The 72,089-nt window shown below is 41.2% G+C and overlaps 2 protein-coding genes across 6 annotated transcripts; both read right to left on the bottom strand.

Annotated features, from left to right (window-relative positions):
- Positions 1–33,023: 33,023 nt before the first annotated feature.
- Positions 33,024–52,015, bottom strand: LOC131229253 (serine/threonine/tyrosine-protein kinase HT1). The gene is made up of 3 exons (XM_058225159.1): positions 50,435–52,015; positions 47,931–48,386; positions 33,024–33,667 (listed from the first exon to the last, which is right to left on the bottom strand). The coding sequence occupies exons 1-3, from the start codon at positions 50,855–50,857 to the stop codon at positions 33,428–33,430; spliced, it is 1,119 nt and encodes a 372-aa protein (XP_058081142.1). The 5' UTR covers positions 50,858–52,015; the 3' UTR covers positions 33,024–33,427.
- Positions 52,016–57,643: 5,628 nt separating this feature from the next.
- On the bottom strand, positions 57,644–71,693 carry LOC131229092 (upstream activation factor subunit UAF30). Of its 5 annotated transcripts, XR_009163173.1 has the most exons (4): positions 71,463–71,693; positions 60,370–60,531; positions 59,923–60,029; positions 59,334–59,457 (listed from the first exon to the last, which is right to left on the bottom strand). XR_009163173.1 is itself a non-coding variant. In XM_058224957.1 (3 exons), the coding sequence occupies exons 1-2, from the start codon at positions 71,637–71,639 to the stop codon at positions 60,397–60,399; spliced, it is 312 nt and encodes a 103-aa protein (XP_058080940.1). In that variant the 5' UTR covers positions 71,640–71,693; the 3' UTR covers positions 57,644–58,046; positions 60,370–60,396. The 5 variants fall into 5 exon arrangements, 4 of the variants coding, with proteins under 4 accessions (XP_058080940.1, XP_058080938.1, XP_058080939.1 ...); XM_058224957.1 differs by lacking the exons at positions 59,334–59,457; positions 59,923–60,029 and adding an exon at positions 57,644–58,046; XM_058224955.1 differs by lacking the exons at positions 59,334–59,457; positions 59,923–60,029 and adding an exon at positions 59,098–59,319.
- Between the last annotated feature and the right edge of the window lie 396 nt (positions 71,694–72,089).

Below are 72,089 nucleotides of genomic sequence, written 5' to 3'. Positions count from 1 at the left end.
ATGCATAGGTTTTAGGTGTGATCGTATATTGCTTGCTCGCTGTGGTGTGTCCCACATTCTGTGAAGATTAGATTAATTCTCGAGATGTACGGTGGCCACGAAGAGCAGCACCAGATGAAGGGCTAGATTCAATATACAATTCATGGGTGGGCCTGAAAAATCTCGAACGTACGGTAAGTACCATACGTGCGGATGTATGCGATCGTTGTCAGGGAATCAGGGTCGGCGGGAGTGGGATCGATTAAAGCAAGAGTAGGCATTTTCTCTTTTTCATATTCTCCAGGCGTTGGATTCTTTTCAAGGTTCGTTTCGCGTCTGTCGCGACTAAGGATCCAGTATCTTTCGCTGTTTACTGGGGCCCACATGTTGAGTGGTCGTAGGATCGGATCTGTCCATATTTTGGAATATATGCTATACAGACTAACTTATGAAACTTATTCTGAACGGATGGTTGTGATCATCACTATTTGAAGATGATTTAGACAATGAAATAAGATTTTCAAGGGTTCTCATTCAATTATAAAAGTCAAAGGTCAGGATCATCAATGACTCTTGAGTTTGGCATAATAGCTTATTCATGGAACTATTTTGAGAAGATGAGCTGTTTAAATCATTGGACTATCTCATCATGCAGGCACTACATGGTGGCGACTCACCATGCATTCTTAGTCGCGACAGAGGCAAAACGGACTCAGGCTTCAACGAGAGTCCACTTCGATATTTTTGAGTAACACGAAGTGCCCATCTTTCGACGAAATAACGAAAATGCCACTAAAAAGCCGGTGAGGAAGACATTACCCTTGGAAGCAGATTGCGTCCGACCCCGGTCGGACCTTTAAATGTCCGACCGGATCTTCTTACGGGCCCACGTATGATATATGTTTATCCGCGCCGTCCATCCCTTTTATCATATTATGTTTACATATGGACCCAAAAATGAGGCAGATCCAACGCTTTAAAGGATCATACCAGAGATGACTCTTGCATTTGATGCTTCTGCATTTAATGACTATTTGGTATGGTCCGCTGGAGCGTTGGATCTGCCTCAAGTTTGGGCCATATATTAACATTATCTAAACCACAAAATGAAAGGCATGGATAAACAGATATACCATGGTGGGCCCCACGCAGATCTGGTCGGAAGATAATAGCCATTTAATATCTGACCTCATGGGAAGTTCCCGTGAGGTCGACTGCATATAACTATTTCCATATATATATATATATATATATATATATATATATATATATATATATATATATATATATATATATATATATATATATATGAGAAATGCTCACACACGACTAATTGGACCGTCCAACTAGTTCAATTAATTAGTTTAATTAATTAATGCTAATTAATGTTCAGATGGAGATAGGACTTTGTTTCACTTTACCTTTCAAACGGGTCTTTCAAAATGGTTAATGACTTTGGTAGGCCCTTTTGTGGTGTTAATGTAAAATTCACCCAACCATCATGTGTGGCACCCGATTTTAGACTTATAAACTGAAAATCAACCCCATTGGTGGTTCAAGTGGACCGCATAGTTAGAAACAGTGTGCGGAGACATCTCACCCTCCAAAATGATTCATTTGATGAGGCCTACTTGAATCACCTGTGGATCTTATTTTTCGGTCCCACACGTAGAATTTTCTGTCTCATCTAATGGTTGGAGTGGATTTTACATATTTATGATTGGGGTCCTGTAAAAATCAAAGGTGGACGTCTCTACCTCAAATGTTCTATTGGTATGGTTTACTTGAATTACAAGTCTGCCTTGTATTTTGGCTTTAGACCTACAATGAGATTGCACATCTGATGGTCGGCGTAGATCTTATATATATGACTCGGTGGGCCATATCAAAAATCAAGGTAGGCCTTTTATCCCTTTGTTAAACTTCTTCTGATTTCGAGAGAAAAGGTGCGTGTTTCGAAAAAAGTGAGAGTGGATTAGGTGCAGCCTGTCCTCAAGTAGTACTGTGCATCTGTTACACCCAGGGTTTCCAGGGGCCGTGTAAGAACTCGGCTCCTGAATTCCCAGGTGTCATGGGTGCCCTAATGGGCTTCATATTTTAATTACATTTGAATGATCTCATAAACAATGAAGGATTTAGCAAGGCATGAAGCAGAAGTACGTCATAAGTAGTATCAATTGCTACTAATTATAAAAAATATCAAGACAATGAATCCAAAGTCATCTAAATAGGGAACTAGTCCCACCCATACACGACCCAAAGTGACTAGGACCCTGATCCATACCCTGCGGTATCCCGAACTCAACTAAATGGATCCATCGAAAGACTGGAAGCAGAGAAGCTCCTCTTCCCCATCCTTGCTCACCTCGCTCGGCTCATCGAGCTCCACCTCACCTGCATCTAGAAAAGGGTCTGGTTAGTGTTTTAAAACACCGTCCCAGAATGGGAGTGAGTGATCAACTAAGTGGGTGTTATTAGTCATAAGTTATAACAAGCATCAGTTATAATAAGAATTTAATAAAAAGCAATCTTTCACAAATACTTAACTAATCTTATTAATGCACATGCATGGTGGATGATATGATGTATGCCCTCGCTACAACTCTCCCTCGAGTGACTCCGTCTAACGATCGCGTATGTCAACACTCCCTTAGAGTGACCTCGACTGCTGAGTTGTCAACCTAGCTAGTGCGATGCAATGGTCATGTTAGCCAAGTTCTTAATTAATTTCATTCATCCACCAGGTTGGAAAAACTGGTACACCCCACGTATCAATACCCTAAACTGGTTGCGAGGCCAAGGCCCCCCAACGTGTGAGGCCGAGTCCTCACGATCCTTGATCCCATCGGGTTTCTGTAACACCCCGAACTTTTCAATACCCGAGTATTGAAAGTCCTCGAGTGTTATTATGAAGTTTAACTAGATACATACATGTGTACGACACCAACTTAGCTATCCTAACCCTACATCCATTCCCCAACAAAAATTGAACCATTAGGAATGATCTTCTTTCATAGATCAAGCCATCTGACCGTAGACTTCAAGGTAAGACTCTCTGTCATGAGATCTAACGTATGTGTCTTCCCTTAAAGGAATTGACAAATAACTTCCCATCCATAACAATTTAGCTATACATTCTTTTCTAAGAATTGTTTAGAAGCACGCCTAAAACCATGTGGAGCCATTAGATTTCACAAAACCCTCATATCAGTAATAGTTACGAAAACGCCATTGCCTAGGCCACTTGATTCTAGATCACGTGGTTTTCACTATCCGTTTAATGTAAAATTTTATACCATGCCTAATTACCAAAAATTAACCGTACATGTCGAATTTCAGGCCTTAGATCACAGTAAATCAACTACTTGACCTCTACATCCGTTCGTACACTTATCAGATCAAGATTCTGATCTGCCCATCTTATTCACACCATATGAATATGCTTAGCCCACCATTAAAATCAGAATCTGAGAAACTTTCATGTATAAGAAAGTCACTCGAATCTAACGTTATCTAAGTCTTACCCCTAATCACTCTGGAAACCCACTTTGTGTTTACCTATTCACAAAACTGACCTTACATCCACCCATATGCATTGTTAGATTGCTAACCATAAAGCTTCCTTATTTTTAACAAGTCACCCGACCGTCCATCAGGTTTAGATCCGCCAAATGGACCATCCGAATATCAGGATGAATCGGTCATTGTGAAGATCTTCGGGTTTAAGTCTCAACTACCTGGTAACTTGTCAATTGGAGGTGTACAAATGTTATTTTGAATTACGGAGTGTGCAAGCTACTAAAGGAGCATCTTGGACATCCTTGGGAGGTCGGGGTCCAAATTGGACTAAGAGAAATAGCACGAAAAATAAAGAATGCCTGCCAAAATTCAAGAAATTCGAACGGCGCACTTCGACGTAATGGATGTCCGACGCTGGAAATGAATGGGAAGATAGTAAATATTCATGAATGTAATTAGATATTACCGTTGAAACTAAAACATACCGTGCGGCCCACCCGATCAACAGATCTGCCCCATTTTTGGACCTTAATCCTAGCAGGGCATGTTAAACATAATGAACAGAGCGGATCGTACAACTACAAGTAGTAAAGTGGACTTCTCAAAAAATATCTCAATTCATTCAAATTTCTACGTGCATGGGATTTGACGGTAAATACCATTTAATGCATTAACTGATCGTGCGGCCCACCTAAAGTTTGGATCTACTTCAAATTTCGGACCATGGGTTAGCACGGCGTGCCAAAGACGGTAAATGGAGTAGATCTTCTGGAAGATCATCACAGGTGGACCCTCATCTATTTTAAACAACCACATAGAAATCTGCGTGTTGTAACAGCGGACACAAATTGGAATTTATGGAATTAGCACCACACATTGACTAGTGGTGTGGCTCATCCAAAACTCGGATACATCCCATATTGTGGCCGCTAACCTAACATTACCTTACAAAACTGATGGAAGGAATGGATTTTCTAAAAAACCATACTAGTTGGCCCTCGAAAACAAACGGAAGGGAATCTATCCTGACCGCCCGTTCTATCATGGAATGCGAACAGACCACTGAAGTTACGGGGAGAGCGGCGTCGGTTGGAGTTCTGATGTGTTGACGCCAGCTCTCTCTCTCAAACCAAAGATAGCCAAACCGGGAGCAATTACAAGACGTATTTATCCGTTTTGAGAAAACAGAGGCAGCCACCAACGGCCGTCGCTTGGGGATGGGCAGAACCAATCCCAGCCCTTGATCTTCATCTCCATGCCTATAAATGAGGAGCTCAGCCCCTCAGACTTCACACAGAAAGAGAGTTAAGAGAGGAAAGAGTCGGACAGAGAAGAAAGAGAGAAAAACACACAGAGCGAGAGAGAGAGAGAGAGAGAGAGAGAGAGAGAGTAAAACAGAGGGCCGTTTTGGTGAGCCTGGAGCACACTGCCACAACTCAGTCCGTGAAAACCAGACCGAGCCGAGTCAATATGGAGCCATAGCCACACCACTTGTGAGGTAAAAGAGAAAGGAAAGTGAGAGAGAAGGGAGGAAGAAACTGAGGGTGTTGGGTGTGTGCGTGACCACCCAAGTTCGGGTCGGACCCAACTGTGGAAGGTAAAACCTCTCCCCTCCATTTTTGTTAAAAAGAAACTCTAAAAAACCTGCACTAAGCTCCATCACACCAAACGTTCATGACTTGGTAAGCACCCATCAGCAGGGACTGAACGCATGGCCTTTCAAAAATAGCCTGTGCACAAGCGTTGTTTTAAGGCCGAGCGTGGCCTGAGTTCGAGCCCTATTTGGAGTTAAAATATGGCATGTAAATGGCCCCAGTTGGGGGCTAAAACGCTATGTAGTAGCAACTCACAAACAAAGCTCTGTTGAACTACAACGCGGACTGTTACCAGCCCGAAAATGAGGATGGAAACGACCCTGTCTCTTTTGCTCCCATATTTTCCACTGTGATGACCGGCGTGCATGTTGACTGACTTGTAGTTGTATGTTGTGAATCGCAAGGGCGTCAGCTCCCAGGATAGTGAAGGGAGTATGAACGAAGGTGCACTCGCACGTGCGTCCTACGTGGAAACAACTAACACGTGCGGGATCCGAGCCATTCATCGTGCTATGCCCACTGGATTGATCGTAAGTGGGAACATTTCTCCCAAATCAGGACGGTATGATCGTTGCATGCGTGGCACGTGTAGAAATGAACTATTTATTAAAACATGGCCCATCTGTTGATCAAATTGGCATATTTGACTGACATCTACGCATTGGGGCCGGATCCATCTCTCACGTGTGCTAGGCAGCAGCATTCCTTATTGTCAGTTGATCAGGGCAGGGCCGTGCATGCGGGGTTCTTGAGCCGTTGATCGCCAGACCTTGCTTTGGGGATGCCTACAAATCAACGGTTAATCTTGACGAGAAGTGAAATAAAACACTAGAGCTGTCTGCATGTGGTTGTAGATACCCTTAAGCGTTGAACGGTTAGGATCTTCTACGGAGAGGTCCATCAGCCAACGTCTCGGATCCCAAAGCAATTGATGCTGTACAGCCGGCAGAGAAAGCATATGGTAGAGCCATCTATCCACAGTACACGTGGCAGAGTAATGCATAAATTGGACCGTCCATCTTGTTTTGCCTACCGTGGTTAAAATGCATAAAGATCAGATGATCCTAGTAATCATAGTAGCATTCAAAGCAACGGTACATCACAAAAGTGAAGGAAGATGATGGAGATTGGAGTAGTAATGGGTCTGATTTTTTAAACTTGAGCCGTCTGTGATTGGATGATTGGGTCCATTAGATGGACGGCCCTGATTGATGCATCGCGCTGACAGGAGTGGATGGCACTGAAACATTCCAGTGCTCCGTCAAAGTTTGTGATTTTCTTACAGTGGTGTAACTATCATACGTGGGGCCCAACTTTGTGTATGAGTGCCATCCGACCCGTCCATTAGTTCCCACCATAGTAATGGATGTGAAGTCCACAGTGTTGCTTTGCCTCATCCAGTCCGTTCATCAGGTGAGCCCCACCAGGATGAATGGACAAGTCGAAACTCAGGTAACAAAAACAAGTGAATGCATAGGTTTTAGGTGTGATCGTATATTGCTTGCTCGCTGTGGTGTGTCCCACATTCTGTGAAGATTAGATTAATTCTCGAGATGTACGGTGGCCACGAAGAGCAGCACCAGATGAAGGGCTAGATTCAATATACAATTCATGGGTGGGCCTGAAAAATCTCGAACGTACGGTAAGTACCATACGTGCGGATGTATGCGATCGTTGTCAGGGAATCAGGGTCGGCGGGAGTGGGATCGATTAAAGCAAGAGTAGGCATTTTCTCTTTTTCATATTCTCCAGGCGTTGGATTCTTTTCAAGGTTCGTTTCGCGTCTGTCGCGACTAAGGATCCAGTATCTTTCGCTGTTTACTGGGGCCCACATGTTGAGTGGTCGTAGGATCGGATCTGTCCATATTTTGGAATATATGCTATACAGACTAACTTATGAAACTTATTCTGAACGGATGGTTGTGATCATCACTATTTGAAGATGATTTAGACAATGAAATAAGATTTTCAAGGGTTCTCATTCAATTATAAAAGTCAAAGGTCAGGATCATCAATGACTCTTGAGTTTGGCATAATAGCTTATTCATGGAACTATTTTGAGAAGATGAGCTGTTTAAATCATTGGACTATCTCATCATGCAGGCACTACATGGTGGCGACTCACCATGCATTCTTAGTCGCGACAGAGGCAAAACGGACTCAGGCTTCAACGAGAGTCCACTTCGATATTTTTGAGTAACACGAAGTGCCCATCTTTCGACGAAATAACGAAAATGCCACTAAAAAGCCGGTGAGGAAGACATTACCCTTGGAAGCAGATTGCGTCCGACCCCGGTCGGACCTTTAAATGTCCGACCGGATCTTCTTACGGGCCCACGTATGATATATGTTTATCCGCGCCGTCCATCCCTTTTATCATATTATGTTTACATATGGACCCAAAAATGAGGCAGATCCAACGCTTTAAAGGATCATACCAGAGATGACTCTTGCATTTGATGCTTCTGCATTTAATGACTATTTGGTATGGTCCGCTGGAGCGTTGGATCTGCCTCAAGTTTGGGCCATATATTAACATTATCTAAACCACAAAATGAAAGGCATGGATAAACAGATATACCATGGTGGGCCCCACGCAGATCTGGTCGGAAGATAATAGCCATTTAATATCTGACCTCATGGGAAGTTCCCGTGAGGTCGACTGCATATAACTATTTCCATATATATATATATATATATATATATATATATATATATATGAGAAATGCTCACACACGACTAATTGGACCGTCCAACTAGTTCAATTAATTAGTTTAATTAATTAATGCTAATTAATGTTCAGATGGAGATAGGACTTTGTTTCACTTTACCTTTCAAACGGGTCTTTCAAAATGGTTAATGACTTTGGTAGGCCCTTTTGTGGTGTTAATGTAAAATTCACCCAACCATCATGTGTGGCACCCGATTTTAGACTTATAAACTGAAAATCAACCCCATTGGTGGTTCAGGTGGACCGCACAGTTGGAAACTGTGTGCTAAAATATCTCACCCTCCAAAATGATTCATTTGATGAGGCCCACTTGAATCACCTGTGGATCTTATTTCTAGGTCCCACACCTAGAATTTTCTGTCTCATCTAATGGTTGGAGTGGATTTTACATATTTATGATTGGGTTCCTACAAAAATTAAAAGTAGATGTCTCTTACTCAAACGTTCTATTGGTGTGGCTCACTTGAACTACAAGTCTGCCTTATATTTTGGCTCTACAACTACAAGGAGATTACACATCTGATGGGCAGAATAGATCTTATATATATGACTCGGTGGGCCATATCAAAAATCAAGGTAGGCCTTTTCTCCCTTTGTTAAACTTCTTTAGATTCCGAGAGAAAAGGTGGGTGTTCCGAAAAAAGTGGGAGTGGATTAGGTGCGGAAGGACCAGCTCCTATCATGTAACACTCTAGGTTTTCAGGGGCCGTGTAAGAACTCGGTTCTTGAATTCCTAGGTGTCATGGGTGCCCTAATGGGCTTCATATTTTAATTACATTTGGATGATCTCATAAACAATGAAGGATTTAGTAAGGCATGAAGCAGAAGTACGTCATAAGCAGTATCAATTGCTACTAATTATAAAAATATCCAGACAATGAATCCAAAGTCATCTAAATAGGGAACCAGTCTCACTCATACACGACCCAAAGCGACTAGGGCCCTGATCCATACCCTACGGTAGCCCGAACTCAACTAAATGGATTTGTCGAAAGTCTGGAAGCAAAGAAGCTCCTCTTCCCTATCCTTGCTTACCTCGCTCGGCTCATCGAGCTCCGCCTCACCTGCATCTAGAAAAGGGTCTGGTTGGTATTTTAAAACACAGTCCCAGAGTGGGAGTGAGTGATCAACTCAGTGGGTGCTATTAGCCATAAGTTGTAACAAGCATCAGTTATAATAAGAATTTAATGAAAAACAATCTTTCACAAACACCTAACTAATCTTATTAATGCACATGCATGGTGGATGATATGATGTATGCCCTCGCCACAACTCTCCCTCGAGCGACTCCGTCTAACGATCGCGTATGTCAACACTCCCTCAGAGCGACCTCGACTGCCGAGTCGCCAACCTAGCTAGTGCAATGTAATGATAATGTTAACCGGGTTCTTAGTTAAGTCCATTCATCCAGCAGGTTGGGGAATCTGATACACCCCACATATCAATGCCCTCAACTAGTTGTGGTGCCAAGGCCCCTCAACATATAAAGACACTCTGGTGTGATTTTGTTTCCATGGATGTTGGTGTAACACCCCGAACTTTTCAATACCCGAGTATTGAAAGTCCTCGAGTGTTACCATGAAGTTTAACTTGATACATACATGTGTACGACACCGACTTAGCTATCCTAACCCTAAATACATTCCCTAACAAAAATTGAACCATTGGGAATGATCTTCTTTCATAGATCAAGCCATTTGACCGTCGACTTCAAGGTAATACGCTCTGTCATGAGATCTAACGTATGTGTCTTCCCTTAAAGGAATTGATAAATAACTCTTTATCCATAACAATTTAGATATACATTCTTTTCTAAGAATTGCTTAGGAGCACGCCTAAAACCATGTGGAGCCATTAGATTTCACAAAACCCTCATATCAGTAATAATTATGAAAACGCCATTGCCTAGGCCACTTGATTCTAGATGACATGGTTTTCACTATCCGTTTAATGCAAAATTTTATACCATGCCTAATTACCAAAAATTAACCATACACATCAAATTTCAGGCCTTAGATCACAGTAAATTAACTACTTGACCTCTACATCCGTTCGTACACTTATCAGATCAAGATTCTGATCCGCCCATCTAATTCACACCATATGAATATGCTTAGTCCACCATTAGAATCAGAATCTGAGAAACTTTCATGTATAAGAAAGTCACTCGAATCTAACATTATATAAGTCTTACCCCTAATCACTCTAGAAACTCACTTTGTGTTTACCTATTCACAAAACTAACCATACATCCACCCATATGCATGGTTAGATTGCTAACCATAAAGTTTCCTTATTTTTAACAAGTCACCTGACCGTCCATCAGGTTTGGATCCGCCAAATGGACCATCCGAATATTAGGATGAATCGGTCATTGTGAAGATCTTCGGGTTTAAGTCCCAACTACCTGGTAACTTGTCAATTGGAGGTGTACAAATGTTATTTTGAATTACGGAGTGTGTAAGCCACTAAAGGAGCATCTTGGACATCTTTGGGAGATCTGGGTCCAAATTGGACTAAGAGAAAGAGCACGAAAAATAAAAAATGCCTGCCAAAATTCAAGAAATTTAGACGGCGCACTTCGATGTAATGGACGTTGGAAGCTGGTTGAGAAATGAATGGCAAGATAGTAAATATTCATGAATGTAATTAGATATCACCGTTGAAGCTAAAACATACTGTGCGGCCCACCCGATTAACAGATCTGCCCCATTTTTGGACCTTAATCCTAGCAGGGCATGTTAAACACAATGAACAGAGCGAATCGTACAACTACAAGTAGTAAAGTGGACTTCTCAAAAAATATCACAATTCATTCAAATTTCTAGTGCATGGGATTTGACGGTAAATACCATATAATGCATTAACAGATCGTGCGGCCCACCTAAAGTTCGGATCTACTTCAAATTTTGAACCAGGGTTAGCACGGCGTGCCAAAGATGGTGAATGGAGTAGATCTTCCGGAAGATCATCACAGGTGAACCATCATCTATTTTAAACAACCACATGGAAATCTGCATGTTGTAACAGTGGACGCAAATTGAAATTTACGGAATTAGCATCACACATTGAATAGTGGTGTGGCTCATCCAAAACTTGGATACATCCCATATTGTGGCTGCTAACCTAACATTACCTTACAAAACTGATGGAAGGAATAGATTTTCTGAAAAACCATACTAGTTGCCCCCGAAAACTAGTGAAGGGAATCTATCCCTGACTGTCCGTTCTATCATGGAAGGCGAACAAACCGCTGAAGTTAAGGGGACAGCCGCGTCGGTTGGAGTTCCGACATATTGACGCCAGCTCTCTCTCTCTCAAGCCAAAGATAGCCAAACCAGGAGGAGTTACAAGATGTATTTATCCGTTATGAGAAAAAAAAAACAGAGGCAGCCACTGAAGGCCGTCGCTTGGGGATGGGCAAAACCAATCCCAGCCCTTGGATCTCCATCCCTTTGCCTATAAATGGGGAGCTCAGCCCCTCAGACTTCACACAGAAAGAGAGTTGAGAGAGGAAAGAGTCGGAGAGAGAAGAAAGAGAGAAAACAGAGAGAGAGAGAGAGAGAGAGAGTAAAACAGAGGGGCATTTTGGTGAGCCCGGAGCACACTGCCCCAACTCAGTCCGTGAAAACCGGACCGAGCCGAGTCAGTGTGGAGCCATAGCCACACCACTTGTGAGGTAAAAGAGAAAGGAAAGTGAGAGAGAAGGGAGGAAGAAGCTGAGGGTGTTGGGTGTGTGCGTGACCACCCAAGTTCGGGTCGGACCCAACTGTGGAAGGTAAAACCTCTCCCCTCCATTTTTGTTAAAAAGAAACTCTAAAAAACCTGCACTAAGCTCCATCACACCAAACGTTCATGACTTGGTAAGCACCCATCAGCAGGGACTGAACGCATGGCCTTTCAAAAATAGCCTGTGCACAAGCGTTGTTTTAAGGCCGAGCGTGGCCTGAGTTCGAGCCCTATTTGGAGTTAAAATATGGCATGTAAATGGCCCCAGTTGGGGGCTAAAACGCTATGTAGTAGCAACTCACAAACAAAGCTCTGTTGAACTACAACGCGGACTGTTACCAGCCCGAAAATGAGGATGGAAACGACCCTGTCTCGGGCCATTTTTGGTTGGGGAAGGTGGCGGCCACCGTGCCACTGGTTAGGCATTGAGGTGGGTCGAAAAACGACCGGAGAAGATTTGCGTTTGGGCCGGAAATCAGGTCGGAAATGACCTCCAAAAAAACAGCTTGGCTGTGAATGTTGACAATGGAGGCATTAAAACAAAACTTGGGCCTCACCAAAGTTCAGCTGGGCCTCAACAAATGCAGGTGGGCCTCACCCAAAAACCAATGGAACACCTTGGTTTCGGTCCCTGCACCAGTGCAGATGGGCCACACCCTGTAACCGCTGGTGGGCCCCACCTAGCTGTAGTTGTGGGACACGTAAGTGGACCCCACCCTTATGACGTGTCTCATCCAGGGCCGTCCATCAGGGAATGTCCGGTCCCTGGACATTTTTAATATAAATATATATATCTGTAGGGATGTATTTAATATTGTATTATGCATCTGTGTATACATATGATCCATGGGAGCCCACTGGCCTATGGAATAAGTACACCATCCACATGACATGATGCTTATGCTAGTCCCACTTGGGTCAAATTCGGACCCAACACTTGGACCCAAATTGGGCCCAGTTCGACCTACAGTGGTGAGCCCAATTGGGCTACCCTACTTGGGTAATTAAGGTGGGCCTAAAGCCTAGAAGGCCTTAACATCCCTTAAGACTCTTTCTCCCCCACATTAGTAGACAAAAACATGGAAGTGCTTGACAAGGTATAAATGATGATTTTAGGGGACTCGTTTGGTGACCTCAGGCCACAAAAAGACTCGAGCCAAGTTCGAGAACATTACCATACAGGTGATGATTCTTCCCCTTGAGCTTTCCATCTTCTCATTAACTTAAGTTATAGTTTTTATTTAAATTCATAATTGATATCTCCCTTTATAATCACATGTGTTAGCTGGCAGAAATTAAATTGCTGTATTACATGCTTTATGATTATCCTGTATAATTGCTCATGCTTGTTGATTCCTTTTTGTGGATTGCTTATGGAACTTAAACTGGTACATTAGTGGAAAATTCCCACATATGAATGTACACACATACTTGGGATGTAACTTGATTAGTTATGATCGTAATGGACCTTCGACTTTGTGGTTATTAAGTGGTGGTCTAGATGGATCATTGATGTGGGCCTACCATCTGAGGTTGTTGTATCCAATGGTTTTTAAGGATGGTCTTTTATCGCATGATTTTGATATTCGCCCTATGTGACTCGTTTTGATACTCGCCCTGCGTGGTTTTGTTTTGATATTTTCTCTATATGGGCTTGATATTTTATACTGTATAAACATACGATAGTAAGCCCCATATGTTATAATATGATTGACCAGTAGTCGACGGTGTTCCATTAAACATCCTAAGGTGGTAGTCTCATGGGCCGGGGATGGTGGTAATGAGACACTATGCCCGAGCCGTCGGCCTACGCTGGGCTATATGCTCCCCGTAGTAACCTTGAGCTTATTTAAATTGGCTGATTGTAATTGAACTAATAATGGTTTGGCTAATCATGCATTTATAGCATATTGGTGATGACGGGTGACTATTCTAGATGCTGTAGCACGTGCCCTAGAGTTATTGGGGTTTCGTTTCGCTAGCTCCCAAACCACCGACAATCGACCCATTGTTCCGACTGGATGATTTTCCCATGTTGATGATTGCATGGGTGATGAGCCCAACTTCCGCACGGATGTGCATCCCCGGGGCGATGTGCATTCACGCATCCATGCATTTAAAAAAACTGCATCATGTATTGTTTTGATTGCCTTGTTGTTTTATAACTATGTTTATCTAATCCGGCAGTGTGTAATCTTGAAGAAAATTCACACTGAGTTGACCACTCATCCATTAAATATACAACCATACAGGTAGTGTAGGTGGCCTCGTATATTGGTGAGGAGCAGTCTATGGTTGACAAGGGTGCGTGATTCTATTTGCTAAGGGTTGATACAGGATTTCACAGTTCAAGATTTTTACAATTTAACTTGTTTCACATGTAATATTATGTCATTTTGTATTCGTAAGAATGTGGACATTGGTTTGTATAAGTCATTATGGGCAACCACTTGTATATTCTAAATGAAAATTGAAACTTTCCTTTTAGCTTACTTGTCCATTCTACGCTCATCCGCTTACTCTGATAAAGAAAAAAAAATACGTGAATTTAACCATCCTTTAAGGTTAACACTCGGGTTTTTGGAAAACGACTCGTGTACTCGGGTCCTGAAAACACGGGGCGTTATAAGTACTTTTTGAATTTTTTGAAAAATATCCGTTCGATCTCGCGGGTGGGCATCGTCGTTCAATTTTTATTTGCACAAATTAAGTATCCCATTCCACCATGCTAGGCTCACGAAACAGTGGATTAACATTCAATTCGTTATTGATGGGCAAACGAGGTTAATAAACAAGGTTGGTCAGCCAGTGGACTAGACCTCACAAGTCTAGGCAAGTACGTGGCGGAACGACATCGGGTGCAAGCGACCCATGTAATCTAACTACTGTCACCCACACGTACTCGCCCAAATTCATGAATTTAGCCTCAAGGCGGTACTACCAACGGAACCACCTTCGCTCTTCTCATGTTCCTGACCAACCCAAGGGTATAAATAGTGATTTATAGTATGCCAACTACCAACGTATCATCAAGCATAAACAACACCATGTTCTCATATTTCTCATCATACAATTCACATTTCTCATAGCAAGCAAACTATTAATATCACGAATATGGTATGTGTGCGTGGTGTGGGTTGGTGAGGAAGTTAAGCACTTCCTACACCTCAAGGGATCAAATACATAAGCATAAATGAATCATACACAATATGAAGCAACGCATATCAGAAAAAGAAATCAAACAATATGAGCATGTAATCATCAATCCACTAGAGCATGTGAGAGGCAAGATTTACATCAAAGAGAACTAAACATGTCATTCCATGCAATTCCAACAAACGAACCATTCCTAGGTTTCCTCTAAATTCTTCAATACAACATCCCAAACAACCAAAATCATTAAACTCCTACTATAATTGGTGCTAGGCTACCTAAGGATAATAGTCCACACTTATGGATCGTTGGAGACTTGAAAAACGACCTAGGAATGAGGCTTTTGGGGTCGCACGGCCAGATTCCCTAAAACAACCATTTGCATGTTAGAAATTTATGAAATCCTTTCTCATCATAAGGGTTTTAAGGAAAAAGGGGTAAGGGATTTACCTACATAATCAACGGAAGCGGTTCTTGCGGTTGTGGTGGAGGGTTTTCTTGGAGAAGAGGTAGAGAGTTGCAAGATTGAGCTTCCTTGGGCCCCACCATCAACAACACCCTCCTTTACTCTCTTCTTCCTCTCTCTTTCTCTTTCTTCTCTTCTCCCCTTTCTCTCATCTCTCTTCTAGGGCAAAATCGTATGGGGAGAGGGGGTGCCCAAATGAGGCCCTTTTATAATGCCAGATTTGGTGGAAATGGCCCCATTTTTACTATACTAGACCTATAGGAGGGTCTTTCTAAGCTCTAGGGCCCACTATGGGGTGTACATATTGATATACACCGTAGGATAGTTAGCCCTAATGATGATCTACGTATGAACATGATCGGCTCGCCATTTAGATGCGTCGATCGACAGATACGATTAGAAGTCTGTTCAACGGTCACCGATGGTCGATCGGGGCCATGACTATACGGATATGAGCAGAAAAATATCCTTACTCCACGTGTGAAGTTTGGTCACAAACCGACGGTCCGAAATCCTAACTTTGCATAAGAGTGGATGACTCAATTCACTTAAGTTCCATCTCCTTTCTTTAGGGTATTTGCGCTTCTCATGCACTCGTCCTTCAGCTTAAGTTGAGCGATTCTGGACACTACCTAGGTCCGACTCCTGCGATGGACTTCGAGCCCAGTAAGACGAACATTACTCTATAATTTTGGAACTAATGGCCCACCAACGAGCGGTCTAGAGCTTGTTTGGAGAATCGGGGCATTTCTGGAATGAATTAGGTATTGAGATTTTTCGTGGGCACTGATTAGGGTTTGGATTAACTATATTTATAAGGTGACCTATTTATAACTAATGAAAGTGAAGATTTGGTCATGATCACTCTAAACCGTCGGTTTTAGGCTAAAAGAGTAAAGGGGTTCATTTGGTCTATTAGCCAAGATTTGGGCCTTGTCTGACTCGGCTTCAGTTGGATCTTTAATTTAGTTATTATTGTCTTGATTTATTAGCGAAGGGTCGGTTAGATTTGAGCCCCCCCTGTGAGTGAATCATGGGGTTAAACTTGATGTTCAGGTGATCGGGTAGATTCGTTAGCTTCATACGGTTGATTAAATGGACTTGTGCAGTTCTTTACTAGTTCCACCCGTGTTTTAACTATCATTGAGTGCTAATGGTCATTAAGTGATATTATAAGTTAATTAATAAAAATAATTTTTAAGGATTTTTGGAAATTCAAAACAGTGAAAATCCAGGATGTTATAATCTACCCCCCTTAAAAATAATTTTATCCCCGAAATTACCCAAGGGTAATAAACAAAAATTTTATTATTTCATTTGCCTAAGTTTTATTGATTTCAAGTTTATATGCCTGGTAGGGTGCATACTATCTATACTAGTTTGACTCATTTTTGTCTACCCCCCTTAAAACTTCTTTTTTTTTCCACCCTAATGGTTTACTATAATTTATTTAATTATCTATTTATTTATTTATTTATTAAAAAATAGATTTGTATTCATGACAACGATTTCCCCTATCTAGAGTAAAAATATTTGTTTTCAATGTTAGACCAATACGGAGAGTTGGTTGTAGTGGGCTTGAACCCGATACGGCGATCATCTACCTTACCAGGGTAGAAGGCTCATCGTATCCCTTTCTTCGTCCTGGTGGATCCTGGTCTTCTGCTCGATCAAAGCAGTGAGTCCATTGGTAGTCGCCCAGGATTGAGAACTGGGTTAAGCCGCGAATGCTTCGCAGGTGTATACTTCCGTAATCCCGTAGTCCGATCAATCTAAATGTTTAGCCAGCATTGGAAAGTTTAAATCTCTTATTTATGAGGTTGTCCTTTGAGTCTTAGTCTACGAGAGTCCTAATTTTAATTTATATCCAAATTGGGGGTTAATAAATCTCTTTATATGCCTATGGTCAAAGATCATCCTAACAAGTTTCTAAAGGTACAAAATTTTATATGAATTACCGTTTCAATCCTATGGCTAGTGGGTTAATCGCAGACTACACTTTCGTTTCATAAATTTCAAGAATGAAGGAATAGTTGAGGTTCTAAAGTATTTAGGAGGTTTGGAGATGTCGAGTGTAATGAATCTGGCGATGAGTTTAAGAAAATGGATTTGAGGGATGGAAGTTGAGAAGTGATTAGGAATGAGTTGAAGAAATGATATTGAGAAAAGTTTGGAAAAGGTTTAAGAGAATGAGGATTGAGATGGGTTAGAGTGAAGAAGAAGATGGTGGGTTTGGGGATTGGGTTTTGAGATTGGGATTGGAAGAGTTTTCTTCAGGGTTTAGAAGGGATGGTGGAGGGTAATGGGAGTAGTAGAGATAGGTTTTATGGACTCTAAATAGTCCTAAGTAGCAAGGGAAATGAGCCCCACTCGTGTGTGCATTGAAAGGGAGGAGGGGACCTATTTTGTAACGTTTCTTATACTTTTAGTAAATGGATTATTTTTAAAATTTTTATGATGATTTGACATCAAGTTTTAAGACATCCCACCAAATTTCATATCATTTTGAATTGTAAATAAATTATAAAAATTCTATAAGTAACCACCATCTAAAACTAATAATTTTTGGACAGTTGCCAATTCACTCCAAATATAACTATATTATAATTTTTATTTTATTTTTATATAAAACTAGACTTGTTAATCTTCAATCTGACCTTTAAATCACCTAAATCGGAGTTGTAACGAAGGAGATATGAATTTTTGAATTCGGATAAAAATTACAAAAAATGGGGCAGAAAACATGCCACCTGGCCCGCTGGACAGTTGGGCGCTGTGGCGCCGAGCCTTTGGACCGGTGGCGCTGGCAGCACCGAGCTGGGCGCTGTGGCACCGGGCTTCTGGACACGTGGACCTTACAACTCTCATATCTCGCAAACCAGAATGAGTTACACGACGTGCCATATATGAATTTGGGGTAGGAAAAGCTACTCTATGCAATGGACCTAGTCATTTTGCAAGATTCCATCAACTTAATGGTTAAAAATCTATTTTATTTACATTTTTACTATTTATAGTAAATTTTCGTTTGATTATAGCTTTTCATCCTATGAGCTTTGTAATTGTGTCTAATTTGAAAGTACTTAGAGAAATTAGAGGGATAAAGTAGTGGGAAGTGAGATTTTTTTGAAAGAAATGGGTTGGAAGGAGGAGATGAGACTTAGGGGTCAAGTTTTGAAAGCTTGGGAAGAAAATGTGGTGATGATTGAGGGTGAAAGGGGTAGGATTGGCATGAAATGACCATAGGAAAAAGCCCCTAGGGCCCTTAAGGAGCTTGGAGAGGCCAGAAGGGGGGTCCCTACGTGTGGGAGGGCCCCACCTATTCGTCGGGCTAGGATACATTAGATTTTGGGATCGCACAAGCTACTTCAGTAGCTTGAACCTATCACATTTTGGTCGGGTCGACTCAAGTCGTCCAACCTTCCAATTAGAAGTGATTTGGATCACTTTGCGCAGTCTAAGTATTTCTATTCATAAACCCTAACGTTCTAGTCTTCGGAATTATCAAAAGACATGATCCCGGGATCCTATAGATGTCTCTAAGTTTGTTCGCTTCCTCCTACGTCAACGAATGCGTTATGGCGAGTTCATAATCTACAACTCAATTAATTCCAAACCATTACTCTGATACCATCTGTTACATCCCGGGTTTTCAGGGGCCGTGTAAGAACTAGGCTCCCGAATTCCCAGGTGTCATGGCTGGCCTAATGGGCTTCATATTTTAATTACATTTGGATGATCTCATAAATAATGAAGGATTTAACAAGGCATGAAGCAGAAGTACGTCATAAGCAGTATCAATTGCTATTAATTATAAAAAAATATCCAAACAATGAATTCAAAGTCATCTAAATAGGGAACTAGTCCCACCCATACACGACCCAAAGTGACTAGGGCCCTGATCCATACCCTGTGGTAGCCCGAACTCAACTAAACGGATCCGTCAAAAGACTGGAAGCAGAGAAGCTCCTCTTCCCCATCCTTGCTCACCTCGCTAGGCTCATTGAGCTCCGCCTCACCTGCATCTAGAAAAGGGTCTAGTTGGTGTTTCAAAATACCGTCCCAGAGTGGGAATGAGTGATCAACTCAGTGAGTGCTATTAGCCATAAGTTGTAACAAGCATCAGTTATAATAAGAATTTAATGAAAATCAATCTTTCACAAACACCTAACTAATCTTATTAATGCACATGCATGGTGGATGATATGATGTATGCCCTCGCCACAACTCTCCCTCGAGCGACTCCGTCTAACGATCGCATGTGTCAACACTCCCTCAGGGCGACCTCGACTGCCGAGTTACTAACCTTGCGATGCAATGGTCATGTTAGACAAGTTCTTAATTAATTTCATTCATCCAACAGGTTGGAAAAACTGGCACACCCCACATATTAATACCCTAAACTGGTTGCGAGGCCAAGGCCCCCCAACGTGTGAGGCCGAGTCCTCACAATCCTTGATCCCGTCGGGTTTCCCCCATCCCCGACTTCCAACACATGGGAGGTGCTGAAATATGGGATCGCTCGCAGTCACTACGGGGAGGCGCTTCACCCTAGCATATGCCGACAGCTCGAACACAATGTCCTATTCCACCATGCCCGGCTCACGAGACAGTTGATCAACATTCAATTCATTATCGATGGGCTACAATAGTGGTATAGTATCCCAGTTTCTATATATATGTGGACAAACAAGGTTAACAAACAAGGTTGGTCAGCCAGTGGACTAGACCGCACGAGTCTAGGGAAGTACGTGGCGGAATGACATCGGGTGCAAGCGACCCATGTAGTTTAACTACTGCCGCCCACATGCACTCGTCCAAATCCATGAATTTAGCCTCAAGGCGGTACTACCAACGGAACCACCTTCGCTCTTCTCATGTTCCTGACCAACCCAAGGGTATGAATAGTGATTCATAGTATGCCAACTACCAACGTATCATCAAGCATAAACAATACCATGTTCTCATATTTCTCATCATACAATTCAAATTTCTCATAGCAAGCAAACTATTAATATCACGAATATGGTGTGTGTGCGTGGTGTGGGTTGGTGAGGAAGTTAAGCACTTCCTACACCTCAAGGGATCAAATACATAAGCGTAAATGAATCATACACAATATGAAGCAACGCATATCAGAAAAAGAAATCAAACAACATGAGCATGTAATCATCCATCCACTAGAGCATGTGAGAGGCAAGATTAACATCAAAGAGAACTAAACATGTCATTCCATGCAATTCCAACAAACAAACCATTCCTAGGTTTCCTCTAGATTCTTCAATACAACATCCCAAACAACCAAAATCATTAAACTCCTACTATAATTGGTGCTAGGCTACCTAAGGATAATAGTCCGCACCTATGGATCGTTGGAGACTTGGAAAATGACCTAGGAATGAGGCTTTTGGGGTCGGACGACCGGATTCCCTAAAACAACCATTTGCATGTTAGAAATCCATGAAATCCCTTCTCATCACAAGGGTTTTAAGGAAAAATGGGTGAGGGATTTACCTACATAATTAACAGAAGTGGTTCTTATGGTTGTAATAGAGGGTTTTCTTGGAGAAGAGGTAGAGAGTTGCAAGGTTGAGCTTCCTTGGGCTCCACCATCAACAACACCCTCCTTCACTCTCTTCTTCCTCTCTCTTTCTCCTCCTTCTCTTTTCCCATTTCTCTCTTCTCTCTTCTAGGGCAAAATCGTATGGGGAGAGTGGGTGCCTAAATGAGGCCCTTTTATAATGTCAGATTTGGTGGAAATGGCCCTAAGTATTGGGTTTTTACTATACTAGACCTATGAATGATTTTTCTAGCCTCTACGGCCCACTATGGGGTATACAATTCGATATACACCACAGGATAGTTAGCATTAATGATGATCATAATCTATATATAGATAAGATCGGCCCACCATTTGGATGCGCCGATCGACAGATATGATTAGAAGTCTGTTCAACGGTGACCGATGGTCGATCGGGGCCACGACTATACGGATATGAGTAGGAAAATATCCTTACTCCACGTGTAAAGTTTGATTACAAACCGACCGTCCGAAATCCTCAACTTTGCATAAGAGTGAATGACTCAATTCACTTAAGTTCCAGCTCCTTTCTTTAGGGTATTTGTGCTTCTCATGCACTCGTCCTTCAGCTCAAGTTGAACAGTTCTAGACACTACCCAGGTCCGACTCCCGCAATGGACATCGAGCCCAGTAAAATGAACATTACTCTATAATTTTGGAACTAATGGCCCACCAACGAGCGGTCTAGAGTTTGTTTGGAGAATCGGGGCATTTCTAGAATGAATTAGGTATTGAGATTTTTTGTGGGCACTGATTAGGGTTTGGATTAACTATATTTATAGGGTAGCTTATTTATAACTAGTAAAAGTGGAGATTTGGTTATGATCACTCTAAACCGTCAGTTTTAGGCTAAAAGAGTAATGGGATTCATTTGGTCTATTAGCCAAGATTCGGGCCTTGTCTGACTCGGCTTCGATTGGATCTTTAATTTAGTTATGATTGTCTTGATTTATTAGCGATGGGTCGGTTAGATTTGGGCCCTCCTGTGAGTGAATCATGGGGTTAAACTTGATGTTCAGGTGATCGGGCAGATTCGTTGGTTTCATACGGTTGATTAAACGAACTTGTGCGGTTCTTTACTAGTTCCACCCGTGTTTAAACTATCATTGAGTACTAATGGTCATTAAGTGATATTATAAGTTAATTAATAAAAAAAATTCAAGGATTTTTAAAAATCCAAAACAGTGAAAATCCAGGATGTTACAGCATCCCTAACCCCGGGGCCTACCTTGATGTACGTATTGTATATCCACGCCCTACATCCATATTTTCAGCTCATGATAGGACATGATTTAAAAAATGAAGTAGATAAAATTCTCAGGTGGACCACACCACAGAAACTGTGGTGATTAGCCATTAAAAACTATTTGTGGGCCAAAAGTTTTAAATCAAGCTGAAATTTGTTTTTTATTTTTAATTTATTTCATTAAGGTCTTTGTGAACTTATCAATAAGTTAGTTGGCAAGTAAAAAATTATGGTGAGCCTTAGGAAATTTTTAATGGTAAGAGTTTAATATCCACTATTTTCTATGGTGTGTAGCACTTGAGATTTATAACTGCCTCATTTTTTAGATTAATGTTCTAAAATTAGCTTTTTTAAAAAAACCAATGGACAACATGGATATACAATACCTACATCAATGTGGGCTGCATCATCAGGGACAAATTGTGTTGCATGAGGAAGGGGCCGCACTTAATCCACTCTTCTTCTTCTTCTTCTTTTCTTCTTTTTTTTTTCTTATTTTTTCTTCCAAAAATTATAATAAGCACTTCCTTTTTTTTTTTTTTTTTGTAATGGAGCCGAAGAAACTTAATGGCTGAAGAGGAATGTATAACCTTATTTTTATTGGGTCTATCGTGATGTGCATATGACATCCAGTCTGACCGTCAGATGTGTCATCTCATTCTACGTCTTTGTACAAAATATCAAACTGACTATTGATTCAAGTAGGCCACACCAATAGAACAGTAGAGGGAGAGATGTCAACCTTTGATTTTTATAATACTCACAATCATGAGTAAGTTAAATCAACTCCAACCATTAGATGCCACACCAAAAGTTAGACGTAGAACTCAAAAATTAGGGCTATAGTGTACTTCATCAAAGGAATTATTTTGGAAGGTAAGCTTTTTTCGCACACTATTTCCAATTGTGTGGTCCACTTGAACCATGGATAGAGTTGATTTTTGGTTCTTAGGTCTAACATGGGTTGAGATACATGATGGTCAAGCTGGATTTTACATTAACACCACAGTGGGGCCCACCCAAGCTAGGGATCATTCTCAAGAGACCTCTTAAAAAGCTAAGGTGAAGCAAATGCCCTCTCTCTCAGCATTAAATGCCTAGTTAGTTGGACCAAAACGCAATGTCCAACTAGTTATGTGTGAGCATTTCTCTCTCTCTCTCTCTCTCTCTCTCTCTCTCTCTCCCCCTCTCTCTCTCTCTATATATATATATATAGAGAGAGAGAGAGATGCTCACTTGTGCGCACCTACTCAAACGTGCCATGGGCGTCTAATCCTAACGGTCCATGTGATACGGAATCACGTGAAATCCTCTGAGACCAATTTTTACCCTTATATAAAACTCCGGTGGGCCATAAAAAAGATAGATGCAAATCAAGGGAGGAAACTATTTTCTTTTTTCATGGCCCACCAAGTTTTGGATCAAATTATTAGTTGGGCCCGTAGAACGTTGGGGACATTAGCAAAACTCGTGTATGTGTGTGCACATGGTTATATGTATATCCCCGCATATATATATATATATGTGTGTGTGTGTGTGTGTGTGTGTGTGGTTGGAAGATGTCTTAAATCTTCCGCGTTGCTCAACCAGTCGAGGGACTGGCATGACTAGTCGTCGAAGGTCCCTTCGATTGGTCGAAGCCCGTTCGATTCGAAGTCCAACAACGATGTATTTGGGATTTCTGAGACGCTCGACCATTCGAGGGACAGGTTCGATCAATCGAAGGGGTCCTTCAACCAGTCGAAGCCCTAGCTCGACTAGTCGACGGTTACGCAGTCTGCGCACGGACTGCGTAAATTGGAGGCGGTTTCTGGACTTTTCCAAAGTCGTTGCATTAGTGGAGTTTCCTAAACTATAAATAGGTGTCCCTAGGGCCATTCTAATATATTCTAAGGCTTTCTAAAGGTATTCCAAGGGTTTCTAAAAGGGTTCTAGGGTTATTAAAGGGTGTAGCAAGGGTAAGATTCAAGGTTGTTCGAATCGGATAAATCCTCTCTTTGTAATTTCTATTTTCATAGTGGATTTCTGTTGCTTTGTGCCGTGATTTTTTCCCAAAAGGGTTTTCCACGTTAAATCTTTGTATTCTCTTGTGTTTGCTTGGTGCTCTTGGATTGCTACCCTAGATCCAAATTTGTGTGATTCCGCAACACAAATCCCAACAATATATATATATATATATATATATATATATAATTTCTTGAAAATTATCTTCTTCTGTTTTTTTTTTTTTTTGTTATTTTCATTGCTTAAGCTTAAGACATGTCATTTAAAAAATAAAAAATAAATATATTTCTTTTGTGAAAGGCCAACCATCATCTTCCACATGTGATCATGATAGTCACATGGACCACCATCTTCGTAAGTACTCCACATGTGAAATTGTTCATCTTAATTATTAAGTGTTCCACATTAGCCATTGTGCCAAGTATGCATTATATGTTACCATTTATCTTAAAGTGTCTTATACATACTAGTATAATACATGTGCAACTCATGCCATTGTTCATTTTTTAATGACCCATGTATGTATCCTAACATGCAATATGTAACCAGTGCAGTCTTAATTTTCAAATGCATTACATGTGCTAACCTGTGCATGTGTCCACCTTTGCACATGTGTATTAGGCATAGAATCTAAATGATGCAGCAACCCTTAAAACTTTATGGGCTCAATTTTCAGCCTAATCCAAAACTCTAGGGCCTGTTTGGCCGGATAGGATTGGATGGTATTAGAGTGGATTGCACGGATTTCAAGGTAATGATAGCTGCGTCAGTGGATTGGTGTAAGATCTATGGGATTGCTATATCGGGTCTGTTTGGCACGCCCGGCCAATCCCAGGATTAAACCTTCCAATCCCTTTCAATCCCTCAAACCAAACACGTCCCAAGCAATTTTGAAGGGATTAGGGTGGATTGGATGAGATTTAAAAGGATGGTGATGTCAGTGGATTGTCTTAAGATCCATGGGATTGCTATATCCCGGGATCGGGATCCCGTGTCTATTTGGCACGCCTGGCCAATCCCGAGATCTATCTTCCAATCCCTTCAAATCCCATCCAATCTGCTTGGCCAAACAGGTAAGGGCCCGTTTCGACGGGTGGATTGGAAGGGATTGAATGGTATTAGGGTGGATGGCATGGATTTCAAGGCAATGATGGTGTTGTCAGTGGATTGTCTTAAGATCCATGGGATTGCTATATCGAGTCTATTTGGTATGCCCGGTCAATCCCGAGATTAAACCTTCCAATCCCTTCCAAACCCTTGAACTAAACACGTCCCAGGCAAATTTGAACGGATTAGGGTGGATTGGATGGGATTTAAAGGTAATGATGGTATTGTCAGTGGATTGTCTTAAGATCCATGGGATTGCTATATCCCGCGATCAGATCACCCAGTCTGTTAGGCATGCCATGCCAATCCCGGGATTTAACTTCCAATCCCTTCCAATCTGCCCGGCCAAACAGGCCCCAATGGACCATAGCAAAGAGAAATGCAAATCAATGGAAGAAACTGATTCCTTTTACCATGGCCCACCAGAGTTTTGTATCGGGTTAAAAGTTAAGCTTGTGAGGTTTCAAAGGGTGCCACGTCACATAAACCATTCAAATTTTATAATTAAGACATGTGTGCAAAGGTGTACACATGTGCTCACATAAGAAGGTGGGAAGAGCATTCCTCTCTCTCTCTCTCTCTCTCTCTCTCTCTCTCTCTCTCTCTCTCTATATATATATATATATATATATATATATATATATATATTACTCAAGCCGGGAAGAGCATTCCTCTCTCTCCCTCTCTCTCTCTCTCTCTCTCTCTCTCTCTCTCTCTATATATATATATATATATATATATATATATATAAATTATCATTACCTAAATAGCTCTCTCTCTCTCTCTCTCTCTCTCTCTCTCTCTCTCTCTCTCTCTCTCTCTCTCTCTATATATATATATATATATATATATATATATATATATATGGGAAATGGTACTATACGGTTGAGCGTATGAAACCCTAACATACGATCGAGTAGTGTCCCGTTTTCCATCATTGGATAATAAATGTAAAAAATATACTGTCTGGATAACAGCTTCTAATGAAAAGGAAACTCGCGAAATCGATGGAGCATTTTACTCGCCCGGGAGGAAAGAGATTAAGCATTGGATTGCATGGTGCGACCTTAGTGGTGTGTTGCCATTAGAGCCACCATGATGAATGTGTTATATCCAGACCGTCCATCCATTTGCCAAGTTTATTTTAGGGCACATTCATGAAAATGAGGCAGATCGAAAGCTCAAGCAGACCACATCACAGGAAGCATTGGGGATTGAATGCTTATCATTGAAAACTGCTAGGCCCATTGAAGTTTCAGATCACGCTGATATTTGTTTTTTTCTCTTCATCTACGTTTGGGTGACCCTATAGACAGGTAGGATTGCAAATAAACATCATGGTAGGCCTTAGGAAGGTTTTAAAGGTGGGTGTCACGGTGCCCCACTGCTTTCTGTGGTGAGATCCACTTGAGCTTTAGATCTTCATAATTTTCAGGCTCATGATCTAAATTGACCTCGCCAAATAAATGGACGGTGTGGATATAGCACATACATTATGGTGGAGCCCACAGAATTGGTGACGTCGTCGCAGCAACTAAGTCGGTGGTGCGTTGCACATCGCGCAAGCCGCTTACAGAAAGTAGGTGAGCAGATTAGGTGTTATCGGGTAACACCTTTGTTACACTTACTGTGTGGGGCCTACTTTGATGATTTTTTTTTTATATCTATGCCCTCCATCCTTTTTATTATATAGTCTTAGGATGTAATCCCAAAACTTAAGTAATTCAAATGTCAGGTGGACGACACCACTAGAAACAGTGATGAATGACTATTAAAAGCTTTTTATGGGCAACAAAAGTTTTGGATTAATCTTATCTTTACATTTTCCCTTCATCCATGTTTGGTTGACCTTATCAACAGGTTTGATGGAAACAAAACGTTACAATGGACATTACTATGGGCCTTAGGAAATTTTAATGGTAGGCGTTCAATCACCATTGTTTCTGATAATATGGTCCATCAGAGATTTAAGTCTTCTTCATTTTTGGACTCATGCCATAAAATGAGCATGAAAAACAAATGGACATCATGGATATAAAATAACTGGATTAATTTGGCCCAACAGCTAGGGCTGCACTGTCAATGGTGAGGCCGGGGTTGCATATATATAATATGCTCCCACCGTGTCGAAGCAGAAAACCTCGTGTGCCAGGGCGTGAATTTCACGCGAAAGGGCAAGAAGTTCTTATGAACTTAGGTGGGGCCACCGTGATGCTTGTGAGAAATCCACTCGTTCATCCGTTTTACGAGCTCTTTCTAAGACATAAAAACAAAATTGATCCTGATCCAACACTCAAGTGGACCACATGAGAGGGAAAACCTGGGGAAAAATACCTGCCATTGAAACCTTCCTGGGTTCGAACTTGATGTTTACATGACATCTAAACTGTTTATAAGGTCATTTCCACTGGGATGAACTGAAAACACAAAGAACTGAGCCTGATACAAATTTTTTGTGGACATATGAATGTTTCAACTGTGACTGTTCAATCCCGGTTGTTTCCTATTGTATGGCCCACTGGAGACTTAGATCAGGCTCATTTTTTTTTGCAAAAACTAAAGCAAGGTCTCAAAAAGGATGGATAGGGTGGATTTGTCACAAACATCACGGTGGTCCCACCTACTTCCCAACACAGGAACTCAGGGCCAAGGGCATTTCAGGAAATTTACGCCAATTTGCCATGTGCAATGACCTCGGTGTTGTTGTGTTGCCGTCATGGCCCAACCATGATGTAAGTGTTATATTCATACCGTCCATTCATTTGGTGAGATTATTTTATGGCATTAGCCCAAACATAAGGCAGATTCAAAGCTCAAGTGGACCACAACACAAAAAACAATGGAGATTGAGTGTCTACCATTAAAAATATTGAAAACTTCTTAGGGGCCACAAAAGTTTTGGATCAAGTTGGTATTTGTTATGTCCTATCATCCAAGTCTGTGTGACAATATGAACAAGAAGTTTTTATGCTGTGTCCTAGGAAGTTTTCAACGGTGGTCATCATTGTCCCCACTACCCTCTGTGGTGTGATTCATTTGAGAGCTGGATCTGCCTAATTTTTTATTTCATGATTTAAAATGATATCTCTAAAATGACAAACAGTGTGGATATCACACTGACTTGAGAACTTTCCCAATAAGTAGTACATGGGTAATGTCGGTTCCACCGGTTTTATCTTTGTTTATGTAGCTGGCATGCATACAGTATATTTTTCAAATTTATCATTCAATGAGGAAAAACGGGACACGACTCAGCTAACTTGAGCCAAGTCAAGCGAGCTTTTTAAGCCAACTCTGCTCGTGTACGGTTCTAGATGTGGTCCACTTGAAATTTATATCTGCTTCAATTTTGGGACCATGCCCTGAAATAAGTTGAAGAAACGGGTGGACGATATAAATATACAATACATACATAGAGGTGAGGCCGACGATCAGGGTCCCACCCACATAATCATGGTGCGGTGCATCTTTTGAACGGGTTGAATGTAAGATACATGACACGTGGGTCCACAGTTCTACCATTTACCACTTTTTAAGGGCGTGGATGAGGTGATACCTGGGTAACCCTTTAGTGGTCTTACCCTTACTGTGGGGCCCACCTTAATGATTTGTTGAATATCCATGCCGTCCATCTGTTATTCCATCCCATTTTGGGACGTTGTCCCAAAAATTAAGCAATCCAAATCTCAAGTGGACCACACCATTGGAATTAGTGGCAAATGACCGTTAAAATCTTTTTGTGAGTCATATAGGATCAAGCTGATCTTTATATTTTCCCTTATCAACGGGTTGGATGGCAAAAGAAACATTACGGTGGGCATTTCTATGGGCCCCAGGAAGTTTTTAATGGTGGGGTTTCAATCACCACTGTTTACTCTGGCGTGGTCCACCTGAGATTTAGATCTGCTTAGTTTTTGGGATCACATCATAAAATGAGCTGAAAAATTGGATGGATGGTTTGGATATACAAATAATTCATCAAGGTGGACCCCACACGGTGAGAATAACACTCACTAATCTGTTCCCACTTTTTAAATATAAAAATAGATAAGGACATTTACGTAATCAAAACGCACCTTCCCATAATTTCCGTTGGAATATTTTTTTTTCCACGAATCCAAACAACCGCTCTAAAGGGGTACTTTTTGCACCATTCATTTACTCATGGGTATTTTGGTAATTTGACAATTGTGAAGTCTTTTTTTTTTTTTTTTGACTATTTCTCCTGAGACAGAAAACGTAGTAGAGCTACACACGCCAATCTGAACGGTCCACATCAGTGGACTGATCGTGGATGGATTGAATTTAAAAAATCACATTGATTTTATGATCTTAACCGTCTAATTTTACCCGTTGAATTTAGACCGCTAGTGATTTCCTTCCAGCCATCCCATTTTATGGCCGCAAATTGGATGGCTAGGATCGTCCACTGATGTAAGTTTCGATGTGTGCACTGTTCACAAGGTCCCTATGTAGGATTTAGATTAGTGTAAATTACTTATACCGTGTGGATATGTTGCAATAGCTTAAGTTTATTTGAGAGAGAGATAGAGAGCTACATGGGCCAATCCGGACCGTCTGAATCATTGTCCCTGGATTATAAATATAAAGAGAGCTCTCTGTACGCCAATCTGGACCGTCTAAATACTACCCTTGGATTGGATCATGTTAATCCAACTGACTAGATGATCTTAACCGTCTGATCTCTCCCATTGAACTTGCACGAATGTCACTTGCACAGTGGATATGAGATAGAAAGAGTGAGTGGGTATGCTTTGAAGTTTGAATGATTCAAATCCAATGCTCCAGATCTTTAAAATGTTAGTCAATACCCCATAAATATAATTGTATTCCCTATCATGGTTGATGTGAGAGAGAGAGAGAGAGAGAGAGAGAGAGAGAGAGAGTAAGACAGTGGAATATGAAGTTTGAATGGGTCCAATTCGACGGATGAGATCTTGTGGGACCCAGATAAGACAAAGATAGTCAGACGACTTGACAAGTAGATAAACGACTTGACTGGAATGCATTGCATGGATCATGGATAGTGAAAGACGCGATTTCCATTACGCGTTGGTGACTCGGTCTTAAGCTACACACCATACCTTGGTGTATACACCTTTCATAGGGCTGGCTCTGGGCCCTGTCCTAGCCCTATCACAAAGTCAAAACGCTGACCAGAAAAAAAAAATAAAAAAATCTGGCCCACTCACGTATGGCCCCCAACAGAACCGTACATTTGTTTTTCAAATTGTGTATCACATGACGAATGGATCAACTTGATTATTGGACTAGAGCACCAGTACAGTGGTGTCTTTCTGATGGATGGATCAGATCTTGGGCCTATCATGCCATGTTAGCAAATATCAAGGGTCAAGATTGTGTATGTAAAAATAGGTCCAGTGAGCAGTTTTAACAATTTATTTATTGGAAAAGCTTATTATTTTAAAGCATCACTTTTATCAAGCAATCTCAACCATCACGTCCATGCCTTGGTAAAAAAAATAAAAACCCAACTTACAGATGGATCTAACCATCTGATCAGTTTGTGGTGGAGTGAATGAACGGCTCAGATCAGTCAAACAGGCTTTCACAAATGCACTATTGCAGCTAGGAGCACTACAACTTATAGTGCCCTGAGCTCATTTCTCCATTCTAGTACATGTCTAAGTTCATTGATCCATTAAGGAATAAAGGACTTGTGATCTTGTCTTTTTGACTGGTAGGTCCCTGGCAATTCCTACAATTCCAGTATCTTGAGGTGGGCCCATGTTTTATTTTAATGTGAGATTAATTTTTAAGCCTTTTTTTAAGCTGCCACTGGTTTTGATAGGGTTGTGGACAACTTCATGGACGGTGCAGATTGAAAGAGATAGGGCCAGATAGATCAATCCAAGGCAAAAATGGCCTAAACGCACACCAAAGCTTTCAACGGCCATAACTTCAGGAGTTATCAGATCTACAAGTAATATATTTTTGGAAAATCAATATATTGTTGAGGAGCCCCATGACGTCGCAACTAGCAAAATCAATCATTTCCAAGGGATTTCTTCTTCTTCTTCTTTTTCATTTTTAATTTTTAATTTTTATTTTAAAGCCATTTTGAGGTCAAAATTACATTTTAGTTCAAAACTTACTATTTGTAGTAAGTTTCATATATGCTATATTTCAATACTTTCTAGGGTTTCGCGAGTCAAGTCTCATTTCAATGCCATTTGTTTAGATTAGCTAAGAGTAGTTACCAGGAGTGTTTTAAATATTGATGATATCAGTCGATATATTCCACGATATATCTTGTATCCCACTTGTGCAATACGAAACGCACAAGTAGGGCGATATATCTCACATATTCGATCTATGAGTATTTTCAATTTTTGATTTTATTTTTTTTCCTGTAAATCATGTTTAATCGGTGTAAATTGTTACAAATTCATGATTTTTTACATGAAAAATCATGAATGGTGAGTTTCGATTTTGAGATTTGGAGGAGATGGTTAGAGTTGTGGAAAATATAAATAAAATTAAAAACAAAAAATTTCAATTTCTTGCAAATCGGTTGTACAATATTCGTCTCCAAACATAAAATCAAACATATATGAACCCTAGTGATTCTTCTTTTATTTTTTAATATATTGCTTGTGCTTTCACGCATTTTCTTATATATATAAATTATAATACATTTATATCAATTTAATTAGACAACACATAGATTAAGACCACATATAATTACAGAAAACCTATTATGTATATTTGTTTTTGTAAAGTTTTTATTTATAAGTGTATATTGATGTTTTTTTTAATAATCATTGATAATTTAGACCAATTTCTCAATGTCGATATATCTCATGCAATAACCGATGCGTATCCATTATCCCAAAAAAGTGATACGTAACCTGATACCGATATTTCGAACACGGATTACAAGTTTTGAGTTAGTTTTGAAGTCTTTACTATTTATAGCACTTGCCACGTTAGAATTCATTCCCCTCATTAGTTTTGGCTATAAATGCACTTTTATCCCAAATGTTAAGAGACTTGATTTTTAGGCCACAAGATCTAAATAGTGTGGCCCACCTTATGAAAAGCTCAAATCTCACATGCATGTGATATTGACATGTGCTTGCCTGCAGATGGCCCCCGCCATGTATAGGAATGACTAAAGACTGAACTTTGATACTGGTAGACTTTGCGATCATTGCTGTGCAAGCACTAAAAAACTTAATTCAAATCAAACCATTCAAATTGTGGGCTCTAAGTTAACAGTTCTTGGGAACCATATTCGATCCTAACCGACTGATTGGCGGGCAATTAATGGATGGTCAAGATGAAAATGAGTCAACGGTCTGAATTCAACAAACAAATGCTCATTAATCAGAGGTTATGATCATTCAAACAATACGAATTTTGGATGACAATATACGTACGGTGGACCCCACAAGACTAAATGCTTGAAAGTGACTACTAGAATAATAGTTCTACTGCCAGAGGGAGCAATCTACAATCATGTGTAAGACCATTACATTTAGGGCGTTTGGCCCACCTGAGATTTGAAATATTTTGAGTTTCGGTTTGTCCCTTCATCTTGGGGGAGAGCACCTGATGAGTGGTCTGGATGGCATGTACACAACATGGCGGACCCACATTCCATCTGGAAGTTTTAAGGTGATGTCACCCTCATGTCCCCTGCTGTTTCTCTTTGGTGTGGCCTACCTGAGTTATGGATCAGGATGAATTTTGGGACACGTTAACCACGATGAGTTGCATCAAAATGCACAGGTTGGATGGAACTCAAAAATCATGGTGGGCCCACACAGTTTGAAAGGAGAACTTTTAGTTTTTGAACTACCAAAATACAATTGCATTAGCATTCACAGAACTATTCCAATTTCAATGCATAGATGACAAAATTTAAATTTTAAAAAAAAAACACATTTATTGGATATTCCAATTTCTACCTTTTCTATACATACAATCAGATTAGATACTGAAATTTTAGTCAGATATATACAGTTTTCAGGCTCTACAAGGAATAAAATTGGGCTAGACCACTATGAGCGTTTTCGGACCATTTTCTGAAAAGGCGGGCGTCCTATCATCTGAACATATAACTCAATCCAGACCGTCCGAATAAGTCTCCATTTTGATGGTTAGGATCATCACATGATTGTGGGTCACCTCCAACATGGAGCCCATGAATTCAAAGGTTTGGATTGTATGCAGTGGAGCAGTCACCAACTTGCGGAAAAAAAAAAAATGGCGGGAAGCAGACATCATGGTTTAGCCCAAGAAGATTATGTTACCTGCTTTGGTGGCGAATTCAGGCATGGACAGGTATAGATGAATTCATAGATATACAACTCCTGAAGCGGTCGAGAAGCATGTTCTGGCTGAGTAGCCCATGGTGAGGATGGCCATTCTTGAGACATTCATCATAGTTCTCCAAAACAGACACGATGTACCTGAAATCCGGTCGCTTTGATGGGTTTGCAGACCAGCAACGCTTGATGAGGTGGTTGAGGACGGGCGAGCAGTTGTCTGCCAATGGCGGCCGTGCGTTCTGAACAAGAAAAGCATTCAAAACAACATAAAATGTAGAAAAATAGAAAATAAGCTCTGCTACTGAAATAGATAAGAACTGCAACAAAACAGGATTTCCTTGTTCAAAGAAATCATATGTACATAACATATGCATCATTCTCATTTGCCCATTTCGTAAGAGTGATCCAGACTGTTCAGCTGACAGGCACCACTGATGATGATGGGCGCCCCAGAAATCCTAGCCATCCAAATATCCAATCTTTGGCCGCTAATTCAAGGGTTGGGATCTTTCAGGCATCCTCCATCCATGGTGGGGGGCATAAGCAATGGTGTGATCACTGGACCATAGGCCACACTTGCACAGAGTGGCCTATTAGGACACTGTGCCTCCAATGCATGAGGAACCTGTAATTCGGACGTGAATTGCCTGTGCCTTCTGCTAACAATAAGATCTTGTGCGGGGCCCACCGCAATGTCGGTGAGAAATCCACTCAGTCCATGTGCCTTCTGCTAACAATAACACATGCTTTTAAGCCCCCATTAAATGGAAACTTGTTATAGATGCATTCTTTTTTACAATTTTTTAATTCATAAATATGCAAATATGCATATTTTAATTTCTCCTGAAGTTTCACTGAAAAAATCCATCATTTTCCCCATATTTCCCCGCATTTTTGGTTCTCAACGATATTATCAACAATATCAATATTGTTTCCGTATCCCCAAACAGCAAAATTTGTAGCGACATCGATACTTCGAACACTGCGCGTAACGACCTGAACATTACCAGGCCATTACCATTATGTTTTGGCCATTACGTAACCATTTTTTAATACCTTGCTCCTATGATCATGAACACAGTTTGAGAGCTTCGAATTCAGTCCCTGAATTGCATTGCAGTTATCAAGGCAGAATCCTTCAGGGATACTCTAAGATTGAGAGTAAATTATGCTCAGGTCTTGCAATTGATAAGGATGAACCAAGCTCCTATTAAGAGGCCTTTTCCTTGCCAAGCTCGGCAGATTAGATTGTCACCACAAATGAGGAATTGACTTCATGAAGATGAATCACATCCAGGAATTGGTTGATTTACCAAATGATCAAGGAGTGATCAGAAAAGAGGGTATTCAAGATCAAATGGAGGGTAGACAGATCAGTTAACATATGCAAAGTGCAATTGGTGACCAAGAAGTCAATTGAGTTGAAGGATTTTACTACGAAGAAACTCTCTCCATAGCAAGATTCGCATCTTTATTCATGATTCGAGCTATACTTGCTTACTTGGATTCTGGATTGTATCGGTGGTGATTAAAAACACATTTCTTAATAGAGATCTGGAGGAAACGCATTACATGGAAAAGTTCAAAAACAGGTTCATGAGATTTCATGAAGGTATCACTCTTTCAAATTTAACATGCTCGAATAAGACAGTTGTGTATGTAAAGTGATCTACTGGAAAAATCTTGATATTGTCATTGTACGTCAATGACATCCTGCTTACTATAAATGATATTGATACGCTGTTATTGACCAAGGAACAGTTCCCCTCCAATTTTGAATGAAGGATCTTAGGAGTCAAATTTCATCTTGGGGATCAAAATTTTTGGACCCACTCTAATAAGTTTTTGGGAATGTCACATGTATCGTTCATTTAGAAGAGCTTCTCACGATTCATGACGCATAATTCCAAGCTAATTAAAATCCTGATTATACATACTCTAAATTAAGAAAGGAAATATGTCCTCAGTCAAAAGAATAGAAGGGAGTTGTCTTCAGTGCCATATGCTAGTGCAGTCAGAAACCTTATATGTGATGTTATGCACACCGCTATGTATCTTGTTATGCTATGGCCTTGTGAGTCAATACCAAGCGATCCAAGCTAAGCACAATGGCTTGTAATTATGAGAACATTCCATTATCTCAAAGACAAATAGGAATTTTTGTTGTGTTATCATGGCACTGAGTTGAGGGCGCTGATCTATTCCAATTCCTCATAAGTAGATGATTAGGATGAAAGAAAGTTGCCTCGTATTGTGTTCATGCTGAAAAATGGCATTATTTCATGGTCCAACATAAATAATCTCCTACCACCCTTTCTACCATGGAAAACGAATATATAGGGGGGTTGTTTTGCAGTTCAAGAGGGTGCACGGATCATAAGATTCTAAGAGCCTTGGATATTGTCCCTAGTGCCAAGGTCTCCTCTTTGTAAGGATTGATAACACATCAATTATAGATCTTGCGAAGGATCCTAAACACCATAAGAAGTCTAAACACGTCGAGATAAAGTATCACTATGTTAAAGATTAATTGACAGATGGGTATGTTGTGCTCAAACACATTCTCGCTAGAGAGATGTTAGCCTATCCCATGACAAAGCTGATTACAAGAGAGATAGTTTAGCAAACATCAGGCATATATGACTACAAAGAGCTTTATATCTTTCATAAGAACGGAAGTATTGTGGATTTATGTAAGACTTCCAATCATGTTCCCCACTAGTTATGATGTTAGGGGTGCTAGGGTCTACTATTCAAGACTCACACATGTAAGATGAGATAAAAATCCATGTAGTCTTTGAGAGTGGGTTGTGAAGATGAGTGATGTTCTAGGTTGAGGGGCCCCTAGGCTTTGAGATCATCAGTGGTGCATTCTATACTTACAATGGCCCTTTCTGCCATGGCTGTCATCTTCTCACTTGCATGGGAATTAAACACCCTTGTCATGCCTGTGAAAATATGCTAGGATGAAGAGACACTCATGTGAGACAACCTTGTCTAGCGGTGCAGAAGATATGAGGAAATACAAGTCATGGCACTATCAACTCCATTCACAGCATGTTTAGGTGAGATTAGTATGTGTTAGTGCAATCACTCCGTGCCACCACACAATGCATGGCTTTTGATGACTGAGGGTGAGACTTTGGGAATCAAATGATGTTCACAGCAAGAGTGGGGCTAGGCGTTATTAAGATGAGCCGGTGCTTGTGACTCTTTTGAGAGTGAAACCTTCAATCCTGATGATATCATGACCTATATGAAGCCAAATCAAGAGTTGCTAGGTTGAGTTAGTGCATGCACCTCTTTTGAAAGGGGAAATGCTTGCAGCATGGGTGAGCAACCACATGCTTGGAGCATTTATTTAAACTTTACTCTATGATCCTTGTACCTATTGGCATCTAATTCAATCAAAGCAGTGCATTGTGCAAGTGCAATGTCTTGTAAATGATGCTAGTGGCTTTATCTACCCACCTTTATATGTTGTAGTATGATGTTTGGTGCCCACTAATTTAGCGTACAGTATGAAGGGATGTACTCATGAAAAAGCGGCTTAGTTGATTCAGAATTGTGTAATTGTGTGGGGAAGATCTGTTAATAATTTCATCAAGTTCCTAGGACCACGATTATGCACTACAAGACTTATTCGCCGCAACATTATCAAGTTTTGTGAGAAAAACTCTCAATTGAAAATTTACATATATGTAGATATCAATACTATGTGCAGATATCAATACTTTTTTTTAAAGCTTGAAACAACAACGTCAAAGTGGTTATTTTGAGCTCAATGGGCGGATGAGTGCATGCCTAGATTGACTCGAGATCGAGGCTCACCTCAATCCAATGTGGCCATGCAGTTCTAGAGCAAGCCTCTCTTGCGTAGATTGACTCGAGATCGAGGCTCATCTCAATCCAATATGGTCATGTAATTCTAGAGCAAGCCTCTCTCTCTCTCTCTCTCTCTCTCTCTCTCTCTCTCTCTCTCTCTCTCTCTCTCATGGTTAATTTGAGCGGGCTGTGGGTTTTCCAGTTTTTGGCTTTTCAATTTCATCCTCCATTGTTTTTCAATTTTGAACAATCCTTACTGTGTCTGTCACGCACCCAAAAGATAATGGCACTACTCGGTAATTGGTCAAGTCCTTCAGCATGTTTTTCTAGTAGCAGATTGAGAATATGATTTTACATGTGTTTTTATAGTTGGGAAATCTAAGAGACCATATATAAGGAAACTATGCCTAAAACATTAGTTAATTATAATGTTATTTTGATGGGGGATTACTCAAGAGAATTCACCATAGTAGGCAATAATGTCGTTAATGTAATAAATACCACAAAAATAAAATAAAAATAAAAATTGTGGTCTCATTCTTAGGAAAACATGGCATGAAATTTCCTATATCATATCTCATTTTTTATGAGTTTTCCTATTTTCCATGTTTATCAACGTCTAATCGATAATAGCAAAATATAAGATATCATGAAATATATTCCTAAACGAATCAAGGAACACACAATCCCCCAAGAAAGGACAGTATGTCCATGGTTTCCCCTAGGACTACTACATGGGTTCAAGACCTTTGAGTCAACCCAGACCCAATTTACCCAACCCAAGTTCGAGTCAGGTTATTGTGGTCCTTAGGCTGGGTTAGGGTTGGAAACTCCAAACCAATTTAGAATTGGGTTGTGTTTGTGTTGAGCACATTCATGTTGGGTTAGGTCAGGTTGGGAATAATCACACGTATTTGGGTTGGGTTGGTTTATGTTGGGTAGGTTTATAGTCTTAAGTATAGAGGAATTCAGTTAGGAATCTCAAATTGGAATTTGGATTGGATCAGATTGTGGGTTGGGTCCTCTTGAGATCAGGTTGGTTCAGGTTGACCCTCAACCGACCCACCCCGCCCGAGTTGCACCCCTAGTTTCACCTTTTGCAAACATTCTTTCTGTAAATTATAATCCCATCCTTTCAGAGATTTTCCAAGAGTAGAATGCTTCTGAATTAGGAGTGCAGTTGTTGGATATAGTTGTAATTTGCAAAACTTCCCTGCATTCAAGGTCATTAGAGAAGTCCTCGTTTGACATTCCTTGCAATCCTGATCAACTTCAGTTTTTAAGATTTCCATTGATATTAATGGTTAACACAACCCATGCACTTGGAAGGACGGCTAGGTTCCTACCAACACATATTATAGCTTCATTGGCGAACTTCACACAATGAATAAATAAGAACCTTAGTAATACAACTCATGATTTTCTTCATGAGGGAAAAGTGAACTTTAGTGACGGATTTCAAATCCAAAAACATCAACCTAATAACAATCACAACTCCAATAAGGAAAGCTAAATTCCCTCCAACATCTCATGTTCTAGGAGCGCGCGCGCACACACACACACACACACACACACACACATAGACTCGGAAAGTCTTACCTAAATAATAAAAGATGGGAACTAAAAGAACAACCTTTCACTTAAAACCATACATTTGTCGATATCAGTTAAAAAGTCAAAGTGGCATTGATGATACTGTTATGGGAAAAACCGAACTGACCAGCCAGCCATATGAGACACATGGCGAAGGACCGACGAAGCAACTTCCCTAAGCCATCAGCGTGTCCACCACCAAAGAAGCCAAGCTGAGCTTCGATGAAGGACTCATCTGTCGAGATAAACCGGTCACGCCCATAACTCTGTAGCGAGATTCATCAACTGACCTGACCATCTCGACCGAGCTATTTGACCAATCCGACCTGACCATCTCGACCCCAGAATAGAAATGCCCGGAGAGAATCTTGCATCGTACCAAGCCAAGATTGATTTGACAAGATCCTAGCCAAAAATCACGCCAATCAAGGCAAAATCGAAGATATTCTCGGGAGCAGATTTCTACTCCAATAAGTGCTCCTTCAATGTATCTAACATATCTATTGAGATACATAAACTGCTTAGAGAACCTGTAAATATAGCCCCTGCCATGGGTAAAAGGTATGTACAAAAATCCTAACTCCAGCTACACCTGCTCTAGGTTTATCTACCTGACTTAAGCATCAGAGGGTCCCCGGGCCTAACCGACGCCCCCATTCTCCTTTATTCTCTACTGGTGCAGGTACTCCACGGCCTACAGGTGGAGCCGCGGGTTCAACCTGATTTTAGTGATAACATATACCATTAAGGATCCAACTTAGGCAGGGTTGGGACGGATTGAGGGTCAACGCAAACCCAACCTGACTTAAAGAGCATCCAACCCACAACCCGACCTGTTGTGCGGATGCCTTGAATTTGCATAGTTTGGGGCAAGAAACAGGACACTGTTGATCTGACCGACGGTGTGGAGATTTTCGGCCAAGAGATAGGATCTTAACAGAGTTCTGTTGGTCCGACCGACAGGGGTTTTGCGGAAATTGGGGTATTTATGCCTAATTACGATTAGGGCTTGGTAATACAAGTGCTTTCTCTCTAAGGGCAAGGGTTTTGCGATGTGAGGAGTTTTCTAAAATTGTAAGAGCTTAGGAATGAATTTTCTCAAGGGGCTAGGGTTTTCCTAGGTGCTCATCGCAAGGGGAGATTGGGTGATTCTGTAATCGGAGAATGTGAGTGTTGTAAATTCTAAAGCTTTTGACTATAGTGGAGATCTTTGTCGCTTTGTGCCATGGTTTTTTCCCGCAAGGGTTTTCCACGTAAAATCGGTATGTTCTGTGATTGCTTGCTTGATTGTTTTGGTTATTCTAGTTATTTTGATTGTTCTATCTTGGTTGAGCATTCTTCCACAAAGTACAAGATCGACAGTAGTGTTAGATCCAAATTTCTAAAACCTAGGGCTGATTCGGGTTTGTTGTGGCTCGAAATTACGTCATAGTGGAGTGAGATGAGAGCCAGTTAACTCCAACAAAGTGGTATTAGAGCGTCGGGTTTAAGGATGTTTGGGAATTCAGTGAAGATGTCAGGGTCGAAGTTCAATATACAAAAATTCGATGTAAAGGACAATTTTAGTTTGTGACAACGGAAGGTTAAGGATATTCTAGTATCGCAAGGGTTGAGCAAGGCATTGTTGGAGACTAAACCGAAAAAGATGTCAGATGATCATTAAAGCAAACTTGGTGAGAAGGCTATGGCACCATCCATCTGTGTTTATCAGATGAAGTCATGTACTACGTTTTGGATGAGGAATCACCCCTGGAGATATGAAAGAAACTAGAAAAAATACATGGCGAAGTCCCTTACTATCAAGTTGTTTGTGAAGAAACAACTTTTTCGGGCTACAGATGAAAGAATGATCTGATCTCCTCGAGCACATGAACTTGTTACCAAGATATGTAGCGAGTTTTTAAGGCTTGGAGTGATAATCGAGGATGAAGATAAAGCGGTGCTACTTTTAAAGTCACTTCCCACATCATACCACTATCTCATCACTACTCTGTTATATGGGAAGAATACAGTGAAGTTGAGAGAAATCAGCGTGACTCTTGTTTCTAACGAGATGAAGAAGAAGTCAAACGATAAGGACTCTTAAGTGGAAGGGTTAGTTGCAAAATGGTGTCAGGGACATGGGAGATCCGTGGAGCGATCACGATCTGACAAGAAGAAAAAGTCTAGATCGAAATCAAAGGCTAAGGACAGATGCTTCTATTGTGGCATGAAGGGGCACTTTAAGAGAGACTGCCAAAAACGGAAGGAAGACCTAAAAAGCAAGGGTAAAAAGAACATGGGCAAATCGGCTAGCATAGTGAAAGAGAGCTCAAAAGCAGACCTCTCGATCTCCTCAGGTATGAGTCATCTTACATATAAGTGGATACTTGATTCAAGATGTTCACATCATACGTGCCCGGATAGGACTTGGTTTGATTCCTACAAGTCCTATGATGGTGGGAATGTTCTAATGGGGAATGACGCAACATGCAAGGCCATCGGAATAGGGAGGATCAAGGTAAGGATGTTTGATGGAGTCATACGGACTCTAGGTGATGTCAGGCATGTCCTGGATCTGAAGAAAAAATTCATATCATTGGGGGTTTTAGATATGAATGGGTGAATATTCACCACATCTGGCGGTGTAATCAAGGTCACTAGAGGTGCAATGGTGTTAATGAAGAGACGTAAGATGAAAAATTTGTACAAGTTGGTTAGGAGCACAGTTATAGGTGAGGTTGCTACCACCTCACATGCATAATCCAACATATATGACACTAATTTGTGGCATATGCGGGCATATGAGCGAGAAGGGCATGATGGTACTCCATAAATGGAAATTATTGAAGGGAGTTAAGGCATGCAAGGTGGATTTTTGCGAGCATTTCATCTGTGGGAAGCAGTGCAGGATAAGGTTTAAGACTACTACACATACTAACAGCGGAGTGCTCGATTATATACATTCCAATGTTTGGGGGCCAGTGACAGTACCATCTAAGGAGGAGCACAATATTTCGTGAGCTTCATAGACGATTACTTGAGGAAGGCTTGGGTTTACTTCTTAAAGCACAAGTCTGAGGTGTTCAACAAGTTCAACGAATGGAAGGCGGAAGTAAAAAACAAACCGGGAGACAGGTTAAGTATCTTAGGTCATATAACAATACAGAGTACAAAGAGTCGGAATTCATGAAATTCTGCAAGAAACATGGCATCACAAGGCACTTCTCAACTCCAGGGACCCCAAGGCAGAATAGGGTGGCTGAGAGGATAAACAAAACTCTATTGAAGAGGGCGAAAAGTATGCAGTTGCATGCAGGGCTACCTAAAAGCTTCTAGGCAGAAGTGGTTAACATGACATGCTTTATTGTGAATCGATCACCATCTATAGTACTAGACTCCGAGGTTACAGAGAAAGTCTGGACTAGTAAGGATGTTGATTACTTAGGATTGAGGATCTTCAAGTGTTCAACATACATCCACGTGCGGAGTGGACAAAGGATGAAGTTAGATCCCAAATCTAGAAAGTGCATTTTTGTCGGGTATGAGAAAAGTGTCAAAGGTTACAAGCTTTGGGATACAATTTCTCAGAAGTGTTCGTTAGCAAAGATGTCATCTTCGATTGGGCATTAATGTTTAAGGCCAATAAGGACACTGCAGAAAAGTCAGAAACAGATGGTGATACAGAGAGGTTATCAGTGTAGGTGGAGTCAGTTTAGCCGGTTACTGAAGGTGAAATTCAGCAAGAGCATGAAACTGACCGAAATAATCAACAGGATATCAGGAAAATATAGCTAGGAACAGGGAGAGACAAACCATTAGAGCCTCTGTTCGATATAGGTTCGAAGACATGGTTTCTTTCGCACTGTTCACAGGAAGTGAAGATCCCTCCACCTTTCAAGAGGCCAAGTTTGGAAAGGATAGTGACAAGTGGATGTCGCCCATGGCAGAGTGATGTAGGACTAATGCATGAACTAAGTAAAATGTGAGATCAAATAGTCGAATTAAGCTATTTAACAAAAAAATACAAACATCACTATAATCATCACTAATATCATGAAAATCAAAAGAAAATCATGCATAATTCTAGCCTAAGCTACCAACATCGTAACACAAGATCATTAAATAAAAAGAAACTAGGATCCAATGGATGTAGGGACATCCAATTAGTATAGGGTATAGTCTATTTCAAAATAGGAAACCTAATACAACCTAGGGTGAAAATTAGGGTTTGGGTAATTTGGGAAAGTATGAAAATTAGAAATTTTAGGTTTAGGGTTAAGGTTTTGGGGATGAAGAAAAGGGGTTTTGATATAACGATGGTGGGAAACCAAAAGGGGTAGGTGGGATTCACACGTGTGGCCGTACGGGCACACATGTGGCGTGGGAGGATGGGTTTAAGTCAGGGTTTGGATTGTGGATAGGTATGAGAAAGTTGGGTTTGGGAGAAGACGGAGATCTAGGATGGGGAGAATGAAGAACCTAAATAAAATACCTAGATGGGGGAGAAAAGAGAAGATTGTGTGGGGATAGATGGAGACCTCGCACCTCCGTTGATGAAGATTAACCTCATACCAATCTCCCTTCCAAATCGCATGGAAGTACCTTCAAATCGCATAAAGATGGAAGAAGAAAGCAAGAAATTTACTCTTTTTTATCACAAAATCCAATAGGGTTGGAACTCCCCCCCCCCCCCCCTCATGTGCTGGCCTATCATCCAAAATAAGAAAACTAAAATATATATTATCAATCTCAACCATCAAATAACTCCTAAAAATTACAAAAAATATAAAGAAAGCAAGATCAGAGTCTAATGGGCCCGGATCTAAAAGATATGGGGGCTCAATCCTTGATTAACAAGATCCAACGGTCGGATTGACAGGAAATAGAAATCATATGAATAAAATGATCTCCTAAGCAGCCTACATGCATCATCCTAAAGTGGGGTCTTCCTGATGCACATCCAATGCATGTGGGATCTTTAAAATGGCCTGACGAGCCCCATCTGGAACTCATCTCCCATCCACAAAGAAAGTTGCGCTGATGTGAGTGGTCGTTTTCGTTTCCAGTACACCCGAGTAGGTCCTCTGATGTCCCCATCACATATGAGATGAAATCTCTACATACGAATCAGACATGGGAGATGGCGGAACTTCCAAAAGGTCAAAGGGTTATTGGGTGCAAGTGGGTGTTCAAAAGGAAGCATTAATAGAGAAATAAAGTGAAAAATTCAAGGCACAACTTGTAGCAAAGGGGTACTCACAGAGGGAATGAGTGGATTATAATGAAGTTTTCTCTCTGGTTGTAAAAAATACGTCAATCAGGGTGCCACTAACTATGGTAGCGGAATCCAATTTAGAATTGGAACAACTTGATTTGAAGACATTATTCCTTCATGGGAACTTGGAGGAAGTTATTTACATGAAACCGCCAGAAGGATTCGATGAGCTTGGTAAGGAAGATTACGTGTGTTGGCTGAAGAAGTCATTGTGTGGGCTAAAACAATCTCTGAGGCAGCGGTACAAGTAGATCGATTCCTACATAGCGGAGATTAGCTATATCAAATGTGAGTATGATTGTTGCGTATATTACAGAGTCCTTGAGGACAGATCCTACATTTTAACAATGTTATATGTTGATGACATGCCGATTGCTGTGAAAGATAAGAAGGAGATACTCTTGCTTAAGTCTCTGTTAAGCAAGAAGTTTAACATAAGGATTTGGATGCTGCGAAGAAGATACTAGGCATAGAGATACACAGAGATAGAGAGTTTGGGAAGCAATAACTGTCTCAGAGAGGATATGTGTAGAAGGTACTAGAGAAGTTCCACATGAAAGGTGTTAAAGCCAGTTAGCACACATCTAGAAGGTCACTTTAAGTTGTCAGTCAAGTCGTGTCCAAGCATAGAAGAGGAGATTTCAAAAATGTCACGAGGGTCGTACGCGAGTGCAATGAAGAGTCTCGTGTATGCGATGGTTTGCACGAGGCTAGATATCTCACAGCCATTTAATGTGGCCAGCAGATATACAACGAATCCAAGAAATGGGCATTGGAATGCTGTTAAGTAGATTCTCAAGTATCTTAGGGGCACAGTCAACACTAGGATCATGTTCGGGGGGACACGTTGCTTCAGGTGGAGTTGTAGGCTATGTGGATTCAGATTATGTAGGAGATCTGGATAACAGGATGTCCACTATGGGATATGTTTTCACATTAGCAGGCGGACCAATATGTTGGAGATCTACGCTAAAGTCTACGATAGCGTTGTCTGCAATCAAGGTAGAATAAATTGGTGCGAGGAAGGTGTCAAAGGAGGCATTATGGTTGAAGAGTCTGATAGGAGAACTCGAGCTGAAGCGTGAGGCGATTCAGTTGCATTGAGATAATCAGAGTGTTATCCATCTAGCATTGAATCAGGTGTATCATGCGAGAACCAAGCACATCGATGCAAGGTTCCAAAAGAAATGAGAACTCATTACTTCAGGAGAGATTCTATTTCAGAAAATTCATACAAATGAGAATGTCGCGGACATTTTGACAAAGCAACACTGCTTGGGCTTCATCAATCTCACTAGCCATTGATGAGATTGGGCACCCTAGCACAAGGGTGAGGATGGAGCTGCATTCCAAGTAGAGGATGCAAGGAGCGGTCTACGCTCAAGGTGGAGGCTAGCACGGGAGATCATCAAGGTGACTTGGTAGAATACAAGTCAAGGTGGAGATTGTTGTGCAGATGCCTTGAATTTTACATAGTCTGGAGCAGGAAACAGGACATTGTTGGTCTGATCGACAACGTGGAGATTTTCGATCATGATATGAGAGTAGAACAGAGTTCTGTTAGTATGACCGATAGGGACTATCATTCCGACCGATGGGCTCTAATTTAGTTCTATGGTTTTATGAAAATCTGGATATTTAAGTCTAATTACGATTAGGGCTTGGTTATACAAGTGTTTTCTCTCTAAGGGCAAGGGTTTTGCATGGTGAGAGGGTTTTTTCTACACTTGTAAGGGCTTGGGAAGGGATTTTCTCAAGGGGCTAGGGTTTTCCTAGGTGCGCATCGCAAGGGGAGATCGGGTGATTCTCTAATCAAAGAAGGTCAGTGGTGTAAACTCCAAGGCTTTTGATTATATTGGAGATCTTCGTCGCTTTGTGCTGTGGTTTTTTACCGCAAGGGTTTTCCACATAAAATCAGTGTGTTCTGTGATTGGTTGCTTGATTGTTTTGGTTATTTTGATTGTTCTATCTTCGTTGAGCACGCTTCCACAAAGCGCAGGATCGACGGAGGTGTTAGATCTGAATTTATAATACCTAGGGTTGTTTCGGGTTTGTTGTGGCTCGGAATTACATCATAATGGTGTGAGATAAGAGCCGGTTAACTCTAACACGACCCAACCTGAACTCCAACCTAAGGTGCCCAACCCGAACCCAACCCAACCCAAATACATGTGAGTATTCCCAACACGACCTAACCCAAACCAAATTTGCTCAATCCAAATCCAACTAGAATACAAATCAGGTTGGCGATAAACCCAAACCCAACCCGAGGACCTTGACCCCACAACCCAAATACACGTGAATATTTCCAACCCAATCTAACCCAACCCAAATTTGCTCAAATCCAAATCTGACAGGAATTCAAATCAAGTGGGCGTTTTTCAACCCAAACCCAACCTAAGGACCTTGACAACCCGACCTATGTAGAAAATCACAAAAGCAAGACTGTAGACGAGGGTCTTAGCATCCACGGGGAAGAAAAAGACAAAAGAAAGAGTGTAGAGAGAGAGAGAGAGAGAGAGAGAGAGAGAGAGAGTTTGTACATATTGTTTACTTTCTAACCTAGGCCCTTTTATACAAAAGAGGGCTCCCTATTTCCTAATCCTACTAACACCACAACTCTTAGAAGGAAGTTCTTAATTTAACACTTTCCTAAATTGACTCAACCAAAACATGCTTAACAACTAAGTAATCTAATTAAACTAGGACTTGGCAATGATTTTCAACAACTTGAACTACAGTCAGGTCAGGCGGGTTCGGGTTAACCCGAAACCAAGTTACAGCCTTAGATACCATGTTAGAAACATATGCAGAAATTTCTGCTTTCGAAGCATGTGAACCAGATCGAGGCTAAAACTTCCGCAAATTAAATGATCACATTGAAAGGTTCATTGATATCACATATGATGGTAAAACAGTAAAAAAAATCAGTTTCAAAACAACAAACATGTCTATTCAAACAAAAGAGATCTGTTATAGAATTATCTAAATCATGAAACAGATAGCAATCTCTTGAAAGGGTTTTGCTGATGTTCCTTATCTTTATGAGGATGTTAGCAATGTCCTCAAACCTTTTGAATGCCACTTGTGACACCCAGTGATCAATTGGTCAGTTGATTAAATAGTACACACTGGGAGCAAGACATGATGCAAGAATCACACCAATCAGATGATCCTAATCCTTTGAACGGTGCCAGTTTGTTACAACCCTCCGTTGTTTACAAGCCATAAATCACGTGGGTGGAATCGTCAAGCCGAAGTGCTGCTTTGGAATCATAAGCAATACAAAGTGGGATCATCAAATAGATGTTTTAAGATGATGATTGAACCTATTTTGTTTCTCCACTCAATCTTGACCATCCATTTTCCATGCTATTAATCAGATGTTTAGGATCATCTGATTGGTGTGGTTTTTGCACCATGGCATGGCCAGCTGCCCCTACTTATATCAATGAACGGACGGTTCAAATCGTTGATAGGTCATGCCTTCTGCCATTTGAAAGCGATGGGATGTCAGCAAAACCCTATATAAATCGATTCAAACGAAATTAAATGGCCATGATACAAAATCATCAGATGGTTCTATATTCCAAATATTAGGGTGGTCAATGGACCAGGCCTCAGGCCGCATTTTAAACTTTTCAGGCTATGCCTATTAAATTTTTTGCATTTGCTAGGCCCCAACCCAGCCCATTGACAGCCCTACAGATATTGTTCATGAAAAATGAGTTTTAAAACTTCGACTCCATGTCAAATTTCAAAATTCAAGCCTCGTACATACAGAAACTGCAATACGTCACTCGATTAATCAGTTTTAAAGCAACTACCTTCTCGGACACAGCGAATGCAGCTTGCACGGGGGTCATTCCTTGAAAGGGAACCAGCGCTGTCGTCAGTTCCCATAGCACGATCCCGAAACTGTACACGTCGACTTTTCTAGTGTATGGCTTCTCCTTGATCATTTCAGGGGCCATCCAACGGTATGTCCCCGCATTACCTTTGGATGCTTGAGACTGCGTCTCCAGACATGAGGTACCGAAATCAGCTACCTTAACACGCATGTCATCACTTAGGAGGAGGTTGTGAGATTTCAGGTCTCTGTGGATCACACCTTGCGAATGAAGATATTCCATTCCTCGGGAGATATCAAGCGCCAACCTCAGAATCGTCTCAGTTGATAATGAGTACGGATCTTTCTTGTGGAGGTACATCCTCAATGTCCCTTGAGACATGTATTCCATGATGATACAGTACAAAGGAGGCTTCTTGCAGGCTGCAACGAACTGTGAAAAAAGGTCATGTCACTAATCAAGAAACAAGACCATTTCAAATCCCACAGCAATATAGACGAATGGAAAGCCTTAACAGCTCGAGCATGTTGCATGCATGGTGAGTGTGCATGTTTCTGATGTTCTAGAAATAGAGGTAACCCAAAAGAAGGTTGCAATAACTGCTCTTTTTTTTTTTAAATGCATCTCCTTCAAAGCTCGAATCCATGACATCTACTGGAAAACCAAACACAAACCCCAAGGCTAATGGCAGATTACTTTTAAGTCTCTATGTTTTCTATTATTTTAAACGGATCAGATTTCTCAGCCAGAACAAGCCAAGAGGATATGATGGGTTTGACCAAGCTGCCACAAAATGGGTCGAGGTGCAGTCTGGGTTTTAAGACAGTGAACCAAACAATGAGTTTAATGACTTGTGTGAAATAACAGTAATTCAAAAAAGTAGTTACATGCCTATTTGCTTGTGGGTCAGTTCTGCTCACTGAATCGAATAGATTTATTTCAAGCAAGAGAGAATGAAACAGATTTGAAAAACCAGTCCTTTGGGATGGAAAAATCGGAAAAGGATGGAATTCTCTCCCATTCCAGATGGGCCTACTGTTTTAGTTACTCTAAAAATAATTGGTTTCATCAAGAATAATGGCTTAAAGAAAAGGCAAATATAGCCAACTCAAACCATCCAGTTAACTGTCCAATTTAACATAGGCATGCTCCTATGATGTGAGCTTTATGGATTCTCATAAAACACTGATTGAAACAACCCAACCACACATGTGAACATGTATATGTTGTGGTGGAACAGGGAGCTCAACATCACAAATTTGGAAAAACAGGTGGAAGCGCTTCAACAGTGTATGTAGTTGATCTTATGAAGATAATGTGAAAAAACCATGACTATCGGTTAGGGAAAACATGGAAATAGATAGAAAATGAGACACAAGATATACTTGATTCATCATAATGTAGCTACGTGTATAGGGAAGCACTGGCAAATCATTTCACTAGCAAAATAAGAAGAATACAAGGTAGAAGAGAGGCAATGCTCACATACAATGAACATACAAGAACACTCTCACCTCTTCTCATCACACAACCAAGAGAACCTTTTGGAAAACTGTATCACCTCTTCTCTCGACTTTGCCGAACACATGAGAAGAAACACATATGAGAAAACCCTCTCTCTCTCTCTCTCTCTCTCTCTCTCTCTCTCTCTCTCTCTCTCTCTCTCTCACACACACACACACACACACACACACGGGAAAACCCTTCTAGGCTCCAAAGAAAAAGACCATCTTTAGCTTTTATAGCATGTCAAAACTCGAAGATCAAGAAACCACAAGCAAACTTTTTTGCCCTTAAAAAATTGGCCCTAACCTCATCATCACAAAGGGACATTTTTGCCATTGAGAAATGCCCCTCACCTAAAGCCAATGTGATGGTCATTACACCCAACATTATATGATGGCCATCCTTATAATGAATCATAGCCCAAAAATAAGGCGGTGGTCTCGAACACAAGACCACCCGCTCTGATACCAATTTGATGCAGGACAATTAACTACTTGCTCTAAAAGCTCGAACTCTTAGAGTATGGCAAATTAATCCCTTCATCTCATAGCTCAGGCCCCACATCTCATGGGTTAGGACCTCAGCCGAACTCCCTTCGTGGGCCCCAAATCACATGGGCCGCCCACCCCGAGTGTGTCCCCGTATCCCATGAGCTACCCCACTCGAGCCCGGTGTGAAATGCGCATTAATCACCCCTGGTAAGGAGTCTTGAACACAAGACCTCCCCCATGGGCCCCAAATTGCATGGGTCACCCACCCCGAGTGTGCCCCTGCATCCCACAGGCGACCCCACTCGAGCCCAGTGTGAAAATGCCCCTGCATTAGACTTCCATGAAGCACATAAAAAATACAATTGCACAAAGAACTAACATTTACTGCAAAATTGTAGGATTGATATTTTAGATTAGAAAACAGGAACAGAAACGAATTCCATTTCTTTCATGTTCCGAGCAAAAATCATTACTTGTGCTTACCTGCACTATGTTGGGATGATAAAGACGCGAAAGCAGAGCGACTTCAGATGTGAACTGTGACTCGAGATGAGCCCGGGTTTCCTCATCTCGATCAGGGATTCGTACCATCTTCACAGCAACTGCCCTCTGCTTGTAAATTCCTCGGTAGATCCTACTGTGGGCCCCAGAGGCGAACTTGTTTCCAATAAACAGTTGCGACAGATCCGCCATCCATTCTTCTGATTCCCCTCCCTCTCCTCCCATCAGACTTTCCACATTATCCGGTTCAAATAACATTGACCAAGATTCCACACTATTCCATCTCATCCTCTCCAAATCCTGTGTTTCCGAGGTAGGCTGGGCTGCCATAATTGAAGAAGGGACAGACTCGCTCTTCTTCTTCCGAGGCCGCAGCGCCGGGAAGCAAGACACCATCCTGAGCATCGGATGCGGGCTTCTCTAGAGAAGCCCGCGAACCGGAACAGGATGCCGCTGCTGTTGCAGCTAAGAGAATTGGGGGGAATCTATTGAAGTATCAATGGGGATGGAATTTTTTTTAATTTTGCAGGAAGGAGAATTTGAATTCGGAGACATTGGTTTTGAGGGAGGAATAAAAAGGGAGATGGGTTATCAGAGAAGTGATGAAATCCAAAAGAAATCTACGAAAATCATAGAGAGAGATTACTCTTTTTACAGACACCTTAGAAGGAAAATCTGAAATCAGAAAATGAATTTTGATGAAGGAGATAACAAGAAGATGGGTTCAAATGGGTTTTCAAAGAAGTAACAAAATCAGAGAGGAATCCATGAAAATGTAAAGGGGAGAGAGAGAGAGAGAGAGAGAGAGAGAGAGAGAGAGAGAGCAGATTTGGGGAGATTTTTGCTTTGAATTCAAAACCTGGGTATTGCAAAGAGAGATGGATTCTCTATGGTTTTCAAAGAAGTGTAGTAGAGACCATAGAGAAATTCCGAGAGAGAGAGAGAGAGAGAGAGAGAGAGAGATTCAAACTGAAATTCCAAAGGTCGGTTTATGAGAAGGATTTTAAAATGGAAAAATGGGTGTTGCAGATAGAGATAAAAGAGAGATGAATTTCCATTAGTGTTCGCCGCAGTGACGAAATCAAAGAGAAATACATGAAAATTAAGAGAGAGAGAGAGAGAGAGAGAGAGAGAGAGAGAGAGAGAGAGAGATTGAAACTGAAATTCAAAAGGTTGGTTTATGAGAAGAAGGATTTTAAAATGGAAAAATGGGTGTTGCAGATAGAGATAAAAGAGAGATGAATTTCCATTGGTGTTCGCTGCAGTGAGGAAATCAAAGAGAAATACATGAAAATTAAGAGAGAGAGAGAGAGAGAGAGAGAGAGAGAGAGAGAGAGAGAGAGAGACAGCAGATTTCAAGAGCTCTTTTTCATGGATTTCTTGTTTTGGGGATTTTGGGATTCAAGAGAGATAGAGATGAGAGTAAATGGTTTGTTGGATTTGGGAATTGCATTGCATTGGATTGCATTTGAATTGAAGGATTTCAAGCAATTCCCGTGATTGCGTCGCTCGAAAAGTAGAGTAGAGAGAGCGAGAGGGAGAGAGAGCGCTTTTCGCACCCTTTATTAGGAACGAATCCAACCGTTCCGTGTTTTCGCATTTATACAATACACATACAGTGGCGGGAGATGATACGGTAGAGCCCATTCGAGAACCCTAAATAGAGTACAACCACATTTCCACCGTACAATTCATAAGTTGATGCATCAATCTGGATCGTTCATATTGTTTGATATATCATGGATGGCCCATTTTGAAAAAATCAAATTCATCTTGAACTTTCCCAGGTTGAATTTTTCTATGAACCATTTTTATTTTATGTCAAACTATTGAAGGCCACAGATCAGGTGGACAACATCAATTGATAAAGGTCTGGTTTTTTTTATAATTTTCATATATATCAGGAAAAAATAGATAGACGGTCTAGATTGATAAATTGACCTATTACGTGTACGGTGGATGGATAGATCTACCATAATCCGGTTGTACGGGATCTACCGTACCTGACGATGGCATCATTGCCTACGCCCCGCTCTCTTCATGGATTCTCTCTCTCTCAAAAGTTGGATGATCGGCGCCGCAGGATCATCCAGCTTTAGTGGCTGGATGAGGCCCACAACTATCATTTGGAGACCTATCCACCGTTCGATCATGTGGCTATGGTCGAACTATCTTTCGGTGGTAGGATAGCAACTTGGTAGGCTGAACTGGGCTCAACCCCAATTCCAGAGCACTTGACCTCAAGGCCCAACAAGTGGGCTCACTGTTGCTACTTGTTTAACATTAATGAGCTAAGATTTTGGCTGGATGGCTAAGATTAATCTATTGGCCCTTGACTTTTAATGTAGGAGCATTTTCACACCGGGCTCGAGGTGGGCAGTCCGTACAAGGTGGGTAGCTCATGTGAGGGAGGTGGGTGACTCGTAAGAGGTGGAATTTATGTGATGTGGGGCTCACGAGGGGTTCAGCAGATGTCCTAACTCATGCGATGTAGGGCCTGAGCTGTTCGAGGTTTTAGAACAAGTGATTAATTGTCCTACATCACCTTTGGTTCTCATATCGATGACTGGGCCTTGGTTTGCTTCTCCTCGACTAAGCTGCTTGAGCTTTTAGAATAAGTGGCTAATTGTCCTACATCACCTTTGGTTCTCGTATCAATGACTAGGCCTTGATTGGCCAATTGTCCTAACCCATACGATGTAGTGATTGATCTGTTTGAGCTTTTAGAACAAGTGGCTAATTGTCCTGCACCACCACGTTCGGTTCTCATATCAATGAATGAGCCTTAATTTGCTTTTCCTCAACTTAACTCACTGTAGTATGATGTTTTTGCCCATTTTAGGGGCAGTAATGGGACGGACCAGTTCTAGCAAGTTCTCTTAAAGTTAATTTGGCTGACCCTGGCCATATAAAGTTAAATAAATAATCAAAGATTTGATATACTTCAATTTAAGAATTTTTATTATTATCTGATATATCTTCCATCAATACCAAGTCCCATCATTTAAACCGTTTGGATCATCAAAACATGACTACATATTAGAGTATCCTTAAACTCCTATCTTTAAACCATTCATTTTTTTTAGATAAGAGGAGCCCATTTTATGATTTATATTTAATCAGACAAATGGACCATTCATCATTGGCCCAAACTGGATAAAGGGCCTAGATTTTAAGCCCAGGTCCTTAGGATGGCCCATGATTAGAAAAGAGAGAGATTTCTTCCCCATGGAAACGGATATCCTTATCATATGCTAATAGAAAAAAGATATGAACGGTACCTTATATGGTAGCAAATTCGATCTGATCATCAGTGAATACAAGAATCTGGCTAGTGGACTACCAATTCCGTAAAAGTGGGGTTATGATTCAGTGATCATGACCGTTGATCTGATTGACCCAACCGTGGATGGACCATACCACAAAACTTTCATCTTGCGGACAATGCTATCCCCTTTGATTTGTGATCCACGAATAGATGGTTGAGAAATACATCAACGTGGAGGCATTTCTGATCCAACGGCCCATTTTAATAGATGGCGCTGATCAAATGATCCTAACCGTTGATTTGTAGGAAATCAAACGGACAGTTAAAAATTAAAGTTGTAAGCAGTCCAAGTTCAACGTGCCAAATCTGATGGTTAAGATCGTCCGGTCTAAAAATAGGGCGCCTATGTTTTGGCCTTTTTAATTGTTATAGATGTGTGCCACGTGTCCAATTGCTAAGTTGCAACCATTTAAAAATAGTAATGGACTATCACAGTAGTAAGGTCCCTGATTAAAATGTTATCTGGCCCACACGTGTGTGGGTGACCTGTCCATCCACACGCTGGCACATGAAACCATACGGAACACGTGTGCGAGAGCTTTTCATCTGGTTGGAATAATGCTTATATCTTCTGGCACGAGTCATTTTACACCTAAAAGGTGGACCACGTCACACAAAACACATGGACGGCTAGAAAGAATTGTTTTAACGGCCAATTTATTTTGTGCATTAAAATGGACTGATTTCTGAGGTAGATCTAAGATTTTGCCAGCAAATCAGATGGAAAGCTCTGATATCGTACACGTGTTGTATGGTGGCACGTGTGACTCTCACATGCGTGTGAAGTTAGCAAATATAACGAAACTTGAAAAAACAAAAAACATATTTCAGAGAATAGTCTTTTCGTCTCTCTATTGGAAATCGTTATTCCTCGACGCGCGAGGATATCTCAAGTATACTCAGCTTTTCAATTTGTACAAGTGGGGCGATGGTTCAATGATCTAGACGATCTGTTCGTTGGGGCCCATGATTGGACACTGAGAATCACTCAGGTTGGCCAGATCCTCATCCCATTCGTGAGGATGGTGCACTATCGCAGTATTTCTCTTTTTGACGGTCTATTTGCAGCCCACAAATTCCAACGGTGGGATTCTCACTGTTGTACTTTAATTTTTACTATTTCTAGAATATCCAATTAAGAAAGGTGAGCACTGAACGACTCAAATCTGGCTAACTCGACTCGTCCGACTCATTCAAATCCGACTCGACTCGAACCAAATGTGTGAATTGGTCCGAACCAAGTAAGCTTCGCCCAATCCAAACTTAAACTGAGTCAAGTTCGAGTTACCTAGTAACTCGACCCAACTCAATCCGATTAGACCCGACTTGATCCGAAACCCGACTCTCTAATCTTAAGCACTGCATCCTACCCCGACATGATCCCAAAATCTCTCTCTCTCTCTCTCCCTCATCCTCCTCATCTTTCAAGCCTGACCTCTCTCTCTCTCTCCCTCCCTCCCTCATCCTCCTCATCTTTCAAGCCTGACCTCTCTCTCTCTCTCCCTCCCTCATCCTCCTCATCTTCCAAGCCCGACAACTACCCACCACTCTCCTCCTCCTCAGTCCAGGCTAGACCGGACTTGAATTAAGTCAGGCATGTTGGACTCGGTATTGAGTTAGATCGAGTTTAGATCAAGTCGAGTCAGCCCTAACTCGGCCATTTATAGATGAAATGTGACTTAGCAACTTGTAAGGGAAGCATGGTCAAGAGAAAGACGGTGCTAAAGCATTTATTAGGATTGGTGTTCAAAAAGATTTTGGAATGTTGGAGTAATACTAAATCAATTACTATAATCAACAAAACCTAACTGTGGGAAAAGGTATCTAAATGATTACTACAAGAAATCTATTAATAGCAAAAGGGTTCAACCAAACAAAATCTATCGTACCAACCCAATCGATCAACTCTATCAATTATTCTTTATATTCCGTAGTATAAGTCTTGCTCTTTAATGCAATTAGTATCTTAATATTACATTAAGAGTAGCAGTAACTAAGTAGCAAATCTTTAACTATAATTCAAGTCTACACTCATTCATTGAATGATTTCTATTTACAATACAAGTAGTTCTTCTTTGAGAAGGGTGCTTCGAAGTTACTCATTGCAGTTGATTGTAAGGTATGAATATCATCTTCCGATAATCACCTTATCATTTTAAAAAACCAATCTTCTTAGATCTCAGTCATATACATGCAATTCTAACATATCTGCTTAGCTTTACATATCACGTAATTCTATCCTGCATACGAGAGGTAACGCTCATGTTGGAGACTCTTTTGGGCGTGATTAATTCGATGTGGGACCCAACAGGCCAATGGTCAAGATTACAACTGAGTATGCAGGGTATGTACTCCGTTGAAACGGCCTTATGATGGGTAACAGCTGCCTCGCGTTGCGAGATGGATCCGGTAGAACTGGAATATGTTAGAGCCAACATTCCACATTACACGTGGCAGGCAAGATAATGAATCAATCCGGTCCGTACATCTAGTTGCCCCTACTTTGGATGGATAGTGTATGCGGATACAAACATATTCGATTATTCTGTCCATATGAAAGATGGACTTGAAAGCTACGGTGTGAGACGAAAATAGTTAATGGCCAAACATTCATCCAGATCGTTAAATTGGTGTGATTTTTGAAACATGAGTCATCCATGATAGAGCTCAGTAGATGGACGGCCCGATCAATTCATCTCCCTGCTACGTGTACCGTGTAGAGATGGCTCTACTGTATTACGGTTCGGACTTGGAAAATTGAAAATCGGATTGTGTACTGAGTTACTCAGTGCGCCCTTAGGTGCGCCCCACCATGTTAGCCCACAAGCCAAAAATCATCCGAAATGGAAATTCAGGTGGACCACACCACAAGGAACACTTGGAGCGGATGCTCGACCAATAAAACCTTCCCCACCGTTTTTGGGCCACTCCTTGTGAATTTAGAGGTCTTAGGCATGATTTTACATAGTTCCCTGCTTTGTGGCCCACCTAAGTTCTGATTCGCCGTGTTTTTCAGTTTCTACGGTGAGCATGAGGGAAACGGATTGGCTACTGACCCTACCACTAGCCAATGGCTAGTGCTCGGTGCTCTGTGGGCCCCACCATAATGTATGTGTTTCATCCATGCTGTCCACCCATTCTTTCATATCATTTTATGGTATGAGCCCAAAAATGAGGTTGATCTAATTCTCAAGTTGACCACACAGTGTTGATTGAACGCTCACCATTAAAAACTTCTCGGAGGCCACGAAAGTTTTGAATCAAGCTGATATATATATATATATATATATATATATATATATATATATATATATATATATTCCCTTCATCCAAGTCTGTATGACCTAATCAGTAGGTTAGATGTCAAATAACCATTACAGTGGGCCCTAGGAGGCTTTTAACGGTGGACATTCAATCACTACTGTTTTCCCATGGTGTGGTCCACCTGAGATTTAGATCTACCATATTTTTGGAATCAAGCCCTAAAATTATCTTTTAAATTGGATGGACAGCATAGATAAAATACATACATCATGGTGGGGTCCACATAGAACTGACCACTAGCCACCTGGCTGGTGGTAGCGTGGAGAAGATGGGGAGGGCCCACCTGATGGTCATATAGGTCAATTTCCATTAACTATTCATTGTGTCCTGTCTAGGTGTGGCCCACCTGATGTTCATATGGGTTTGTTTTTTTTTTTTTTTTCCTTTTCGTTTCTTTTATATGGCAACTGCAATGTTGGTAATTTTTTTGCTCTGTAGAGATGTGGCCCACCTGATGATCTCATGGGGTGGGGCCCACATTTTCATGTTAGTGCAATTAGCATTCCTGATATAAAAATAAAAATAAAAATAAAAATAAGTAATGGAGATGGTAGTAGCCACTAGTAATAGATAGCATCAGACAAGCATGTGGACTTGTTTGCCAATTTCTGAAAGAGATTGATTGATCATCATCATCATCCCCCATGAAATCCACAAATTTTGATGGGGCCCACAACAGAGGATCCACTAGATGTACAGTTCTCTCCTTTCTACGGCCCTCCTATTGGCTGCTGGAACGAACGGCCTAAAAAAAAGTGGAGGGCCCTTGTCACTTTTTCATGGACTACTCATACTCTCCAAGCCAAATCATATACAGAGAATAGAGTGAAATGTAATCATGTATGGGTTTGTTCATCATCGCTGGGCCCCAGTGGGTGGAAGCTATGAGGAGCCCATCACATGTCCCTGTGACATCCACCGTCCATCAGTTAGGGAATTAGCCTAAAAATAAGGCAGATCCAAGACTCAAGCGGGCCACACATGACAGGAAATGGGGGGGATGAAAAAGCCCATGGATGAAACCTTCGCGGGGCCCACTGTGATGATTATATGACATCCAAACCGTTCATAAGGTAAAACACAAATATTAGACGGTCTAGATAACACAGACAACCAAGCATCAAATGTTATAAAGATAGGATCATCCATTCTGGAGGATTTTTTGGAGTACCGTAGGCCATCCATAGTGAGGGCTGAAAAATCAATGGTTTGGATCATTTAATCATGAACCCACTTGTAAAAAATGAACATCCGGACAGTACTGACATCCATTCAGCAGCCTGGTCATTCTACAATAGGACTCGGGCTGTCTGGTCCAGCACACATCACCTATATCAGTACTATGTGGTGCTGAAAAGCTGCCCCTACCCCCCAATGATGTATGTGTTTTATCCACGCCATCCATCCATTTTGCCAGCTCATTTTAGGAGATGAGCCCAAAAATGAGGCAAATCCAAATCTCAGGTGGACCACACCATAGGAAACAGTGGTGATTGAACACTCACCATTAAAAACTTCTTGACAGCTACAAAAGTTTTGGATCAAAGCTGATATTTGTGTTTTCCCTTCATCCAGGTGTGTGTGTAACCTAATCAACAGGTTGGATGGCAAATAAACATTACAGTAGACCCTAGGAAGTTTTTAATGGTGGGCCTTCAATCACCACTATTTCCTGTGGTGGGGTCCACCTGAGATTTATATCTGCCTCATTTTTGGCCTCATGCCCTAAAATGAGCTGGCAAAATGGATGGACAACATAGATAAAAAACCTACATCATGGTGGGCCCCACAACTTTTCCAGCAACACACCGACAACGGTGCCGTGGGCTACAGGATGCAATCCGAGTCCTGTAAAATAATAGCTCTGCAGAACTGGTATGAGATGATAAATGCAATCCAAACATGAGAAATATCATACTTGCATGGCACATACAGTTCATCAATACTTCTTTGTCAGGTCATGCATTATATGCGACGGTCATGATTTAATGTGTCCATTTATCAAAAATCATCACTACCCATTAGTAGGAATCAAGCATGGAGATTGATTTTCCAAAATTTATTACAGTAGTAGATTTTGGTTCGCAGGACTTTGTACTAAAAATGTTGAAATTTTAGAATAGTGATCTAGTGGGCCATGCACAGTTGCATTTGGACTTGTTGACCTTGAAATCACCTATCTGAACTGTTCATTAGCTCCGCTCCTCTGCTTCCGCTTTTGGGCAAAAATCAAAGGAATAGATTGTTTTAAGCAGTATACAAAAATACCATTATTTACATGTATCAATGACCTGGGATAAGGAAATGTGAATTGAGGTCGTTGATAATGTCGCAGATACCAGGGAATGTATAGCTGGTTGAGGAAAACACTGAGGAAACATTAGGAAAAAGGTGGAATTTTCAGTGAAACTTCAGAGGATATTAAAAGATATGTGGTACACAATTTGGACTGAAAATATTAAAAAACAACCATGCATTACAGGTTTCCATTGTATACGGACCCAAACTATTCACTTGTCAGACAAAAATATTTAATTAATAAATGTGATTTAATGTATTAATTTTTTAAAAATATTTCAATAATTCAACCCACATAATGCACTAATTTAAAAAACTCATAGGAAGAAATCCAAACCCGCCCCCCATTTTATTTTTTTTTGGAATGTCACAGGTACGGACATTGTTATCATCGAGATTATTGCATGTGTTGAAAATGCAATGTATATGTCACCGATATCTCATGATATCAACAATATCAATGATCATATCAACCAATAAAGTGTATTTTTATATTACAACCTGTATCTGTATCGCTCACCTGCAAACAGATAAGCTCAGTGTTGCCAGGAATACTGGTTCTAAGCATCTGTGACTAAGCCCATCTCCCACGAACAAATCTTTTACATTCGTTTTGCATGTCACTAACTGGATGATTGGGATAATCTAATCAGTACAAGTTTTTCAAGGCAGTCAATGAAGAATGATGAGCGGTCTAGATGGGTGGTGTGGATGCCACCGAGTCCAAATAAAACTATGCTCACGGAAAGGCTCCCTTACACTTAGCCCACTAGATCATTATCTATAATCCATAGTTTAAAAATCAAAAGGTGTCACTTTCTATTAGCATATGAGTGCAAAGTCTCCAGTTTCCTCTTGCAATTTTCTGACTAGTTTTTAACTTCTTACATCTCTTGACAGCCCAACTCATTAATGAAAGAACACTGGAATACTGAGTCTACCAAAAAAAAAAAATAATTTGAATGACCTGGAATGTGGGGCCCACTTTCATGGTTTAACTCTGCTTGGGCACTTTTGGGAAGTGGAGCTTTATGAGGCTCGGAAGTTCGGCTAGCTCAACCTGAGGCTTGCCCAACAGAATACTCTTCAACTTATCGTCACAATTCACTATGTTTTTGTTGTTTGGATCCTGCAAAAGCCACCAGCATTTCACCGTCAAAACAAGCTGTTTGTAGAATTCATCCACCGAGGTTCTAGCATGCATGCATCTACAAGTATTTCACAAAGTAATGATATGGTATAGAAGAGCTTTGCAATGGCAAGATGTATCCTACATGCAGCAATGCATGCCAAACTGGCACATGATGGGCAGGTGGGCTACACAGCGTGTGGTAGACCTGCCTTCTGCCCACACTGAGAGCGTCCACTTGCAGCATTCCTCATGAGTGCACCATGCCTCTTTCTTAGGACCAGATCATCTAAATGTCAGGGCCCATGTGAAGCACAGGTCAGACATTATATAGGCACCGCAGTTGACATGTGGACCATGTGGAAAGATTTGTAAAGGCACAACGAACTCATTATATGGTATGAAAATCTTCTATCATGCTAATACAGAATATTTTATTATGGAGGGGCCAGATGGAAAGGTGTAGAAATGGGGGAAGAATAACACTGTTAGAAAGACTCGCGACTCGGACCAACTCATTCAGTGTTAAGTCAATTCAGGACTTGCTCACAGGGTTGAACTGGACTGGGTGCTACCAAGTTGGCTCCAACGAGTCGCATCGTCCGAGTCTTAAAAGCATGGAAGAATTGGAGTTTTTTTTTTTTCCATCGGAACCTTTTTGATCGGCTAGGTTGTGAGAAGTAAAAGAACCACCTAGAGTTGTTGCATTCTTGGTTAGTGGATTGGGAAAAAGTCCGAGCAATTGATCACTTGCGAAACAGGCAGAAAAACATTGTCAACAGGTGTTGAATGCGTCTAAGGGAGGGAGAGTGGATCATTTGTTCATTCCACAGTTAAAAAGAACTTAGCGACTCGGACCGGCTCACCCAGTCTTGAGTCAAGTTGCGACTTGCCCAAGTCGGGGGAGAATGGGACCGACTCACCAGAGTTGTGGGTGACTTGTCCAGGGGACTCATGGTATCGAACCATATTGGTAGCGAGTGAGTCCGAATCGACTTGGACGAGTTTCACGGGACTCATCTGAGCCTTATATCCTTAGTTCATTCGCATCCAAAGTTTTGCAAAGGAGCTCTCAGTTTTCCATTGCATGGCCAACGCCAGACTCTTAACTCCTGAAAGCATGGAAAGGTGGTTCCATTGAAGGTAAAGGGATAAGGTGGTCCCATTTGATAAAGGCTGTCTATGGCTCAAAAACTGTTTGTGGTGCAAAATCAGATTGTCTGGTAATCTTAACAGAGGATTGGTTGTTCTAGAAAAAGGTTATAAAGAAAAGTCCTCTTTGTAACTTGGCTGAGGATCAAATCAGACAAAAATCCAAGTGCGGTCGGCTCAATTTCAGGGGTGCCAACAGCAAATATTTCCACACCACGATCAAAGTCAGGCAACATCAGAACTTGCTCACCGTCCTCAATGATGAAAACGGCAATGTCATCAAAGCTCCAGATATGATCTGAAATAAGTTCATCTCCCACTTCCAATCCATTCTGGATCAAGATACCCCGTGACTGTAATCTCCACCACCTTAATATCACTAAAGACTTCCTGTTCAACAAGGTCAGTGATGCTGAAATTGAAAAGGCAGTGTCTGAAGCTAAGCCAAAAAAAAAAAACTACAGGCCTGATGGGTTTAATGCCTTCTCCATCACATCATGTTGGACAATCACTAAAAGATGACATTGTAACTGGTGTAAATTCTTTCTTCGATGGGGAGATTCTTAGGGTGTGTTTGGACGCACGGAATCCATGCAGAAAAGGAATTCGTTTTCCACATACAAGATAGTTGGACTGTTTGGATAAACAGATCCATACAGTAATCATTATGTTATCCATGGTGAGAATTCTCTGGTATGAGACATGTTGACTGATGAATTTGAGGATTCCACTTGCTATCAAAGCAGGGACCCGTTTTTGGAATCCTGATTCTACAGTGACCATGGAAACTATCATTGGGTTATCACTACGTTATCTATGGAATCCATGTATCCGAACGGGCCCTTAAAGCCTTCAATGCTACATCCATAGCCCTGATTCCAAAGGAAGACTGTCCATCCACTTCTGACAGATTTCAAAGCAGAATATGACGATTTCACATCCCCATGATCTCATGATATTTCCATATCTAGACATAAATTTCAGCTTTGCTGCCAAAACAGGTATTAACCAAGTTTGAAACTTCTCAGGTCTTGGTGTGAACTTCGAGAAAAGCAGCGCATTTTTTTTCTTGAAAGGAGTTACTGAAGGAAGAGTCAGATTCTCGACACCCTTGGCATGCTGGAGGGATGTCTCCCATCAATTATCTCGGGTCACCCTCCTCTCCCATTGGCCAAAAATCAGGGACTGTGGGTGATCTTATAGATGAAATCGAAGGAAACTTATGGGATGGAAAGCTAAATTGCTCTCATCCATTGGTAGAGTCTGATTGGCAAAGTCTATTATCCTGTCTAGTGGAGTGTTGAAGTCCCTTGACATACATTGATACACCATCCTCTAACGGCTCGACCTTTTAGAGCAAGTGGTTGTTTGACATGGTATCAGAGTGGAAGGTCTTGTGTTCGAATCCTAGAAGTAGCAAATATGCCACTGGAATATATTCTCCCACGGGAGCCGTTTATGATGTGAGTTGAGCATTCCTCCACCCTTGCCCAGTATGTTCCCATGCAGAGTTCCGACCCAACCCAAATTCCAACCCGAAGTGCCAAACCAGAACCCATCCTGCAATCCTCTATACTTGACCCAACCCGACCCAGCCCAACCCAAATACATGTGATTATTCCCAACCTGACCCCAATTTGCTCAACCCAAACGTGTTACAATCTGGGAAGAAATCATAGGTATACAGCTCCCATATTTTCTTGCTCTGATGAAATCATACGGATGTTGTCTGCTTCAGGACAACCCACCACAGACTCAGCTTACAATGCCTTCTCAAGTGCTGATCCTTCTGTCAACTGAAACAAATTCATCTAGGGGATGTTGTTGCGTTGGCTGCTGCTATCTATTTCATCTGGAAAAGATAGAAATTGTTGCATATTCAAGAAAAAAGCCAGGCCAAAGGCTCAAGTTCTCCATAATTGTGTCTAAAATTTGACGCAGGTTGATTTTTGCCCACATAAATATATGCAACGTTTCCTCCCTGAACTAAGTTTTTAGAGCAGGACAGAATCTGCAGCTGATCCCCCTCCAATCACAAACCCCAAGCATTATATCACCCTAAAGCCACATTTTGGGGATCAAACAAACCCAGAAGTCCATATTCAAGAAGGAATCACTACTTTTATGTCATTGATTGGAATGTTTATGGGTCACACTGTTATGTTGGCCGCTAATGGGAGGATGATGATACTAGCCATCAGATGAGGAGACCGCTTGATAATAAGCTTCAATCAGCAAAAGATTTTCTCTGTTGTCATAAGCTCGCAGTTCACAATACAAGCCACCTCTCCAATCCTGCAAAAGCACCATGGAGAATTTGCTGCCTATCACATGAATGCTTCTTCTTATGCTACATGTTAAGGGGATAACCGTATCCCAGTCTACCTCAACCCAGCTGCCCTTCAACAAGAAACTCAACAAAATGGCGGACCCCCTCCCACTCTCTCTTCGTGAGGATCAACTTACGGGAATTCCATCAATAGCTATTTTCCATTGGCATATTGCTTTGCCTAACTTGTAGTTGTCATTTGTTTTTTGGAGGTTGCCTCCCATCCTTATTAGTCATGCTTGCATGGTTGGAGCCGTGGACTTGTTGTTTCCTTCAGCGAGATGTGCTTGGATGGTTAATAAATTTATTGCCTTCTAAAAAAACATATAAGTAGTCTTATGCGTCATTAAGTCGTCATTAGTTATATATTTTGGGATGTTAACATCTTGAGGGATCTTTAATAGGATAAGATTAAATATGAAAGACGAACATGAGAGAATAAGAGGAAGGAAGAAATCTAGGTCCATATGCATGGTATTTTGAGAACTTTCTCCTATTTTGGAATGATAGAGTTTCTTACATCTCTTGTAGATGTTGTGTGTCCATGATAGATTAGGGGAAAAAACAATTCTAATATTTCTTTTCTTGGAGAGGGAGACTGCGTGTGTCCAAAGGTGATCTATCCTCTTTTGTTCTTCTTTTCTTGCTTGTACAAAATCTCTTTACCCTGCATGAAATTGTCATCCATGGAGGAAGTGATTAAAAGACAGGATCAATCAAAAGGAGCTATTCAAGATTGACACCATCTACATATCAACATATCAAGGAAAGCCTCCTCATACATGGGAAGGTGGCAACATTGTGGAATCTAGTGACATGTGCTCCATTTGATCATCCCTTTGATGGGACCATTTGGAAGATAATGATCACAAATATAGTGTAGAAGTCAAGATGCACAAATTCTATGGAGATCAACAACCAAAGAACTTCCTCAATTGATTAGCTCATGTAAAGCAATTTTTCAAATGGTAGGAGATAACGGACAAGAAGAAGGTTAAGCAGGGATCACCGGATCATACACCTTCGTACCGGATCATACACCTTCGTGTCGGGCCAACTCTAGAAGACCTGTGAATGCATTGGAAAGTGGGAAGAAGATGAAGGATGCGATGCGACAAAAGTTTTCACCCATGAATTACAAGCAAAAACTCTATCAAAAGTTCCACCACTTCGAAAAGAAAATTTTGACTGTTAAAGTTTATACAGAATTCTACCGCCTCATGATCCAGAACGATCTCAGTCAATCAACAGACAAATCGGTAGGAAAATACATTAGCAACTGAGGTTACAGGATCCAATGGAAGATTTTGAAGACGAGCTTATTCAGTCGATGAGGCTTAGAGACATCAACTGAAATGTGAAGAACACGTAAGAAACAAGGATGTTAATAATTTGAAATCCTCTCACAAATTTGTGAAAAACAAAATCTAGATCAGTCTATTTCAAATTTGAACCAGCTGGAACATAAACAAGAAGGGGGAGGAAATGAAAAGGAGAAGGATCAAAAGCCATCTTCTAGATGTAATAGGGATCAAACGAGGTGCTACAAGTGTTTCAAATTGGGCATCATTCCTTTGAGTGTATGAAAATAAATAAATTAAAGATGAAGTTTAGATGAAGAAAAGAAGGATAAGGAAGAGTACCATACTGAGATTGGTGTAATGTGGTGCCAGTCGAGGTGCAGATGTATTACTCGAAAAGCAGTGGCAATACACTTAGGGCCCTATGGTATGTGGAAAAGAAAAACACTCATGTTACATCCCAAGTCGGTCAATGGAATGGATCAGATATCATGACTAATAGTGACATGGCCAAGGAGATTAAGCCATTGATGCTGATTGATATTCGCCACCTATGTAAGCAAAAACGATCGGGTCAAATTCCTTCTAACTTGCAGGGAACAATGCAAACAAAAACGATTGCAAGAACGTGAAATGAAGATGTGGGCCTCAAAAACAACCCTACAGCCCGTGGGAAAAGGCCGCCTGTGTTACTCCTACAGGTCTTCAGATTAGCCAAACTGCAGGAAGTTGTGCAACTACCAAGGGCACAGTCGCTTTGATGATACCCTGAGGGGCCTAAACCATGAGTCAAGTTGCTTGCAGCAGGACCTCTGCCTGTCAAAAGGCCCTCACCAATGAATACGGCCAATAGAAGAAAGGACTTTGTTTCAGTTGTGATGACAGGTTTGCTCCAGGGCACAAATGTAAGGCCTGGGTTGCAATTTTGGAGGGTTTCAATGTCAATGGCAAGAGGGCCCACAGGGATGGATTACTTGTTGGGTGGCATTGTGGGAGTCACAAAACCCACTTTTATAGAGGTTTTGAACTTGAACCTTGAGGACAAGGGTTTATTAAGGGAAAGAATTAATGCATCCATGCATATTCACACATGGGCTATTAGTAGCTTAGAGTTAGCTGAGTTATGAAGTATCCTTACAATTAAGGTGTTAGGTTACAATTAGCATTCTTAGCAAGGTATTCAATAACTGTAATGGTGGCCACAACGGCCAGCCTTATGGCCATTACGATATGGGCATAACGATCGTTTTGACCCTTTAACGATCGAATTTTTTTGAAGGAAACAATGTACCAGCTCCATATCAGCCCGTTACAGGCTTGTAACAGCCACTACAACCGTTACGAGCCCATTACAGGCCTTTCTTTTTCCAAATTGAGCACTACAGCCCCATATCGTGTAAGTGGCACTACCATTGCCATTACGTAACAGCCCTTGCGGCTGTAACGTAACCATTTTTTAATACCATGATTCTTAGATGCCTAATAGCCTATTGGAATCAAGAAAAGGGGTCAACTTCAGTAGCCTCCATGGACATGGAAAGTTGGTGCACTGATGGGGACATCATGCGCACACGCGCATACACACCACCACCCCTACGCACGTACGTACACAGAAGGAGGACCCCACCATCGATCTGGCTCGATGACGACGTCCAGGGAGGGCCTCCTAGCTAGAAGACAAGTTTTGGTTCAAAAAAAGTGGGCCCGATAGTCAAGAAAAGCCCATCATGGGATCTCATGATCGTGGCCCACTCGTTGGATTGATTTCATATTTTAGGTTTTGCTTATTGTTATTATTTAGAACATCGTGAACGCTTTATATTTCTTTGTTTGGTTTTTATTTTAGTTTACTTCATCACCAAGTAATAGGTTGCGCACATGGTGCGAGTTTTTGGGGTATAGGATTTTCCCTATAAATAAGCACCCCTTGTAGTTCTTTTCATTCATTCAAGTTTAATAAAAATTCCTGCTTTATTTTTCTACTCTCTTCATAAGTTGTGGAAAAATTCAAAAATGGGTGCGAAGCCCTCCCTTCTTCGAAGGGCTAACTACCGTGGTGCGAAGCCACATCTATCCCCATCCGCCCCTACCCTCTTCCATCCATATCTCTCATCTTTTATCATCATTATTGCTTTAAATTTCCCAGCTTTTGCAGCTATTCATCCCCCTACAGCCAGTTTCCAACATCTGGACCTGTAAGAGGGCTGAAACTTCGGCGGAGCACTACGCCTCGACCTTACATCGAATCGTCGTCAAACTTGGAAGGATTGGAGGTCTCCACTGGCCGACCAAGGCCTATGTGTCACTTTGGGGAGGCGGGCTTCCATCACACGTGCGGCCAACCCACCCGCGCACGTGCGTCAACCCCGGGTCACCATCTACACGCAGGAGCTTTCTCCGAGTCAGGTTTTCCTCTAATTTTCCTCTTTTCATTCATATTTCCTAAACCCTAGCTTTAGTTTGCATTAGCCCTAATTTATTTGTCCCTTTTTTTCACCCTAGGGTTCCTTGAATTGAAATTGGGGAATCCCTTGGATTATGAACTAATTTTTATACATGTGTGGTTGATTTCTATTTCCCTTTGACATCGTTTAGTTTAAAATTTTTATTGGTCCAGTCCTAGCCTGTGTCGGCCTGGACCCGCATAGATTCCCCTTTTTAATTGAATGATTTGGATTGTCATGTGGGATATGGAATTTGTGTAACTGCTTCTAAATTAGTATGATCTAAGCCTGAATTCTTGCATCTCATACTTAAATTTCATGTCCTACATCATGCACACCAATGCTTCTTCTTTTTTTGGTGAAAGTTAACAATAATTTGTTATAGGGAGGCAAAGAAAAATTGACTAATTACAACAATGAGGCCGAATACAATGGGTAAAGATTACAATCAGGTAAGGATTAAATATATGAAGCCCATCCCAACACATCCAACTTAGCCTTTCTAAACACTTCCAATACCAACCCACTCCGGTTGCAGAAGCATCAATTATTCCTTTCACTCCACAAAGCCCAAGTATCCACAAGGAGAGCATACCTCCAAAGCGCCTTCCCTGCTTGTAATAGTCATTACAACCATTACAGGCCATTTTTCAAAACGAGCATTACAGCAATGTAATGCATAACAGATCCTACATAATGGCCATTACCGCCATTACATAACCATTTTTTAATACCATGGCTGGTGCTGGTTGAGTGGTAGTGAGACACCAGTTGCTTGAGCACAAAAGTGGGTGGAAACGAAAGCAAGAGCAGAGAAAAAGGTGGGTTCTCTTGGCAGAGATGTTAGTCAAGGTTGAAGTGGTACAGATGAGGATCAATATCTGAATGTCATATTTGTCCAATGAACAACAGTGGTTCTCAAAAATCAGATGAACAATTACTTATAAAGGACTAATTTCAGCAGCCTGGATTAGACCTGCTCTGATAATGGCAATATGATGGGGGCATATATGAGGAATAAGGAGTTGATTGGTTGGTTGAGAAATGGATGGGATGAGGAGAAAAGCTAAAAAATGGACAGTATGGATCAGGGCCAAATGAACGGATTGGGGCTCCAATACCATAGAAAAAGGGACTATATGGTGGAAAGTTGTGTTGTATTATTCCATTGAGAATGATGTGCTTATACAAGTGTACGAATCTAAAGGATAGCTATGAATAGCTATGTCCATATCTAAAAGATCTACTCTAAGATTATCCTAACATATGCAGGAGATACACCAAGATTATCTTACCTAATCTAAGATGGCCACCCAGTTGAGCATATGCCATCCAACCCAGTCAAGTTATTAGAAGGGACACGCGACACACCAAAACACAAGCCATCCCAAAACTCAGGTAAGCCACACCACATGAATATGTAGGTCTTAAGCATGATTATACATCGCTCCCCGTGCTGCATCCAACCTGGGGGTAGCAATGGGCAGAGTTTAGGTCAAGCCAAGCTAGACAGCCTGACCCAACTCTTAGACCTAAGGCCCAAGCCTGATCCGGAAAGAATTTTGGTTGGACCGGGGCCAACTTGGCCTGGCGTGAAAATTAATGTAATCCCAATTTCCCCCTTGAATTTTCCTAATCTATCTGTTTATCAAATGTGCAATGTATGCACAAAGAAATAAGTATTTTAGAGGAATGAAACTAAGGGGTCATTTGGAAAGTGGTAAATGAGGCAAGGTTTTTTTTTTTTTTGAGAGAGATAACAGAAACTTTCATTAAAAGAGAAACAGGGAACAACCAGCCCGCTGAGATAGCGAGTCAGTTAGCTCCATACAAAAGAACATTACAATCTTTTAGAGGAATAACAATAGAAGCCCATTCGAAAATATAGAACTAAACCCTTTGCATAATGGACTCCCGCCCTTTAGACTCCCCTCTAAAACATCTCCCACTCCTCTCTTTCCACACCGCCCACCAAATTGCCACAAGAGATAATCTCCAGATAATAGATTTCTACTTACAAAAGGAAACCCCATGCCGGGCCATAAGCAGTTGACCCGTCTAATTGGGGAGGGCCCATGAAAGATTGAACCAGGAAAGAACACAAGACCAAATCTGGCTTATGAGAGGGCAGTGAATAAACAGGTGATTAACTGGCTCTTCCTCCGCCATGCAGCAAAGACAAATGTTGGGAAGAATCATACCCTTTTATTCACTGCCCTCCGCCATGCAGCAAAGACAATTGGGGAGGCAAGTTGCAAATGATTTACTAGTAAATCATTTACAAATTGAATTTGGAGGCCCTAAAATGCTTGTAAATCATTTACTGGTTGTAAATGATTTACCACATTTTCCTTATTTTCATTTGCTAGTAAAAAACAAGGATTTCATTTGCTAGCAAATGATTCTTTATTTTAAGGCCGGGCTATAAAAGGAGATAACACACCTCCCTCTCTCCATTGTATCTGAGAACTCCAACGGCTCTCTCTCTCTCTCTCTCTAACATTTGAATTCATGGGCCCACTTTTATGGCTCACCTACTGTTTTGTTTTATGTGAGGATCAACCCAAAGCTTTAGTAGATGGGCTTAACGCAATTATCCACTTTAAAATCCACTCTTAATGAATTACTTCTCTAAATTATCTCAGGTGTGAGTACACAATTACAGGATATAAACCATTTATAGGCTGTGCAAACACCATAAATCATTTACAACTTAAACCATTTCCCACCATCCAAACAACGTCTAACGATCCACTTTCAATATATATGGTTGCCTAACTAAGGATTAGAATGGCATATTTGTATAATATAGCATGTACATGTAACCTTGGGTCAAGCCAAGTTGGATCAGGCTAAAATACTTGAGCCGAAGCGTGACCTAGAAATCAACACTAGACCTCCCGCTCTGATACCAATTTGATGCAGGACAATTAACCACTTGCTCTAAAGCTCGAACTAATAGAGCATGGCGAATTAATCCCTTTATCTCATAGCCCGGGACCCAAATCCATGGGTTAGGTCATCGGTCGAACCCTTCTCGTGGGCCCCAAATTCATGGGTTCCGCCCCCTCGTGGGCCCCAAATCTATAGGTTCCGTCTCACACAAGCCACCTGCCTCACACGAGCCCCAAATCACATGGGTTTTGCAGGCCGCCCACCCCGAGTGTGCCCCTGAATCCCACAGGCCACCCCACTCAAGCCCGGTGTGAAAATGCCCCTGCATTACCCAAGCCGGGTCAGGCAGGCTACCCAGCCCATTCACATTCATAGTCCAACCTGAGTTTTGGACACGGATGATTCTTGGGATGTAGGGTGCAGATGGGGAGGGGCGCCAGAAGAACCATTTGGACTTTGCATGCCCATCAAGGGTGGGCCCCACAGCTCAAATGCATGATAATTACCATATGTTGGCGTGTGTGTGATCACTCCCCAAAGATAGATAAAACATGGAATTTGATTCAGTTATATGAGAAGATATAAGTGGTAGTTTGGATGCCTGTAAGTTCTGTAAGTGGGAAATTTCTTACCTGTAAGAAGTCACTTACAAGTGTTGTTTGGGGATGAAAAATTCAACTGCCAGGAAACTTCATAGGGATGAGATTAGAAGTCACTTCCTATACAGCTTAAAAACTTACAGATATCCAAACGACCCATCAGAAGAATAATAAATAAACGGACAGGATTAGAGATGGAGGGAGGTGGGACCAGGAGATTGTTGGCCTTGATGTACGACCAAACTTTGATGAAGCATCCGAGACGAGAGATCTGAGACTGGCCCACGAATTCTCTAAGGTTGGATGGAAGGTTGGCGAGGTCAATCAGGTTGGCTACCTTCTTCGGACTCTCCACAAGGGCCTTTCTCGCTTGCTGCCCTACCACCATCTCTCACTCTCACTCCCTCTCTCTCTCTCTCTCTCCCCCTTGGTTTGTAGGGGAAAAAAAAAATAGAGAGAATTGTTTGGTATACATGTCCTGCGTGTTGGAAAGTATACACTAGTTTTTAGTTCTGGCAAGTGGGTCCCATGTGTTGGAAATCAGGACCATTGATATATTATTTCCCACTATAAATGGGCTGTTCTTGATAAATTTCTTCCATGGAGAGATATTGGCCTTTCAATTTGTGGGCAGAAGATGGACAGTCAGGAAGAGAATACAACCACCACTCTTTTATGTTTAAATAAGTTGGGCGCGGACAAGGGGGTTGGATCCTTGTGGCCCACTATGATGTATGTGCATTACATCCACGCAGTCAATCCATTTTTCCAGCTCATTTTAGAAAATAATCTAAAAAATTATCAGATCCAAACCTCGGGTGGCCACACCATAGGAAAC

The sequence above is a fragment of the Magnolia sinica genome, chromosome 16, assembly GCF_029962835.1.
Source record: "Magnolia sinica isolate HGM2019 chromosome 16, MsV1, whole genome shotgun sequence".
Lineage (NCBI taxonomy): Eukaryota > Viridiplantae > Streptophyta > Magnoliopsida > Magnoliales > Magnoliaceae > Magnolia > Magnolia sinica.
This window is presented reverse-complemented; position numbering and strand designations above follow the sequence as displayed.

What these genes read in the sequence shown, in the direction of transcription:
- LOC131229092 (XM_058224957.1), bottom strand. Translation starts at nt 71,639, where the DNA reads ATGGTGGTAGGGCAGCAAGCGAGAAAGGCCCTTGTGGAGAGTCCGAAG. An exon ending in TCAAGGCCAACAATCTCCTG is followed by an intron (nt 60,532 to 71,462) that starts GTCCCACCTCCC and finishes TGGCTTTTGCAG; the next exon opens with GATCCAAACAACAAAAACAT.
- LOC131229253 (XM_058225159.1), bottom strand. Translation starts at nt 50,857, where the DNA reads ATGCTCAGGATGGTGTCTTGCTTCCCGGCGCTGCGGCCTCGGAAGAAG. An exon ending in ATCATCCCAACATAGTGCAG is followed by an intron (nt 48,387 to 50,434) that starts GTAAGCACAAGT and finishes CTTTTTTCACAG; the next exon opens with TTCGTTGCAGCCTGCAAGAA. An exon ending in CATTCGCTGTGTCCGAGAAG is followed by an intron (nt 33,668 to 47,930) that starts GTAGTTGCTTTA and finishes TTTCTTGTTCAG; the next exon opens with AACGCACGGCCGCCATTGGC.